Source organism: Macaca mulatta, chromosome 19, assembly GCF_049350105.2.
Source record: "Macaca mulatta isolate MMU2019108-1 chromosome 19, T2T-MMU8v2.0, whole genome shotgun sequence".
NCBI classification, from domain to species: Eukaryota; Metazoa; Chordata; class Mammalia; order Primates; family Cercopithecidae; genus Macaca; species Macaca mulatta.
The window spans coordinates 43,495,197-43,567,285 of record NC_133424.1 but is presented as its reverse complement, the minus strand read 5'-3'; the positions used below and the strand labels follow the sequence as shown (position 1 = coordinate 43,567,285).

The window sequence follows — 72,089 nt, the reverse complement described above, 5'->3', positions numbered from 1 at the left end:
TTGATTGGGATTGCATTGAAGCTATATATATTATTATTGAGCTTTTTGTATTGAGTCCTCCAGTATTAGAAGTCAATCAATATTGAGTCTTCCAATTCATAAACATGGTACACCTTTCCATTTACTTTTACTTCTTTAATTTCTCTCGTTAATGTTTTCAAAGATCTCGCACTTACTTTGTTAATGTATTTTTAAATATTTTATATTTTTAATGCAAAAATGTAAAATATAACTTAAATTAATTAAACTTCATCTCCAATTGTTTGCTGCCACCAATACATAGAAATACTATTTACTTTTGGATACCGAGTTACCTTGCAACCTTGCTAAATTTACTGATGTTCTAGCAATTTTTCTGTAGATTTCTTAGGGTCTTCTGTATAAACCACTATACTATCTGTAAATGAATACAATTTTACTTCTTCTTTCTTGGTCTTGGCTTTTTTTCTTTCTTAATGCACTGGCTAGTATCTCCAGGACAATGTGAATAGACATGGTAGGAGAGAACTTCCTTGCCTTGTTTCCAATCTTTAGGGGAACATATTTAGTATTTTACCCTTAAGCATAATGTTGGTTGTAGATTTATCAGAAGTCCTTTATCAGATTGATGAAGTTCCTTTGCTTTTCTAGTTAAAATGTTTTTCTTCTACAAATGGATGTTGAATCTCGATAGTTTTTTTTGTATTTAGTCAGATTATTTTTTCTTTCCTTTTTTCTGTTAATACTGTGCATTACACTGATTTATATATGACTGTTGAAAAAAACCTGAAATTCTGTGAAAAGCTCTAATTGGTCGTGATGTATTATGCTCTTTTTATATTACAGAATTTTATTTGCTAATATTTCGTGACAATTTTTGTGGCTGTGTTCATAAGGAATATTGGCTGGTAATTTTCCTTTCTTGTAATTTCTTTGCAAGGTTTGGAATCAGTATTCTCCTATCCTTATAAAACTTGTGAAGGAATGTTCTCTCATCTTCTATTTTCTGAGAGAGTTTATGTAAGGTTGGGATTATTCTCTTCTTAAATATCCGATAGAATTCACCAGTGGAACCATTAGTCCTCAAGTTTGTTTTTGATTACAAATTCAACTTCTTTAATGGAATTAAGACTTTTCCAGATGTTCTATTTCTTCTAATATCCCTTTTGATGAATCAAAATCTTCAATAAATCTGTTCATTTCATATACACTGTCAAATATACTGGAATTAAGTTGTTCATAATCTTGCCTTGTTATCCTTTTAGTATGTGTAGAATCTGTAGTGATGTCCTCCTTTTCATTTCTGATACTGAAAATATGTGTTTACTGTCTTTTTTTCTTAGTTTTTCTTGGGATTCACCTTGTTACTTTTTTTCAAAGACACTTGTGGTTTTGCTAATTTTCTCAATTATTTGTCTATCTTTTAACTTCATTGATATTCATCTTTACTATTGTCTTCCTTATACTTACATTGGGTTAAACTTAATTTGCTTTTTTCCAGCTTCTTAAGATGGAAACATTAATTGTTGATTTTAAAACGTTCTTCTTTTCTAACATAACCCATTAAAAGCTATAAATTCTCTCTAATTACTGCTCTAGCAGCATCCCGCAAACTTTCATATGCTGTGTAAGGACACATTATCATTTAGTTTAAATATTTTGCAAGTTTTCTTTTGTAACTTCTTTAACCCATGGATTATTTTGAAGCATGTTGTGAATTTATACATATTTGCAGCTTTTTGATTGTGGTGAAATTTTACTCTTTAAAATTTCAACATTTTGAAGTTTACTGAGACTTCAATTTGACCCAAAATATGATTTTTCTTGGTAAACCTTCGAGGTGCACTTAAAAACAACATGCACTTTGCAATTTGTTGGGTACGGTGTTCTAAAAATGTCAATTAGGTCACATTCATTGATAATGTTCTTCAAACATTTTATATATTTATTATTATTATCTAATTGTTCTAGTGATTACCAAGAGACAGGTGTTAAAATCTCCAGTAATAATTGTGGATTATTTTCCCCTTAGTTTTCTTTGGTTTTGTTTCATGTATTTTGAAGCTTTGTTATTTATTGTTATATATGATGATATATATATATGTGTTATATATATCACATTGATATATATGTTGATATATATCAACATATATAACAATATATATTGTTATATATCTATATATAATATATAACTACATGTTATTGTTACATAAGTTTGTAACATATTTTGAGTTGTTATGTTTTCCCGATAAATTATCTATTTTTCACTATGAAATCACTATTGCTATACAATGTCCTTCTTTATCTGTGTTTATATTCTGTGTTCTGAAGTCTGTCTGATGTTAATATAGTCAAACTAGCTTTTTTGTTTGCTTATTGTCTTTTTTTCATCCTTTTACATTTAACCTATTTATTTTCATTTAAAATGTCTCTTGTAGACAGCATATAGTTGGATATAGCTTTCTGAATCCCATCTGGCAATCTGTGCTTTTTGACTGGAGAGTTTAGTCCATTGTATTTAATTTAGTGATTGATAATCTACGAGTCTACCATATCACAATCTATTTTCTAGTTATTCCATCTGATTTGCATTTATCTGTTCTTCCTTTTCTGAATACTTTTGCATTATTGTACTCTCGTTTCATTTTAATCCATCTTTTTATGTATTTTATTACAAAGAGCTCTACCTCTTTGTAACTTTTTTTTAGGTGGTTGCTCTAGGAATTACGATGTGTATTCTTAACTCATCATGGTCTATTTTGAGTGAATATTGTACCACCTCACGTAAAGTACAAGACCCTTACAACAGAAAAATTCATTTACTGAACCATCCTTTGTGCTTTGGTTCATTTACTGAATCATTCTTCGTGCATTTATGACTAAAGATGTCGTATTTTTAGTAATATTTAATAAACCCTATGACACTGTGTTACTAGTTTTGATTAGACAGTTGTTTTACTAAAAAATTAAGAGAGGGAAAGTATTCTTTTCTATTTACCTACATATTTACCATTCTACAGTTGTTCATTCCTTCTTATAGATCTAAATTCCAGTCTGGTAAGTCAGCTCTCATTAATATCACTGTTCTTCTGTAAGCTATGAACCTTTATTAATTGACTGCTTTTAAGATTGTTTCTTTCTTTTTATTTTTGAGATAGGGTCTCACTCCAATGCCCAGGCTGGAGTGTAGTACCACAAACATGGCTCACTGCAGCCTCAACCTCCTAGGCTCAAGTGATCCTCCCACCTCAGCCTCCAAAGTAGCTGGGACTACAGGCACGTGTCACCACACCTAGTTAATTTATATATACATTTGTAGAGATGAGATTTCACATGTTGCTCAGGTTGGTCTCAAACTTCTGGGTTCAAGCGATCCACCTGCCTCAGCTTCCCAAAGTGCTGGGATTACAGGTGTAATCACATGCCCAGACATTCCTTTATCTTTGATTTTCAGCAGTTTGACACTGATGTGATCTAGGTGTAGTCCTCTTGGTGTTTGTGTCATTTGGGGTTTATTGACCTTCTTGGCTCTATAAACTTATACTTTCCACAAAATTTATGTAAAGGTAGTTGTTAGTCCTTCACACATTTTTCTATCTTCTTTCTTTCTTTTCCTTCTGGGACTTCAATTAAATATCTATTTGACTGCTTGTATTTTCCCCACAAGTCTCTGAGCCTCTGTTTATTCCCCAACCCCCATATTTTTCTCTGTGTTCTTTGGTTTGATTTGTCTTTAAGTTCATTAACTTTCATTTGTAGTCTTTAATTTTATATTAAGTTTATGCAGAGCTTTCATTTTAGGCATTGTGCTGTTCAGCTTCAGAATTTCCATTTGGTTCTTTAAAAAAATTTTTTATATCTCTGTTCTTCACTCATTATGGTTATCTTTTAAGTACCTGAACGCATATTTATGTAGCTGTTTGAAAGACTTTTCCTACTAATTTCAACATGAGGGTATCATTTTCTATTGAATGCTTTTAAAAAATTATGGATCATAGGCCAGGCATGGTGACTCACGCCTGTAATCCCAGCACTTTGGGAGGCCGAAGCGGGTGGATCAAGAGTCAGGGGATCAAGACCATCCTGGCTAACATGGTGAAACCCCATCTCTACTAAAAAAATACAAAAAAAAATTAGCTGGGCATGGTGGCAGGCGCCTGTAGTCCCAGCTATTCGGGAGGCTGAGGCAGGAGAATGGCATGAACCCAGGAGGCGGAGCTTGCAGTGAGTGGAGATCGCGTCACTGCACTCCATCCTGGGTGACAGAGGGAAACTCTGTCTCAAAAAAAAAAAAAAAAATTATGGATCATATTTTGATGCTCCTTTTCATGTCTAGTAATTTCTGACTGCATAGTGGACATTGTAAAAAATGCACTGTGGAGATCCCAAATTATGTCATATTTTTCTTTAAAGAGTTTTAATGTTTGTTCTGTCAGTAACATTATTGGTAGATCCATTCTGTTATGTTAGAGTTGGTTTAATTTGTTGTTCAGATCTATTTTAATTTTGAGCTGAGTCTTATGGTATTGCCTTCACTTAGGGCCATGGTCCTTAACCCAAAGGCATGGCCTTTTCGAGGTCTCAGCTGGAGGCTTGGAGCATTCAGTGAACTTTCTGTACCTTGGCTTAGCCAAAATTTCAGTGCTTTTTTAGCAGTGCATGACCTCTGGTTATCACCATACCATTCACAGCGCCATAGTAGGAGACATCTGCTAGGCTGACTGGACTCTCACTCTGCATGCACTTCTGTGCCTGCCGCCAAGGCCCCATGTTCTTTGTGAAGATCACTATTCTCTGTTATTCTGCTTCATAAAATCCAGCCACTTCCACAAGGTAGGACTCCAATCTCCACCTCCTCAGCTCAGTGCAACTATTGCTCCATTTGGACTTCCCATCTTTGTGCCTTGACGGAAAGGTGCCTCCAGCCAGAAAACTAGATAAACAATGGGACTCCCCTCATGTGTATGCCTTCTCTCAAAATTACAGTCCTGCACTGTCTGTTGTTCAATGTCTGAAAACAGTTGCCTCATATATTTGTCTAGTTTTATAGTTATTTTTGGCAGGAAGGCAAGTCTCATATCAGTTATTCTGTCATGGCTAGAAGGAGTTCTCCCATTTTTTAAAAGAAAGATGTTATTTAAAATATAAACACGGATGGTTTTTGTCTATGTCTGTGTGTTAAATTTTAGCAGGGCCTGTTTAATTTAGGGGTTGATTACATGTGATTGAACTCTTTCTCTAATGCTTGAAAGGTCTTTAAGAAAGAACCAAGTCTTTTATTTACACTGGAGATACAGATTAACATTGGTATTAAGCTACTAAAGAATGAGCCCTGGGCTGGTTGTCAGAAGAGCTGGGCCCTAGCTCTGGCTCTGCTGCTAACCAGTGGTGCTACTTTAGACTTCTGGCTCCAGCTTCACTATCTGTACAATGAACTGGATGGGTTGTATGCCCTCAGGTACCTTCTAGCTCTGATATTCTGGGATTGTCTTACTGAATGCTGACATTTTACATTTTCCTGATAACAAGATTTTTTCCCTCTCTTTTTTTTTGAGACAGGATCTTACTCTGTTGCCCAGGCTTGAGGGCCGATCATGGCTCACTGCAGCCTTGATTTCCTGGGCTGAAATGATCCTCTCACCTCTGCCTCCTGAGTAGCTGGGACTACAGACATGCACTACTATGCCTGGCTGTTTTTTTTTTTTTTTTTTTTTTTTTTTTTGTAGTATTTGTAGAGTGAGGGTTTCACCATGTTGCCCAGGCTGGTCTCGAATTCCTGAGCTCAAGCAAGCTGCATGTCTTGGCTTCCCAAAGTGCTGAGACTACAGGCATGTGCCACCACACCAGGCCTGATAGGAAGCTTTTCTAAAGGAGATGGATCTTAAGACAGCCAGGGTATGCTGAGTCTTTAAATGGGTGAAACAGGCAGAAAACAAAACAAAACAAAACAAAACAAAGGGCTCTTGAGACAGAAAAGCCAAATTTTATCAATTGCTAATTTTTCACGTAACCCACCTTCATCATTGAAAATGACAGTATCAATGAAAAGGATTCAGGGAACCAGGTTTTCTCCCATATTTTCTAGACTTTTACTAATAATGACCATCATTATTTGAGCACTTGTAGGTACTCGAATCAACACTTAGATTCTCTTTTCCTCTCAACTTTGCTCTCCTTCTCCTTCTTTTCTGATATATTATCTCTTTTTATCTTCACAATCCTCTCAGGGAAGCCTTGTTGCCCTAATTTCACAGATTAAAAAACTGAGGATCAAAGAGATTGAGTGACTCCTCAAAGGTCATATAGTAACCCAGGTCTTCTAACTTGCTATGGTCTACCTTTCTAATGCTGTGGGGAGAATTCTATCTTAACACTTGGTGACTGTAATATTGGCCTCAGGGACCCACAGTTTCCTTCTAATTCCTAACATGGGTATGCAGTTTAACAGTTTGCAAAGCACTTTGGTTTATAAAATCCAGTTTGATTCTTGCAAGAACATGATGATTACAGGCCCTTCACAGAACAGGAATCTGAGGCTAAGTGAAATTCTCCAAAGAAACACTTACAGCTAGTAAGTGGCGAAGCCAGGATTTAAACTGAGCTCTGGCTGCTTCCCGAGCTCTACACATAGCCACTTTTAGTGGGGTCATATTTAGGAACAGAGATGAACTGATCAAGGCAGTAGTAACTAGTGGGCAACGGTGTTCAGGAAGGTCTTACTGCTGCTAGGGGCATAAATTGGTGTATACACGTCAGAAGACTATTTGCCTTTATTTACCAAAGGTGAACCTGCGTCAGTTCCCCTCCTGCATAGAAAGAGAAACAGAAATGTCTGCATACGCGTAAGAACGTTCACAACAATAGCCCAAATGATAATCCGAAATAGATTGCATACGCAGATTTCAGAATATCCACGTAATGAATTATTAAACAGTAAGAAAAATGAATGAGCTGTACTGTATGTAGCAACTTGGGTGACTCTCTTTTGAAAGAAGGAATCCAGGCATAAGAGTACACGCTGTGTAACTCCATTTATATAAAGTTCCAAAAATAGGCAAAATTCATCTATGTTGTTAGAAGTCAGGACAGTAATTATCTTTGGGTGGAAAGGGGAGAGTGCTGTTTAGGAGGGGGGTCCCAAAGGAGTTTCTGGGGCACCAGTAATGTTCCATTTCTTGACCTCAATAGCAGTTACTTGAATGTGTTTATGTTGGGATAAGAATTGAGGTGTATACTTACAACTTACGCACTTGCCCACAGGTATATTTCAACAAATACAGTTTAATGGATGAGAAAAAGAACATCTTGAAGTTGAAACTAAGTGGTTTCTTTAAACAATCTTGGTGCAACTGTCTCTGTGTTTATCTCCTATAGAAAGCAATTACTTAATCTGACCTGTAATCTTAATTAAACTTAAAAAATATATATAAAAAGCAAGTGACTAGTCCTGCAGTTCACCTCATTTCTTTAGTTCTTGACCAGGGACTGTTTAATCTTCTGTCCTGAGCTTTAGAGGTTAAGAACGGCAGCTATTAAAATCCTGGACACTGGTGAGTGCAAAACTCATCTTCAGGAGTCCTTTTTGTGAATCCATCAGATTTCAGTGATGCAGAGGCCATATTCAGCCTAGATGTAGAAGGTATAGGACATTCAACACAAGTAAGCGGCTATATTCTCTACTCAAACTGTGAGTGAACTCTGAGTACGATATCTTGGTCAACAGAATTGGAGATTTTTGGTCCGACCAAAGATGGCGTCTTGAAGTGGGCATTTGTTGCATTTGACCTCCTAACACCCAGTCCTCCCGGTTTTGCCACCTGAGGCTCACACATCACTTCTCTCTGCCCACGTGCTTTGGTGAAGATCTTGCCCTTAGGCTGCAGAGAGGGGTATATGATCTAGTTTAAGCCAATCAATGCATTTCATCCCTCTGGCTGCAGTGATTGGCTTAGGCATGAACACACGACCCAAGTCAATGCAGTCTGGGCCAATCAGGGTCAGTTCTGAGCTTTGGTTTGAACTCATTTTCTGCTGGCCCAAGTGTTATGTTGGGGAAGAGGGTTACCCCGGGAAGCAGAGTAGGAGAGGTTGGTAATGGTAGGTTTCTAACTGATTCCTGCCCAAAGCCAGTTTACTCTTTGGCCCTTTCACGTACATGAGCCCATATCTTCTCTTTTGCCTCAACCCTTTTCAGGTTGGACTTTCTGTTGCTTGCAACCGAAAGCATCCTAATTGCTACACCCACCTATTCTCTGCCTCCCCTGTATCTCTGAATGGATTTCATCACATGAATGATGGAGGTAATTCTAATGGCTACCCTCCCATGGCTGTTGAGAAAGACCCCAAGCTCAAGGACTTGGAAAATTTCTCTGGCCTCATGGCAATGATGATGAGGATGATAATAATACTGGCAAAACCCCAGGCTTTTCCAAACTTCTCAGCAATTTCATGACAGGTTCACACCATCTTCACTTGGCAAGATGGGACAAATATTGCAACTCAGCAGCAAGAGTGAGAAACCCAGGTCCAAAGCAGTTGGGTGACTCTTCTTAGCAGCTTAGGCCATATTTAAACCTCCTAAACTTTGCTGTGTGTGTGTGTGCATGTGTATGTGTATGTGTGTATGTAGGAGGGTTTGGACTCTCTTCTTTTGTTTTAAGGGGGAACAGGGAGCAGATTGGAACAGGTTGTAACACTTCCGCATGCCTGTGTCCCGGTGCTTATTTCATAGTGCCGTCTGCCAATTGGCGTCTGGATCCTATGTCTTTTTGATTTGTGTATTTATTGTACAGCAGCCAAATTTTAGAAAAGAAGAGAGGGTATTCTAATTTAATAGTAAGAGCAAGGTGTAATTTCTTATAAAGGGAGGGAAATGCACCCACATTCTTATTTGATGTCAGAAAATAAGAATTTGTTTAGGGCTTTCCTTTATCCATGGAAAAATTAAGACATGAGATGTCATTCATCAAATGATTATCTCAGTGCTGTTAGAAGATATGATCGTTTCATTTGTGTGTGTGTGTGTGTGTGTGTGTATGTGTCGTATATGATTTAAAATTAGGTAGGGGCCAGGTGCAGTGGCTCATGCCTGTATTCCCAACAATTTGGGAGGCCAAGGCGGGAGGATTGCTTGAGCCTAGGAGTTTGAGGCCAGCCTGGGCAACATAGTGAGGCCTTATGTCTGTAAAAAAGATTAGCTAGGCATGGTGGCATGTACACATAGTTCCAGCTACTGAGAAGGCTGAGGCAAGAGGTTTGCTTGAGCCCTGGAGTTTGAGGCTACAGTGAGCTATGATCATGCCACTGTGCTAAAGCTTGTCTCTAAAAAAAAAAAGAGAGAGAGAAAAAGAAAAATTAGGTAGGCATTACCTTAAGAAATAAAGATAAGTGGAATTTTTTTGAAAAGAAAAAAACAGCTAATCTTCCAAAGAAATGTAGAAGCAAACAAATCCTTTGCATTTTATCACCAATTACTATTTTCCTTTTCAAATAGGTTGAAAATATTGCTTAGAGAGAGGGCATGAGTTTGCATGCTAGAGTTGGCGGCCGTTTCAAAATTCCTAGGCTGAGGGCGGGGCACAGTGGCTCACCCCTGTAATCCCAGAACTTTGGGAGGCCGAGGTGGGTGGATCACCTGAGCCCAGGAGTGCAAGACCAGCCTGGCCAACGTGGTGAAACCCAGTCTCTACTAAAAATACAAAATTAGCCAGGTGTGGTGGAGCATGCTTGTAATCTCGGCTACTCAGGAGGCTGAGGCAAGAGAATCCTGAGGCAGGAGAATCGCTTGAACCCAGAAGGCGGAGGCTGCAGTGAGCTGAGATCGCACCACTGCACTCCAGCCTGTGTGACAGAGCAAGACTCCATCTCAAACAAAAGAAAACAAAAACAGAAACAACATTCCTGGACTGAGATGATGAATGTCTATGATGAAATGGCTGGGAGGACCTGGATGGGTCTGTTAAATGGTTGGAAGGTGAAGGATAAAAATGTCTGCAGTGGTAAACAATTCCCGGGGTTCCTTGAGGCACCAGCTGGGAGGTCCTTGTTTGCCTGACTTGCGTGAAGAGCTCCCGTGGGACCCCCTGTCCCTGTTGCCTTTGTAGGAATGTTTCCTGTCTTGGTTACCACCCTCCTTGGCTTCCTTCCACAGAAAGTAAATGTATTCTATCCAGCTAAATGATGCTGCTAAGCAAAATGTCAGTGTGTGTTGGGGAGGGCTGAGTATGTGGGAGGGGAGGACCACAAGCAGGGCCTGGGTCTGGGCTGGCGTTGTCTTTGCCTCCTTCAGCGCCTGGCGCACAGTAGGGGCTCAGTCTGTGTGCGCTGTAGACTTGAAATTCTATTCATCTGTTTTTGAAATGTGAATTTTTTTTTTATTTAAAAAAATTTTTTTTGAGATGGAGTCTCGTTCTGTGGCCCAGGCTGGAGTTCAGTGGCATGATCTCAGCTCACTGCAACCTCCACCTCCCAGGTTCAAGCAACTCTCCTGCCTTAGCCTCCTGAGTAGCTGGGACTATAGGTGCTATACCACTACACCCGGCTAATTTTTGTATTTTTACTACAGACAGTGTTTTGCCATGTTGGCCAGGCTGGTCTTGAACTCCTGACCTCAAGTGATCTACCCTCCTTGGCCTCCCGAAGACTTGAGATGACATGCGTGACCCACCACACCCAGCCTGAAATGTGGAATTGTTTATCTCTGCTCTGCCCCACCTTGCGGCTCCTACTCCCACCTACGCCACCTGTACTGAAGTTCCTGCATCCTCTTGAGCACTTTTGAGAAGTCTTTGCTTTGTCTTGGATGTGCTGTGTCTTAGTCCGGACTCAGTTTCTAGCCCTTGCTCTGCCAGTGTCTGACTCATGTAGAGAGTATCTCAATCACAGCATGCCTCAGTTCCCCCTGCTTTCAAAATGGGTATCATAACATTTATCTTACCTCTTGAAGATATTATAAAATTAAAACAACCTGCCTATAATCCTAGCACTTTGGGAGGCTGAAGCAGGCGGATCACTTGTAGTCAGGAGTTCGAGACCAGCCTGGCCAACATGGCGAAACCTTGTCCCTACTAAAAAGTAGAAAAATTAGCCATGTGTGGTGGTACGTGCCTGTAGTCCCAGCTACCCAGGAGGCTGAGGTAGGAGAATAGCTTAAACCCGGGAGGCAGAGGTTGCAGTGAGCCAAGATTGCATCACTGCACTCTAGTCTGGGCGACAGAGTGACTCCGTATCAAATACAAAAAAATTTAAATTAAATTAAAATAAAAAAGGATAGATGTGAAAGTAATTAGGAAAAAGGCTCTATGAAAATTCATCACTATGATTAACAATATCTTTATTTACTTTTATCAGAGACCTAAAGAATCACAAACTTCCACCTAAAGACATGATCTGGGCAATGGAAGAGAAGAGCTGCATCTGCCTGCAACCTTGGGGTAGAAAAATCCCTTTATTCTGTTTCTTCTTTCAGGAAAGAACTTGATGTGATCGGGTCATTGCATGTAAAATGCTTTAAGAATGTGATCTGTACTTCATCATTTTAAAATTCAAACATTCCTGAGCCTTTTTTCCCCTCACCCTCTTCATATTTATCTTCTTGGTCTTGCCTTCATTGGGCACCACATTTGTATTGATAAATTGTAGGTAGTAGGAGATGTATTGATGGGATGGAGACAGTTCAAAATGTAGAGTGCTGTGGCTTTGCATATCATTACACCTCGCTAGCTTTTTGCCTCCTGAAAGGTGTCGATTTGTGCATTATTGCTATTCAGGCTGATAAATGACAGTAATTGTTCTTAAGTTGAAGAGCTGGTTTAATATGCTGTCTGGCCTGGGAATTTCCTGAGCACCAGGGTTAAACTAGTGCTCCACTAGAGCTAGCAAAATGGCCCTTTTTTTCATCACAGACTATAGAGTTAATTGAATTACTCGCTATTCATGCAGTTTGTAGCCTTGATTCTAAAGATACCATGAACTGTAGAGGGAGGGAGGAGTGTTCTAGGGGGCTCAGGGTAACCGTGGGCCCTGCTTCAAGGACATGACCCCCCCTTCGCCGAATGGAGGCCGTTCACATTCTGCAGCTCAATTTATTTTCTGGTTCCTCGACTTGCGGTTGGTTCTTTTTGGGCAGTGCCTCTGAGGCCGCCCAAACCACAGAGTCCTAGAGGAAGGCAGGGTTTCTGATGTTGCAAAGGTGATTTTTTTCCTGAGGCTGTGTTTGCATATTTTCTACAATTTGAAAATCAGAGCACCTGAATTTCTTGCGTCTTGTTTACTTTCTTAGCTTTTGGGCTGAGAACTTGGGCTATGATTTGGATGGAGTCTAAAGTGACCCCTCTCTGTGGGGAGGTCTCAGACACAACTCACTCCACGTTTTCTTCCCAGTGACTCAGCCTCTCAGTCAACCATTCAATGGCAAAGGCTCACTCAGGCCATCATCCTCAAACAGACCCCCCTTCCTTTGATGGGAGTAGGGGAAGGAATTCACTGCAGGGAACTGAAGAAGAGAATCTGTCTCTCGAGGCATGTCCCATCTGATTCTGGTGCGTGAACGGAGATTTCCAGAAAAGTGTCCTTGTAGCAGTTCATCCAACAACCTTACCCTCATGGTGTTTCTGAGCTGGTTGTCCTGATGCCCCCTGGAAAGAATGATCCCAAAGGCAGAGGTAAAGCAGGTGGGAAAGCTGGAGTGCCTCATCTGCTCCTACCTTTGAGGTGCCTTGTTACGGCATCAGTATGGGAGGCAACATTCCAGATTTGCGTCTTTCTGGAGGGCAGTGCCCTCTCTCTCCCTGACCCTGAAAGATTACACTCAAATTGTGTCTCATACATTTTTTTTTTTTTTTTTTTTTTTTTTTGAGATGGAGTCTTGCTCTGTCACCCAGGCTGGAGTGCAGTGGTACGATCTTGGCTCACTGCAACCTCCGTCTCCCAAGTTCAAGTGACTCTCCTGCCTCAGCCTCCCAAGTAGCTGGGACTACAGGCACCCGCCACCATACCTGGCTACTTTTTTGTATTTTTAGTACAGATGGGGTTTCACCGTGTTGGCCAGGCTGGTCTCAAACTCCTGACCTCAGGTGATCCGCCTGCCTAGGCCTTGCAAAGTGCTGGGATTACAGGTGTGAGCCACTGCGCCTGAGCCTTCTCATACATTTTCAAGCTTTTGCTACAGGCTTTGGCTTTATTAGTGGACAAACTTTCTCCTTCTCTCTCTCTCTCTTTACTTTCTCCTACTGGATGAAAGACGATGTTAGGTACCAAATGATGTTCAATGCCCTAACTGGAAATGTTTACCCTATTTAGATCCAACTTAAGAAAAGTTTGTAATGTTCTTTCTCCATGCCCTTTCTTTGATCTCAGCTCTCAAATATGCCCACTGAAGCAGAACTGAGGAATGGGACCCCTTGTCAGAACGGCTGGAGTAGAGACAGGCACCCATTTAGGGGCATTAATCATTTCTCATCATAGAAGCCCATAAAAATCCATCTTTTGCTCCCCGACAAGGTATGAGATAATGAAAGAAGATTGCTTAAAATGTAAATCATTTGGGGCTGTTGGTAACACTGTTTAGAATTAAATTCATGTGTAATAGAACTTCCGATCAGAAATGAACAGTTTCCCAGACAAAGCCATCATAAGCCCCATAATTTCATATGGATGCTTCCAGCGCTAATGGAGCTGGTGCAGTTCAGTTGATAGTGCTCGAGGAAGGAAAGGATCATTTTTCCTGGTTCTGCAACTGGCAAACATGACTGCAAATCATTCACCCCAGTTCCTCCTGCCCAGCATCCCAGAAACTCACGTCTCACACCTTTGCCAGGCTAGAGAGAGCAGAGCTGGCTGCTTCCCTCACCTGTGTTCCTTCCCTAGGGTGGGAGAAGATACTCTTTCAGGTCTAAGAGTGACCTGCGGAGGCAGCGCCCCCCTTCAGTCTCTGGGCTTCTCACTGTCCCCCTCTGCACTGTCCCACACCTGGAGCCTGAGGGTGGTAATGTTACAGGAAAAGGGTCCTGATCCAGAATCCAAGAAAGGGTTCTTGGATTTCGCACAAGAAAGAATTCAGGGTGAGTCTACAAAGTGAAAGCAAGTTTATTAGGAAAGTAAAGGAATAAAAGAATGGCTACTCCATAGGCAGAGCAGCCCTGAGGGTTGCTGGTTGCTCATTTTTATGGTTATTTCTCAATGATCTGCTAAACAAGGGGTGGATTATTCATGTCTCCTCTTTTTAGACCATATCAGGTAACTTCCTGATGTTGCCATGGCGTTTGTAAACTGTCATGGGGCTGGTGGGAGTGTAGCAGTGAGGATGATCAGAGGTCACTCTTATTGCCATCTTGATTTTGGTGGGTTTTGGCTGGCTTCTTTACTGCAAGCTGTTTTATCAGCAAAGTCTTTATGACCTGTATCTTGTGCCGACCTCCTATCTCATCCTGTGACTTAAAATGCCTTAACCAGGGGGAACTTGCAGTGATCGCGCCACTGCACTCCAGCCTGTGCGACAGAGCGAGACTCTGTCTCAAAAAAAGAAAAAAAAAATGCCTTAACCATCTGGGAATGCAGCCCAGTAGGTCTTAGCCTCATTTTACCCAGCCCCTATTCAAGATGGAGTTGCTGTGGTTCACAAGCCTCTGACAGTAGGGCTATAGGTATGGGACAGTGCAGAGGGTACAGTGAAGCCCCAGTGTGGCAGAGGCTGGTGCACCCCAGGGCTTCATTTAGGCTCAGTGGTGAGGCCCAGTGAGCCCTGGAATGTGGGATGCCTACCACTGGTAGCCTGAGAAATGCTTGCGCGTACTACAGGGACATTGCAATAAGTGACATGGATCAAATTGATACAGGAACTGGAAAGAAATTAGTTACGCAGATAGCGAAGGTAAAGGAGTCCTCGGCAAGGGTTCCGTTTCAACAAAAAGTAGCCCCCAAATCAACAAAGAGCACCCTGAAAAATCAAGCTGCAAACATAAGTAAGCAAGCTAGGAGCTTTCAGGGGTAAACGCTGGTAACTGCGCCAATAGAAAAGGGCTACCTGGAAGCCGAGTATGTTCAACATGGAGGCTCCATCTTCCCTTTTCTGTGTCACCACATGTACAGTAAAGAACCAGAGTTGGCTGGGCGCGGTGGCTCACGCCTGTAATCCCAGCATTTTGGGAGGTCCAGGCAGGCAGATCACTTGAGGTCAGAAGTTTGAGACCAGCCTGGTCAACATGGTGAAACCCTGTCTCTACTAAAAATACATAAAAATTAGCTGGGCATGATGGCGTACACCTGTAATCCCAGCTACCTGGGAGGCTGATGCAGGAGAATTGCTTGAACCTGGGAGATGGAGGTTGTGGTGAACTGAGATCTCACCACTCTACTCCAGCCTGGGGGCACAGAGCAAGACTTCATAAAAAAAAAAAAAAAAAAAAGAAGCAGGCAACATGGCACCAGCCAGGTAGAGAATCTATCTGCATAATAAAAGATTAGGGTGGGGCGATCAACTTCTTCATACCTTATGCAAATAACACGCCTGGTCCGACCAATCCTTCATGCCCTATGTAAATCAGACACCGCCTCCTCTAGCTCACCTATAAAACCTCTTACATTTCGCCGCTGAAGCAGCAACCCACTTTCTCCCGGACCTCTCTCTGTGCAGAGAGCTCTTCGCTCTCTTTTGCCTATTAAACTTCCTCTCTTAACCCCACTCGGGTGTATCTGAGTCCTAGTTTTCTGTGGCCATGGGACAATGAACCTCCGATATTACCCCAGACGACGATGCCGCTTCAGCGCGTCATTCCCCCTTCAATCCACTTTCAAGCCTTCGGACAACATCAGAAGAAAGGCTTATTTGCTGCAAGTATGTCTTTAACGCCTACCTCTCTTACATTTGCTAACCTTCCTTTGTTACAAAAGAGCCAGCAGGCCTCCGACTCAGAACCTTCTGCAGGCAACAGTATTCAGCTAGAGCTAAATAAGGCCACTTAAAGAAATGAAATCTATTGTACAGTTTCATTTTATTTATGACAAGTGATACTGATTTCCCTTTATGGTCATGATCAAGATTCCCTTTAAAGAAATGTCTTTAAATAAAAATCCTCAATTTGAGGAAAAATACTCAGTAAACAAGAGGACAGGTGGTGCCGGTTTATGCATAAGATCCGGAAGGTGCCATTTTGACCGTAGTCTGAGAAACCGCTGAATTGCTGGGAGGTGTGCTGTTGACCAATGGGCAGGGTGTTCCCTGCAGATCCTTGCCAATTCCATTATTGCTTCAGAAATCACCATAACTCCACATGGATTCCAAAGTACTTTACTGTCTTCTTTTTTATCTTTTTTTTTTTTTTTTTTTTTTGAGGTGGAGTCTCATTCCGTCACCCAGGCTGGAGTGCAGTGGCATGATCTTGGCTCACTGCAACCTCCACCTCCCAGGTTTAAGCAAATCTCCTGACACAGCCTCCTGAGCAGGTGGGATTACAGGAGCGTGCCACCATGCCCAGCTAATTTTGTATTTTTATTAGAAACGAAGTTTCACCACATTGACCAGGTTGTCCTCAGACTTCTCACCTCAAGTGATCTGCCCAACTCAGCCTCCGAAAGTGCTGGGATTACAGGCATGAACCAGTGTGCCTGACCTCACTTTACTGTCTTATTTTCTGTTTGAAAAAGGAATAAATATTATTTTTAGAAAATTTGAAATACTCTATATAGAACACACACACACACAAACACACACGCGCACACACGAAATGAAAGAAGGGAAAGAAAGAAAAGAAAAATTCCTAGGATCTCATTCACCAGAAATAGCCTTTGTTAATGTTTTGGTTTACTTTGCTTTAATCTTTTAATATGCAAAGATACATATATTTCTTTTCCTTTAAACAAAACTGTGGTTATGATGTACGTAGAGTCTTACAATCTGTTTCTTTTTTCTTTCACTTACTGTGTTGTGAACATTTTCTCATGTCATGATTTTCCATGGTGCTGGGTGTTTCATCATTCAGGTTGAATTGATCTGATACATTGATTTTTTTTTTTTTTGAGATGGGGTCTCACTCTGTTGCCCAGGCTGCAGTGCAGTGGTGCAATCATGGCTCATTGCAGTTTCAACCTACTGGGCTCAAGCGATCCTCCCACCTCAGCCTCCTGGGTAGCTGGGACTATAGGTGCACATCCCCACACCTGGCTAATTTTCTTGTGTGTGTGTGTGTGTGTGTGTGTGTGTTTTCAGTAGAGACGGGTCTTGCTATGTTGCCCCTGGTCTCAAACTCCTGGGCTCAAGTGATCTGCCTATCTTGGCCTCCCAAAGTGCCAGGATTACAGGCGTGAACCACTGCCTGGCCAGTCTGATAATATTTAATGAAGCTCATTTCATGAAGGCATTTTGGATATGCTGATGCCCACACAAAAATCCCTGCCTTAGAGGAGTTTAAATTCAGGGTACTTTTTGTTTGTTCATTTGTTTTTTGGAGATTGTTTTTGGAAACAAATGTTGTTCATTTGTTTTCTGTCGCCCAGGCTGGAGGGCAGTGGCGCGATCTTGGCTCACTGCAACCTCCACCTCCCGGGTGGGTTCAAGTGATTCTCCTGCCTCAGCCTCCTGGGTAGCTGGGTTTACAGGCATGCACCACCACACTCGGCTAATTTTTGTATTTTTTGTAGAGTTGGGGTTTCACCATGTTGGCCAGGCTGGTCTTGAATTCCTGACCTCAGGTGAGCCACCACCTGCCTCAGTCTCCCAAAGTGCTGGGATTACAGGTGTGAGCCACTGCACCTACCCTTTAGGTTCTTTTGGATGAAACACAAGTTGCACAACTAATGCCTTATAGTTGGAGATTTAGAGGGTTAAATATTGTAAGTAAATAATGCTACAATTGACATTCTTTTTTTTTTTTTTAATTTAACTTTTATTTTAAATTCAGGGGAACATGTGCAGCTTGTTATATAGGTAAACTTGTGTCATGGAGGCTTGTTGTACAGATTATTTTGTCACCCAGGTGTTAAGCTTAGTACTCACTAGTTATTTTTTCTAAATCTCTCCCTCCTCACACCCTCCACCTTCTGATAGGCCCCAGTGTCTGTTGTTTTCTTCTATGTGTACATGTGTTCTCATCATTTAATTCCCGCTTGTAAGCAAGGACATGTGGTATTTGTTTTTTTGTTCCTGCCTTAGTTTGCTCACTATAATGGCCTCCAGCTCCATCCATGTTCCTGCAAAGGACATGATCTCATTCTTTTTTATGACTGCATAGTATTCCACAGTGTATATGTGCCACATTTTCTTTATCCGGTCTACCATACTCTTGACATTCTGGATCTTGAAATCATTTTGCACATTTCTATTTCCTTTGGAGAAATCTTCAGAAGTAGAATGTCTGAATATAAAGATAATAGACTTTTCAAAACCTGCTGCCAAATGTACTTTGCTTTTCGTGTTGTCAGAGGTGTTTGAACCAGAGCAACTCCATCTTGAATAGGAGCTGGGAAAAATAAGACTGAAAACTACTGGGTTGCATTCCCAGATGGTTAATGCATTCTGAGTCGCAGGGTGAGATAGGAGGTTGGCACAAGATGCAGGTCATAAAGACCTTGCTGATAAAACAGGTTGCAATAAAGAAGACGGCCAAAAAGACCAAAACCAAGATGTGATGAGAGTGACCTCTGGTTGTCCTCACTTCTACACTCCCATTAGCACCATGACAGTTAACAAATTCCATGGCAACATCAGGAAGTTACCCTATATAGTCTAAAAATGGAGGCATGAATAATCCACCCCTTGTGTAGCATATCTTCAAGAAATAACCATTAAAATGGGCAATCAGCAACCCTCAGGGCTGCTCTGTCTATGGAGTAGCCATTCTCTTCTTCCTTTATTTTCTTAATAAATTTACTTTCACTTTACTCTATAGACTCACCCTGAATTCTTTCTTGCATGAGATCCAAGAACCATCTCTTGGGGTCTGGATTCAGACCCCTTTCCTGTAGCAGTGTGATTATCTGCCATCTGTATAGCCTTGTCAGTGAAGTATCTGTTCATGTTTTTTGGCTTATTTTTAAATTAGCTTCTTTCCTTTTCACTGTTGAGTTTTGAGGGTTCTTTATGTATTCTAGATACTAGTCCTTTGTCAGATAAATGGTTTGCAACAATTTTCTCCTAATCTGGAGCTTATCTTTTAGTCCTCTTCATAGAGTTTTTGCAGAACAAAAGTTTTTAATTTTGATGAGGTCTAACCTGTCAATTTCATCCCCTTTCCTTCTAAAAGCCTAACTGTGAGCATGACTCAATAATGAAGACTCATGCTCCATTAAAAAATACATTTTCTGAGGACCTGCTAAGGACTACAGATTTGTTTGGGGTGAGTGATACTATGGTGAGAAAAATGCATAGTTCTTGCCCGTATGAAGTTAGACAATAGTAAAATTATAATTTCCCAAGTAATTACATATTTGCAGGAATGGAACATGCTCTCAAGGAAAAAAGTGGGGTTTTTTAGAGGCTGTAGTAGAGTCTGAAAAGGTCTGCTTTCCTGAAGGATCATTGTTTATGTAGAATGAAAAGAATGAGGCAGAGTTGGTCAAATAGAGAAAGAGTGGTGGGCACAAGGCTACCAGTGGAGAAGGGAGGGGCGGGCATGCTTAAGGAGTGGAAAGGCCAGGGAAGGGGAGGCCTGGGCTATCATGGCTGTGGGGAGGCACAGAGCAAGCAGGCAGGTTCTGTAGGCTTTGGTGGGACTTTGGGCATTTTCCTGGGAACCTTAGGCGCCAAAGAAAAGTTTCATTGGATGAAGGGTCTTGTGAACACTTTATTCAACTTTGCAAAGGAGAATGTAAAATTCTTTGTTACGTAGAAATCTCAGCTCTGTATTGATATGAATAAGACATTAGACACTTAGATTAATTGTTGACTTATTAATTTTTTTTTGAGAGGCAAGGTCTCACTCTGTAGCCCAGACTGGAGTGCAGTGGTGCTATCATAGCTCTGCAGCCTTGAACTCCTGGGCTCAGGTGATCCTCCTGCCTCAGCTTCCCAAGTAGCCAGGATTACAGGTGTGTGCCACCACACCTGGCTAATTTTTAAATTTTTTGTAGAGATGGGGTCTTGTTACGTTGCCCAGGCTGAAGTGCTGTGGAACAATTGTAGCTCACTGCAGCCTCCAACTCCTGGGCTTAAGCGTTTCTCCCACCTCGGCCTTCCAAAGTGCTGGGATTACAGGCATGAAGCACTGTGCCTGGACAGTTGTTGACTTATTTACAGATTCTGAGATCTAGGATACTCCTCACTTAAAAAAAATTATTTTCAAAACTTCCACTTTACAGCTAGGATATGCAACATTTGCTTAGTTTCAGAAATGGGTTAAATTATGAAGGTGATAAAAATGCCTCCAGGAAAAGAAAAAAGCCACGAAGGCACGATCTGCTATGGTAAGTTAGACAATGTCAAGAACTGCCAGAGGCCCGAGGTGTAGCTGGCATGCACATCAGGGATCAGACCACTTCTGTTTGTTACTCTCTAAAGCTAGCAAGCTTTGCATACAAGGGTATGCAATAATGGGCATGGGCTGGGAGGTGGGGGCGTGGGAGAGGTGACAGGCTGTGGCTGGCTGATTGGCATGGATGTGGCTTGGAAGTGTGCATAATTACTTCCATATGTCATAAAGCCAGGTCTTTTTGGGGTTGCCTTCACAAATTTGTTTCCATGTTTAGGGACCATGTCTGAGTACTCCGGACTGTGCAAAATTCTGGAAACGCCTACTCCTCAGGAAATTGAATGCCTTCACCCGTCTAGGGTTGTCAGGTGAATAGCAGTCTCAGGGCTGTGATGAGACAGAGAACTAGAGAAAAGAATAAGAAAAATGGGACTTTCAAATCAGACTGTGCTTGGAATTCTCATGTGTAATGCCCACGGGACACACATGAACTGCAGGGGTGCTGGCGCTTAGCCACGGCCTGTGACCTGACCCATGACGGGTGTGGAGGTGTCCTGACGGTGCAGAGGGTGTTTTAGACCTGAACTGTGTCCCAGAGAGGTGTGTTGGAAAGTGGAGTGTAGTAGTTTTCGGATGCGTCCTGTCCCACCCCAGGATGTCCCCAGGGCTGTGAGAGGCTGTTCCCGTCTTAGCTTCTCAGCACCCTCACCCGTTTCGGAAGCACTCCCCACAACTCTCCACCACCCCCGTACAGGAGAAGGGTGTTTGGAACGTGCGTGAGTTCCTTCGAGGCTGTGCACCCACCACATTGGCTCTTTGTGGGTGGGGTGGGGGGAGGTAGGGAATAGGCCAGTTGTAACACCAGCTGTCAGCACACCAACTGCTTAATTTGAAAATCATGCCACAGACAGAATTAAAAACGCCACACTTGAGTTAAAGTGAGCTAAGGGAACAAAGAGAAGAATTTCCGACACAGAGCAGAGTGACAAATGTGTAGGAGGCTCTGAGGGGCCTGGGAGCTCTAGGAGAGGGTCTCTCTCAGCAATGCCCGGGAGACCCATTGGATTTTTGGTGATTAAACAGATAACTCTTCACCAACTGCCTGCCCCCATCTGAGAGTAACCAGGATCTGTGGGTGTATTAGACTCATCTCCCTCGCTGGTCTGTGACGTGAAATTTGGCAAATTGTTGACTCTGGGATGCTGCAAATCCACCTTTATTTTAACAGCATAGATGATCCGATCTGAGAGGCAGGAAGGAGAAGAATGCTAATGTCCTCTCTGCTCACCTTCCCGGAGGAGGGGCTGTTCTGTTTCCTCCCCATCTCTAGGACTCGGCCTCTCCAAATGGTTAGGATGTTTGGCACGCAGCTCCGAGCGGAGCAGCCTGGAAAGCGCTTAGAGATTCCACTTCACTGTTATATATGTTTTTAAAAGTAGACACAGCTTCAGATGAAATGCAAAACAGCAGCTCTGGGTGGCGGTGGCCCCTTGCCCGTCGCGATGTGTGGAACGTGTCTGAAATGCCTAATGGCAAAGGAGGCTTTGCTTCTCGGTCGAGTTTGCGAATTGCCTTTGGTTGGCTAGGTGGGAGGGGATGGGCCAAAGGCCGTGGGACGACGCCTCCTTGTTCAGAACGAATTTCCCACCACTCCAGGCTCCTTTGGACACCTGGTACTTCTCCTTGGGCGGGTCCCTGCCATTCTGCCATCTCAGTGGTCCTTCCATGGGCATTTGCAGGTGCCTATTCAGCCTTACCTAGGCTTGGTTCCTGGGGAGACAGGAAGCAAGACATGACCATTGGTTATTTATTTCCAGGCCTCTCCTTCCTCCTCCCCTAGGTGGACTGAGAGCATCTTCTTATTTTCTTTTATTTTCTCAGAGACAGGGTCTGGCTCTGTTGTTCAGGCTAGAGTGCCGTGGTGCAATCACAGCTCACTGCAGCCTCAGCCTCCTGGGCTTAAGCAGTAGTTCCACCACCCCAGCATCCCCAGTAGCTGGGACTGTAAGCGTAGCCCATCATGCCTGACTAATTTAAACAATTTTATTTTTTGTAGAGATGGCGGGGGGGGGGGGTCTCACCATATTGCCCAGGCTGGTCTTGAACTCCTGGCCTCAAGGAATCCTCCCACCTGTGCCTTCCTAGGTACTGGGATTCCAGGCGTGAGCCCCCGCGCCAGCCTGTGAGCATCCTGAGAGCAGAGGTAGTATCTTACTTATCTCTGGATCCCCCAGGCATAAGATAGCACCTGCTACGAGTGGGCACCTGGCGAACATTGAGCTGGAAAATGGTGTTAGGAATGTGGATCTTTTCTTTCCCTCTTTGCTGCCATCTTGGGCTCAACATCCACTCCTGCAGCCAACCCGTTCTGAGCCATCTCCTCTTGCCCAGCACAGTGCCAACTGCTAAGGCAGCTGAGAGGAGCCAGCCCAGCTGCCTAGAGTGGGGGTGGGGGGCGGTGCAGTCATCCTGGGGTGTGTGTTTGGGGTATGTGTGGGGTGTCATATCTGGCTGTGCTGTGACCTTCACAACACCCTTGGCCTGCCGAGTCCCCCAGATGTGCCAGGGAAGGTAGTGGGGGAGGACGATTTAGGACCCCTGTCATCTGCAAAGGAGATAGTAGAATTACGTGTCTCATAGCCCCTTGGGGGATTCGATGCGCGTCCAGATTTACTAATCAGGAAAACCTCTAATAGGTGAGGTTTAGAGCCAAGTGCTCCGGTTTTTAACAAATAGTTTGGTTTAGGTGGAGCATTCACAGCTGGACACAAAGTCGCCGCTCCGGAAGAGCGAGCTCAGTTATACAGGCTATGGTGGACGCAACCTTCCAATACGCTGCCTGCTTAAGACTTTCAGCCAGGTATGGGTCCTCCCAGTGGTCACAAAACTCACCCTCAATTTCCCCTTTGCTTTTACCTCATCGCTGGGAAAGATGGAAAGTTGGGAGGAATGAGACGTAGTGGTGTGGGGCTGGAGGATTGAGCGCACAGGATTGTTTTTTAGGTGGCTTTCAACCCGTTCTCAGGGAAGGTCACCCCAAGACTATGTTCCAGCTTTGGTGCCTGGAGCTGCTGGCCAGGGCTGGGGGATCTGGCCCCTGAAGTCCCTTTCCTGGTCTGCTTAGCCACAAAGACACTTGGATCATGCTCTGAGCTTTTCTGTCTTCTCTCCCCAGCCAGCAGCTTCCAGGAATTCTCACCTTCCCCAAACCACTAGGGGAAGCCCCTCCTTGCCTCATCTGACTTGATTACACCGCTCCTTCCTCTCTGAAACTCAAAACAGAGAAGTACACTGAGGAGGAAAACTTATTTTTTCTCTCTTCCCTCTGGAAGCCAGCCTTGATCCGAATGTTCCTATAGCAACATTAATTCTCCCAAGTTGCACCTACTGTATAATAAGTTATATATATAGAAGACCTACTGGGATCCAAGTACCCCATATGTGCAAGTGAATGAGTTAATGCTGCCGTGAGAATTAGCAATGTTCCGTTTCCTGATTTTTGAAGTTACAACCTGTGTTCGCTGGGGGGTCGGGGTGCAGGGTTTTAGGAGCAGGGGGTGTGGGCACTGTTCTGGCAAGCACCTGCCTTCACCGCCGTGCGAAGAGTGTCTCTGGAAAATTTCTGAGTCCCGAGATGGAAATAGACTTGGGAATGCCAGCGTCCTTCCTCGTCAGCACCGAACGATTTCTCGAGCTCGGCTCTGGCTGTCTTGGCCTCCACGGTTATCTGGAGGCCTTGGAGTGAGAGAAAGAACCGGGTAAGACTTCCAGACAGATGGGGCCCAGCCAGGCCCTGGGTCAGATGCTACTGGAGTCCTGTGGGTGGGGGCTACGGAGCTGAGCGTAGGCCAATGCTTTTGTTGCTTGTCCCTGCAGGTTGGTGGGAAAATGTAGATTGCTTGGCTCTTGGACAAGCCTGAGCCTTTTGCGGGTCACTGGGCGGTTGTTTACATTGGGTAGGATATGCAGTGTTAGTAGGAAAGTGGTAGCCAGGAAAATAGCCAAGATGGTGATGGTTGGAGTTGAGAGCCAAATCGTGGGCCAGGCGTGGTGCCCAGCACTTCCTATGCAGTGTGTTGTCTGCTCTTACAACAGGCCTGCGAAGTGACTTACTTCGGTGATTCTCTCCCATTGTACAGATGAGGAAACCAAGACTTAGAGTCAGTGGGCAGGTAGCGCAAAAGCTGGAGTCAGAGCTCTCCAGCCCGCGTTCCCAAGAACATGCTACTGTGCCTGGCTCTGGCGAGTACTGACTGGGTGGCCTACAGAGCTAGTGTGACTGCTTGGCTGGGCTCTGCTGCTCTAAGCCTACTCTAACCCATGCTTCTACACTGGGGCCTTGGAGCCCATGGTTTGGCATTAACACACGGATGGCAGTGGAGGGGATGTTCTGAGGCAAGTGGGGAAATGTGCAGGGACCTGGGGGCACCTGAGCTCATTGTGTACCCAGCTGTACTCCCTTCCAGAGCCTGAGGGTGTGGCTGGCTGTTAAGTTGGAAGGGAGGGAGGTGAGAGCTGGGTTCTAAACTGCCCTTCACTCTCAGGCCTGCCATCCCTCACCTGGCCACTGGCGTCAGGCCCGGCCTCATGGAATCCAGTGACCTGGGTCCCAGGAGGGCTACTGCAGCTTGTCCCAGATGTGCTCAGCAGGTGGTGGCCAGAAGCAATGGCGCTGCCCCCTGGCCACCTTTTCTGAAAATGGCCTGTTGTCACTACGAGGATGGGAAGAGAGAGAGAATGGGAGGGAGGTGAGGAGTGAAAGGAGGGCCTAGGGGGTAGAATTGGGTGCAGGCCTGTTGACCAGGGAAGAGAAGGTCCAAGGAAGGGGGGATGGATGTTTCCAGGTCCCTGTGGGTGACCCTGGTCCTGGGAGTGACTGCAAGCATGCTCTGTGTGTGTGTGTGTGTGTGTGTGCAGGTGTCTGTGGGGCTTGCATGCCTGCAGGTGCACATGGCATGCCCCCTCCAGTGGGTCAGCTCCTTGTCTCTGCCCATCGTGGCCCTCAGGAGGCCTTGGCAGGGGTGGGACGCTGCAGGCCGCTGCCTGGACCTCCCCTAGGACCCAGATCACCATCAGCAGCCAGAGGGTGCTGCTCTTGACTCTCCTGCCTGCTCTCCCATGGGAGCTGAGTTTTTTTTTTTTTTTTTTTTTTTTTTTAGACAGAGTCTCGCTCTGCCTCCCAGGCTGGAGTGCAGTGGCGTGATCTTGGCTCACTGCAAGCTCCGCCTCCCGGGTTCACGCCATTCTCCTGCCTCAGCCTCCCGAGTAGCTGGGACTACAGGCGCCCGCCACCTCGCCCGGCTAGTTTTTTTTTTTTTGTATTTTTTAGTAGAGACGGGGTTTCACTGTGTCAGCCAGGATGGTCTCGATCTCCTGACCTCGTGATCCGCCCGTCTCGGCCTCCCAAAGTGCTGGGATTACAGGCTTGAGCCACCGCGCCCGGCCGGGAGCTGAGTTTTAAAACTCCCAATAATTACCTGAAAGCCAGAGAGCAAAGAGTCCAACACATTTCTGGCATTTCTGGTCATTCCTTCCTTCGTGCATTTAATGAGAGGCCTTTTCCCACTCCGCCCACAGTCATCAGATACCCTGAAGGGGTATAAAACTCAATAGACACTCACAGAGATAAAAGCCCCTCTAAAAGTTCCTCGTTCTAAACCTTCTTTTATAGCCCCGTGTGGAAGTGTTCCTGGAAGGCTACTTAGGGAAATGAAATGGTCCATTTGTCCCCTTGTAAAGCCAAGCTGAGCCCCAGGAGTTCTTATGCTCCCACCCATGCCTCTGGCCCTCCCGCCCTGCACCACAGGGCCCAGCACTGCAGTGGCGTAAGTGACCGGGAGGTGGGTGTCCCTGGGTGCACGGGTGGTGTGGGGAGGTATGGTGGGCTGCTCTGGGGAGGCTGTGGAGCCAGGCTGGCCACCTGCAGGAATTCACAGTCACTGAGGGGCCAGCACCCAGCATTGCTCTGTGCCTGGGCAGACAGTGGAAAGTACACCACAAAGTACCAACCCAGTGCAGATGCATGCACGAATTAGTTTGTTTTGTGCTGCTAAAAAGGAATACCTCAGATTCTGCAGGCTTTACAAGAAGCATGGGGCCTGATCTGCATCTGGTGAGGACCTCACGAAGCTTCCAATCACGGTGGAGGGTGAAGGCAGATCAGGCCAATGTCACGTGGCAGGAGAGGGAGCCAGAGAGAGAGGAGGAGGAGGCGCCTTTAAACAACCAGCTCTCGCGTGAACTAACAGAGTGAGAACTCACTCATGACCGTGGGAAAGGCACTAAGCCATCATAAGGGATCTACCCCCATGACCGAAACACCTCCCTCTGCCCACCTCCAACATTGGAAGTCACATCTCAACATGAGATTTGGAGGGGACAGATATCCAAACTATGTCAATGGGGGTTGCCCCGGGTCCTTCCTACTGACGTCGGCACTGAGGGAGGCCCAGGTAACCAGCTCCCTGTGCTGATCCATGTCATGTCCACCTCTAATGTTGGGGTGCGAGTCCGAGGGGGCAGAACGGTGGCTGGGGTCGGGGGTGATGCTCAGCGTTTGCCCACCTTCTTTAGACCAACTGGGCAGGATCTGCCTGGTGGAAGGGACAGCACAGTGGAACACAGGGAAGTTCACGTCAGTTCTCGACTTTTGGGCTCCAAAGGTGTATGAGTCTGCTAGGGCGGCCGAACAAATGACCACAGATGGGGCGGCTTAAACAACAGCAGTGTGCTTCCTGGCAGCTCTGCAGGCTGGACGCCCCAGGTCAAGGTGTTGGGGGGTTAGTTTCTTCCGCGGCCTCCCTCCTCGGCTTGTAGGAGGCTGTCTTCTCCTTGTGTCTTCACGTGGTCTCCCTCAGTGTGTCTGTGTCCTGATCTCTTCTTTTCAGAACACCTGGCAAGGCCAGGTGTGATGGCTTACCCCTGTAATCCCAGCACTTTGGAATGCTGAGGTGGGTGGATCTCTTGAATACCCCTCCAGGGCATTGGGCCTCCACACTGCAAATGCCACCCACCAGGGCAATGAACCCCCACGCTGTAGATGCCACTCTCCCAGGCACTGAACCTCCACCCTTCAAATGCCACCCTCCAGCGCATTGGGCCCCCACACTGCAGATGCCACCCTCCAGGATATTGAGTCTTCACCCTGCAGATGCCACCCTCCAGGGCATTGGGTTTCCACCCTGTAGATGCCACCTTCCAGGGTATTGATCGTCCACCCTGCAGATGCCACCTTCCAGGGCACTGGGCCTCCACCCTGCAGATGCCACCCTCAAGGGCATTAAGCCTCCACCTGCAGATATCATCCTCCAGGGTGCTGGGCCCCCACTCTGCAGATGCCACCCTCCAGAGCACTGAACCTCCACCCTGCAGATACCACCTTTTGGGGTACTGAACCTCCACTCTGCAGAAGCCACCCTCCAGGGCATTGGGGCCTCACACTGCAAATGCCACCCTCAACGGCACTGAGTCCCCACCTTGCAGATGCCACCCCCCAGGGTACTAGGCCTCCACTCTGCGGTCTGTCTTGATAACCAAGAAGGAGAGGGTAAGAAATGGTAATATTAATCCACCAATGCCTTGGCTTTGGGGAGAGATTTTCACACCAGCTCCAAATAGACCTACGTGCTCTCTCCTTATGATGAGAATCTGGGGGAATGGGTGGAATTTCATCAGGTGTGTATGAATAGGGAGTAGAGGTAGAGTTCCTGGCAGGTAGAAAGGCTTGGAGGTGAGAAACTCCCACTCCACCAAAATGCTCCAGGAGAAGTGCTCTCCCAACCGTATCACTGGGCGGAGAGAATTTCAGTGTAAGTCTGGTTTTGAGTAAGGAGGTTCAGCTGGCTCCCAGAAATGGGGTCTCAGCCATGCTGGAACAATGGGGATGAGTGAGAAAGCTCCCTCTGTGCTCTTAATGCCCTTCCTTTGCTCTAATCTGCTTTTCTCTTCTCCTTCCACCCTCTTGCACTTTCCAACCTCTTGCACTTCCCACCTCCTGTCTTTACACAGCACCCCTCCCAGTGTGTAGTGGGCATTCGTGAGTTAATGGCTACTTCTTTAGGCCGACTCATTCCCTCCCAGTGAGACCCAGCCTCCTGGAGGCCCAGTGGCTCAGCCCCTTCATCCTCAAGCTTGATTCATGTAGCTTATCTAGAGAAAAAAAAAAAAAAAAAAGACTGATCTTAGTCTTACCTGTAATCCCAGTGTTTTGGGAGGCCAAGGCCGGAAGATTGCTTGAGGCCAGGAGTTTCAGACTAGCCTGGGCCACATAGCAAGACCCCTCCCCTCCACTGCAAAAAATTCGCCAGGCATGGTGGTGCACGCCTATGGTCCCAGCTACTTGGAAGGCTGAGGTGGGAGGACTGCTTAAGCCTAGAAGGTTGGGGCTGCAGTGAGCTATGATCACACCACTGCACTCCAGCCTGGGCAACAGAATGAGATACAGTGTCTGAAAAAACAACAAACAAACAAGCAAACACTATTTGTAGACCTTCAATAATAACTTGAATTATTTTGTTGTAATATACATGATTCTGAAACAACATCAACATTCAGTAACAATTACTAAGTTCTTCCTATGTACCTAGCAGGGAGCTGAACATTATTCATTTCATCCTCATCACTCCTCAATAGAAATGAGAGTAACAGTCCTGACTACAGATCTTACCAAAGTAGATACAAACTCCTTATATTTACAGCTTTTATAAAACTACAAAACCAAGCCACGCTTACAAATTAAAAACAAAAATGTTACGAAACCAGCACCATTTTAAAACAGCAACATTCCTTTAATGGGAAGGATGATGTTATTTCGCTGAAATGAAACCGTTATTTACAACATGAATTGGGAACTGACAAGTATGACCCTGATGCTTTCCAGACTGGTAATGTTACATATCTTGGGGGTGGAGTGGAGGTGGAGCTGACTCAATTCTTCCATCACTTTTCTTCTTGGAGGTGGGAATCCGTTTCACTTGGAGGTGAGAGTCCCTCCACCCCACCCAGATACTCTGGGAGAAGTGTTTCCCAACAATATCACCAGGCTGAATTTCAGATTAAGTCTGGTTTTGAGTAAGGAAGTTCAGTCAGCTCCCAGAAATGGAGTTTCAGCCATGCTCCAGCAATGGCGATGAGTGATGATATCACTGGTGACAAGGTAGGGATTTCTTCTTTCCTTGCCTCCTTCTTTCTTTATCTCCATCATTCCTTCCAGAGGAACCAATAAAAAGGAGATAATTCATTGGCATAACAACACATGAAAGTTATTCTCTAAGAGCTGTCAAGATGAGCAAGAAAGTGTCATTGGTACAGTTTGAAGAATCTGAGATATTTAAAATCCTCAGTGTGATGCAGGAGCTGAAAGATCCGATGCTGTCCCTCCAGCATGGGGCATGGATCCAGAGGGGACACCTAGGAATGGAAAGAGGCCAAGGAAACTGTAGAAGAAATGAATAAGGAAGAACAGAGAGAAGATTCCAGTTGCCCACTTGGATGGACTTGCATAAACTCAGAGGTGACTCAATGGAGAGTCTTCTTATTGAAGACTCTCTTCTTCCCACTCTGAGGTTGGACTAACTCAGGGCTTACACGTCCATGAACAGAATTCTATAATTCCATTTGGTCTTCCTTCAACCCCAGTGCATAAGTTGCACATTAATTCTGCTCCCATCCCTTTAGTCCCTGATGATTAGAAGAGTGTACAGGCAGACCTTGGAGGTATTGCAGGTTCAGTTCCAGACTGCCACAATAAAGCAAATATCACAATAAAGAGAATCATATGAATTTTTTGGTTTCTTAGTGCATATAAAAGTTATGTTTATGCTATACTGTAGCCTATTAAGTGTGTAATAGAATTATGTCTACAAAACAATGTACATGTCTTAATTAAAAATACTTTATTGCTAAAAAATGTTAATGATGGTTTGAGCCTTCAGCAAGTCATATTCTTTTTGCTGGTGGGGGGTCCTGCCTTGATGCTGAGGCCTGCTGACTGGTCACAGTGGTGGTTGCTGAAGGTTGGAGTGGCTGATGCAACAGTGAACTTTGCCACCTCAGTTGATTCTTTCTTTCGCAGAAGATTTCTCCACAGCGTGCAATGCTGTTTAATAGCATTTTACCCACAGTGGAACTTCTTTCAAAATTGGAATAAATCTCTCAGAACCTGCCACTACTTTATCAATTAACTTTGTGGAATATTCTAAATCCTTTGTCATCATTTCAACAATGTTCACAGCATCTTTACCAGGAGTAGATTCCATCTCAAAAACCACTATCTTTTCTCATCCATAAGAAGCAACTCCTCATCCATTCAAGTTTGGTCATAAGACTGCAGCAGTTCAGTCCCATCTTCAGGCTTCACTTCCAACTCTAGTTCTCTTGCTATTTCCACCACGTCAGCAATCACTTCCTCCACTGAAGTCTTGAACCGTTCAAAGTCATTTATGAAGCCTGGAATTAACCTCTTCCAAACTCTTGTTGATGTTGACATTTTGAGTACTTCCCATGCATTACAAATGTTCTTAATGGCATCTAGAATGGTGAGTCCTTTCTAGAAGGTTTTCAATTGAGTTTGCCCACATCCATCAGAGAAATCACTATCAATCATAGCTATAGCCTTATGAAGTGTATTTTTTTCAATAATAAGACTTGAAAGTTGAAATTACTCCTTGATCTATGGGCTGCAGAATGGATGTTGTGTTAGCAGGCATGAAAACAACATTCATCTTCTCGTACATCTTCATCAGACCTCCTGGGTGACCAGGTGCATTATCAATGAACAGCAATATCTTGAAAAAAAACATTTTTTTTTTTTTTTGTGAACAGTGTTTCTCAACAATGGGTTTAAACTGTTTAGTAAATCATGCTATAAACAGATGTGCTGTCATCCAGCTTTGTTTTTCCATTTCTAGACCATAGGCAGAGTAGATTTTGCATAATTCTTAAGGACCCTAGGATTTTGGAAATGGCAAATTAGCATTGGTTTTAATTTAAAGTCACCAGCTGCATTAGCCCCTAAGAAGAGCCAGCCTTCTCTTTAAAGCTTTGAAACCAGGCATTGACTTCTCCTCTCTACCTATGGAAGTTCTAGATGACATCTTCTTCCAACAGAAGGCTATTGCATCTACACTGAAAATCTAAAATCTATTGTTTAGGCCAGGTGCAGTGGCTCATGACTGTAATCCCAGCACTTTGGGAGGCCAAGGTGGGCAGATCACTTGAGGTCAGGAGTTTGAGACCAGCCCGGCCAACATGGTGAAACCCTGTCTCTACTAAAAATACAAAAATTAGTCGGGCGTGGTAGCGTGCACCTGTTGTCCCAGCTGCTCAGGAGGCTGAGGCAGGAGAATTGCTTGAACCCTGGAGGCGGAGGTTGCAGCGAGCCGAGATCACGCTACTGCACTCCAGCCTCGGTGACAGAGTGAGGCTCCGTCTCAGAAAGAAACAAACAGGCCAGGCGTGGTGGCTCACACCTGTAATCCTAGCACTTTGGGAGGCTGAGGTGGGTGGATCACCTGAGGTGGGGAGTTCGAGACCAGCCTGACCAACATGGAGAAACCCCATCTCTACTAAAAATACAAAATTAGCTGGGCATGGTGGCCCATGCCTGTAATTCCAGCTACTTGGGAGGTTGAGGCAGGAGAATGGCTTGAACCAGGGAGGCGGAGGTTACAGTGAGACGAGATCACGCCATTGCACTCCAGCCTGGGCAACAAGAGTGAAACTCCATCTCAAAAAAACCCCAAACAAACAAAAAGAAAATCTATTGTTTAGTGTGCCTATCTTCTCAGTAATCTTAGATCTCCTGGATAACTTGCTGTAGCTTCGCCATCAGCACGTGCTGCTTCACCTTGCACTTTTACGTTATGGAGTTGGCTTCCTTCCTTAAGCCCCGTGAACAAACCTCTGTTAGCTTCCAACTTTTCTTCTGCAGCTTCCTCACCTTGCTGAGCCTTCATAGAATTGAAGAGAGTTAGGGGCTTGCTCTGGATTAGGCTTTGGCGTAAGGGAATGTCGTGGATGGTTTGATCTTCTATCCAGACCACTCAAACTTTCTCCATATCAGCAATAAGTCTGTTTAGCTTTCTTATCATTCACTGGAGTAGCACTTCTAATTTCTTTCAAGAACTTTTGTTTGCATTCACAACTTGACTAACTAGCACCAGATGCCTCGCTTTCAGCCTATCTCAGCTTTCGACCTGCTTTCTTCACCAAACTTAATCATTTCTAGCTCTTAATTTAAAATGAGAGACAAGTGACTGTTCCTTTCACTTGAACACTTAGAGGACATTTTAGGGTTATTCCTCGGCCAGTTTTCAATATTGTTGTGTCTCAGGGAATAGGAAGGCCTGGGGAGAGGGAGGGAGATGAAGGAATAATCAGTTGGTGAAGTGGTCAGAACATGCACATTTATCGGTTGAATTCCTCATGTTATATGGGTGTAGTTCTTGGCACCTCAAAACAATGACAAGAGTAACATCAAAGATAACTGCTCGGGCTGGGTGCAGTGTCTCATGCCTGTAATCCCAGCACTTTGGGAGGCCAAGGGAGGCAGATCCCCTGAAGTCATGAGTTGGAGACCAGCCTGGCCAACATGGTGAAACCCCAACTCTACTAAAAATACAAAAATTAGCTGGGCGTGGTGGTGCATGCCTGTAATCCCAGCTACTCCAGAGGCTGAGACGGGAGAGTTGCTTGAACCCAGGGGTGGAGGTTGCAGTGAGCCGAGATCGCACCACTGCACTCCAGCCTGGGTAACAGAGAGAGACTCTGTCTCAAAAAAAAAAAAAAAAAAAAAAAGAAAAGAAAAATTAAAACTTACCAAAAGGAGTCATGAACCCCTGAGAATGTATCTATGGGTCTCAGTTTGAGAAACTCAAGGGTCTGACTGAGGGTTGGGTTGCATAGCATGGTGGTGGGCATTACCATCAGGGCCCATCAGCCCTAAAGGCAGAGGATGTGGGTTTCTTTTCTTTGAGAAAGGGTCTCACTCTCAGGCTGCAGTGAGACTGCCTGCCCGGGCTGGAGTGCAACGGCACGAACAGGGCTCACTGCAGCCTCAACCCCTTGGACTCAAGTGATCCCCCTGCCTCAGCCTCTTGAGTAGCTGGGACCACAGGTGTGCGCCACCACTCCTGGCTAATTTTTGTATTTTTTGTAGAGATGGGGTTTCACCATGTTGGTCAGGCTGGTCTCAAACTCCTGACCTCAAGGGATCCTCTTGCCTCTGTCTCCCAAAATACTGGGATTACAAGTGTGAGCCACACTCGCTCAGCTGGGTGTGGGTTTCAATTCCAATTCCGTGGTGCCACTCATTCACTGGTTGCCTTCAGGATGGCGACTTTATTCCTTTGGTCTATCAGTTTTCTAAAACATGGTGATATTCACAGGAGCCACTGTGATCCCAGGGATACATGTAGTGTGACCTTGTGGGCCAGGGTGGGCTGCACAGCTGGAAAATGTAGGGGTGGGATGGCAGGTGCCCAGGGTCTGGGGCTGTTCCTTCTGGTCCAAGTGCCTGGGTGTAGGGGCAGTTGGTGGGGGGCAGAGGGGTTTAACTGCTATTAGGGTACCTTAATTTGTGAGGCCAGGGAGGTGGATGGGCCCCATCCCAACTCTGATGCTTGATTGAAAGTGTGAGGCATAACCCTAGTATCACCCTGAATGTGCCCGGTCTTATCTGATCTTGGAAGCTAAGCAGGGTTGGGACCTGATAGTACTTGGATGGGAGACCGCCTGGGAATACTGGGTGCTGTAGGCTTGACCAGGCATGATGGTGCACGCCTATAATCCAATCACTTTGGGAGGCTGGGGTGGGAGGATCGCTTGAGCGCAGGAGTTCCAAGACCAGCCCGGGCAACATAATGAGATCCCATCCGAACACACACACACATACACACACACACACACACACACACACACACAGAGCGAGGACACTGAGTGAGAACCCCGGCAGAGAGCCATGTTGCATATGGGGCAGGGCCCGGGGAGCACAGAAGCCCTGGATGATGCTCAGGGACCCCCAGAGCCCAACCTTCCTGCAGGGCCCTTTCACAACTAGGATGGCTGGGACAGAATTCCCCAACCAAACAAGGGCTGAGGCACATCTTTAGGACCAGATGGGAGAAAGGCTCTGGCAGCGCCTTCCCTGGAAGCTGATTCAGAGGCTCCATGGCAGGCAGGGGTGCGTAGCACTGGTTCCCTCCAGGGCTCAGGTCCCGATGACAGTTCTAAGTCCACTGTGCTGTGTAGGCTGGAAGGGGCCCTTGGAGGGAAGTAAGGGTCCTGGAGAGGGGAGAGGAAAGGCATGATAGGCTTTGGAGGTGAGCAAAGGCTGGAGCCAGGTAGGCCAATGTGGGGGTCTTGCCCTCGCAGAGAGAGGTGGCCCACCTGGCGTTCTACTGTTTCTAATGTGGGCAGAAGGGACCCAGGTCCGGGGCTGCGAGCCTGCAAGGCCTCCCGTGGCCATCACTGCTTTCCTCTCCTCCATCTTTCTGGAACCGTGGTGCACTCTGCCTGCAACTCAGACAAGGACCTGCAGAGCTGGGTCCCACTCACTGTCATCCTGGGTCTCCCAGCCTCAGAGGCTTTGCTGTCCCCAGGTCTGTATGGGTCCATGTACTGTGTGCATGTGTTTGTCATATGGATGTGGAGCGGATGGGGACAGAGGGCTGGAAAGACACAGAAGGAGGTAAGACAAAGCCTGGAGGAAGGGCATGGGGAACACATGCTCATGTTAGGTGTGATGGGGAGGTGTCTTGGGGGCCAGCCTGCTGAGGGCATCACGAGGTAGGTCTCCATGCCCTCAAAGGTGCCTGGACACTGCCTCCCCTTCCTGCAGGAAGCCTCTGCTCCAAAGACAGCCAGGAGCATTTTCTCCTGGAGCTCAGATGCTGGCTGTCCACGCATCCCTCCATGGAGAGGCTGCAAAATGGTCCCCCAGCCAGCCCAGTGCTCTCTCTCTATGGGGTGCAAGCAAGTGAGCCCGAGTTCAGAATCGTTTCGTTCCTTGGGGATGGCAAGTCTGGAGGTTAGCTTGGTGACTGCAGGCCAGGGAAACAAATTTACTGTCATTACTGCTTGGTAATTAACACCCTTGTTGCCTGCTCTGGGTCATGTGAGATGTGAGAGATTTAGGGAATATTTTAATCTGAAATCTCACAGCACAGAGATAAACGTGGCGTGGTGAAGCCGGGCTGCAATCGACATATTTATCGTCCAAGGCTGACCGTCCAATGAGTGCGATCCGCTCTTCGCTTTGGATGGATAGCGAATCACTCTCTGTTTTTATTATTTCAATTCCTGTCCTTCATGGGGTTGTGGTGAATTAGCTTGGTGCCATTTTCTAAAATATCAAGCATTTTTATACATTAGGTATAGTGAATGGCAAATACTTGATGTAAAGTCTGCAGTTTTACTCCATAACCAGATTGTAAAATATGAACTGAATTAATCATAACTGCGAAGACTAATGGTACGTTTTCTCTTATTTTATCTTTAGTGCCTTTCAGATCATGTTTTAAAACCTTCCACGTCTGGCGTTGGGAACGCAGCCGCGGCTTGGTGGTGGATAGCAAGAGGCAAAGGTCAGACCGGAGGCTGCACAAATATTGTGTGCTGGATTTATTGTTTTAATTAAGAGCGTGGCAGTTCATCATAAACTGTTTATGGCGTTTCTGCACAGAGCAGCATTTTGAAATCAGCTGTTTTAATGAAAACATAATGTCATATCTGTCAAAGTTCTAAATATTTTGAAAGTGAAATATGGAAACAAGAACTTTAATTCTAGGTTTACTGAGATTAGCTCATTGAATTGCTTTTAAATCCCTTAAGAGGGTCACATCATGGGGACTGCATGGTTTCTTGTAGGTGACCGGGAAAAAAGAATTCTAGGTGGTTCTCAGGCTGGTTATTTAATAGTGAAAATACAAGTTGAAGGTTAATGTATCGAAAAACAAAAACCATTATGGTTGGCGTTGGGGTTTTAGATTAAAGATGCAATAATGGGTGTTCAGGGGCCTTGATGTTGGATGGTTTGGGGAGGCCTAATTGTGCCGAGAGGGAGCTGAGAGCCTCCCAGGGCAGGAGAGAAATGGACCCACCCTTGTCCTTTCCTAGTTGCGAAGCCTCAACATCTCCGTGTCTGCAACTAATTATTTATAATGACCTCAAAGATGATGGGGTTTCACGGACTTTTGACGCTGAGCAGTTTGCAATATCCTAGTCATTCCCTCTCATGGTCGCTGGGCATCTGTGTAGACACGTCAGCCATTCTTGGTTACATTTGTCAGGGAGTCGGATAAAATATTTGTCTAATCTGGAAATTGTATTTTTAGCTGTACTCTCATTGGAAACAGAAATTAAGCTTGTCATTAGATGCCGGGCCACAGGAGTTGACTGAACAGGGTAATGTATGTTATATTCTGCGCTCTACTTGGTCAAGTTTCATATATATCGTATTCCACATTATTTTATTAACTTTAATATCTGCACTTCCTATTACCAGACATGCCCCTCATTCAAAGCACAGAGGCACAGTTCTCTAATCAGAAGTGACAGGCTATATACTTTTTCTCAGCCATTACTCGGTAGCCTAGAGCAAAGAACTCTGTTTCCTTGAAAATGTTTTGAATTGGGTTATTTTTATTGAAGTATTAAAGTAATTCTTCAGATTTTAGGCTATTATTTAAGTACTTTTGGGAGAATACAATAACCTCTGGATTCTATAGGCTTTGTTACTTTAACCATCTGAGCCGCTAAATGCATCTTTTTAATGCCAGTTATATAAGTGTCTCAGAACTCATCTGACCAGCGGAAGCTAAGAGCATGCAGGTAATTATAGAAAATTAGTAGGCTAAATTAGTTTAGGAAAGCACGAAAAAGCACAATATTAAAACTGCTTGCAAAATATAGGTTTTGCTTGCCAGATTCTCAGTGACAAATGAGCATTTCTAATTATTTTATCTTCGCGTTTTTGTAATTCGGTTGAAATAGCCAAGAGACTGGTGGGGAAAGCTGAACTGGGCATTGGTTGGTGTAGTCTGAGAATGAAGCAACGACTTCAATAATCATTCCAATCCTGCTGCCGGGGTCGCCTACTATAGCATTGGAGCAGGTGGCAAAGTGTTGGGCTGTTGGGCAGGAAAACCCACTATTGGACAGCTCTGTTGGAGGACGTTTCTGGAGGTCAGAGTTCAAGCCATGAGAAGGTCTCATGGTTCCTTTCTGGAGATGGCTCCATTTTTGTCAACAGAAAGTTATAAAGAGGATACTATTTTTGCACACATCCTGTACCAACTTGTCCATGACTCCTCTGCTGGCACAGTCCTGTGATACTTCAGGTGCCCTGTGATGAGTGTGTCACCTGAAGCTTGAGTAAGAGAACTAGACTTCATCAAATGCTCAGTACCTACCAAGCCATAGTCCTTGGCCTGTTGTCTTATGGAGTCCTCCCTGTACCACCCTCCTCTCCCGCCAGGAAAGGCCCCACAACAGGACATTGTATTAGGCTGTTCTTGCACTGCTTTAAATAAATACCTGAGACTAGGTAATTTATAAAGAAAAGAGGTTTCATTGGCTCAAGTACTGCAGGTTGTACAGGAAGCATAGCACCTGTATCTGTTTCTGGTGAGGCCCCAGGAAGCTTCTAATCATGGCAGAAGGCGAAGAGGGGGCAGGCACCTCTCATGGCGGAAGCAGGAGCAAGAGAGAAGGGGCAGGAGCCACACACTCTTAAACAATCAGAGCTTGCAAGACCTCACTCGTTATTGCCAGGATAGTACCAAGCCATGAGGGATCCACCCCAATGACCGAAACACCTTCCACTTGGCCCCACCTCCAACATTGGGAATTACATTTCAACATGACATTTCAATGTGGACAAGTATCTAAACTACATCAGGTACCATCTGTTTAAGGGCACGTATACAAATTGCAGAATTGAGATTGAAACTGAAGTTCAAAGCCAAGTTTCTTTCACCCTGCTATGCCATGCCATCTCCAAAAGAACCCAGCAAGAAAGAGTCCATCTCATTCTTTCCCTTTTGTCCAGCCTCAAGGTGGTTTTGTTTGCAACTGGTCCTTTCTGATGTGACCCAGAGATGACCACATGCCAAGAAGCTTTTAGGAAGAAGGGTTTGCAATACATGTGGTTAACAAAAAACAAAACAAAACAAAAACAACAAAACAAAAAAACGAAAACAAAACAAAACAAGAAAATCAGCATTATGTGATTGGAAAAATAACCAGACCCTGTGGCCTTCTCCAGTATTCATTGGAATTCACTTTTGAATGTGGCAAAATAGACAGGTTTGACCACGGGCTAAGTGCGAATGGAAGCACCTGCAAGGGAATCCCATTGTAAGGTATCTGGGATAGATGCCATTAAAAAGCTCATTAAAAAAATCTCAGCCAGTAGGCCAGGCACAGTGGCTCACACTTGCAATCCCAGCACTTTGGGAGGCCAAGGCAGGCAGATCACTTGAGGTCAGGAGTTTGAGACCAGCCTGGCCAACATGGTGAAACCTCATCTCTACTAAAAATACATAAACTAGACAGGCGTGGTGGTGCACACCTGTAATCCCAGCTACTCAGGAGACTGAGGCAGGAGAATCGCTTTAACCCATGGAGGCAGAGGCTGCAGTGAGCCAAGATAGCACCACTGCATTCTTGCCTGGGCAACAGAGTGAGACACCACGTCAGAAAACAAAAAAATTCCCAGCCAGTACTCTAAGGTAAGAACTAGTAGACATAAGTACAGACGTTCATATCATCAGCAGATATGTTAAAGCAGAGGTAAATTTGAAAGGCACTAAAAACAATCAATCACCAGAGCAGCCAGTTAGAAGTCAGATGGAACTGGATGGGGGTCACCATTCAGTGACTACTCTGGATGCTAAGTTCTAGGCATTGAACCAGGGTTTCCTTGCCCTACATGCTGAAATGCTAGCCCAGTAGCTATGGCTGTTATTTCCACGAACACACATGTGTGCATTAGTGATGTGCAGTTTATATAAATGCATCGTCTTAGGTCTTCATAGTAGCCTGTTAGACTGGCACTGGTATCCCTATTTTACAGATGAGGAAATTAAGTGTGCTCCATCACTTAGCCCAAGGAATGCAGGTAAAGCACAGTTTAGTTGTAGACAGAGGGGGCAAACATATTGCACAATAGTTTAGGGAAAGTGCTTAGAGGGTCCTTTGTGATGTATTCTGCAATCCCCAGGCGATGAGTGGCTCTGTGAAATTGTCTGTCACCTGGGGTAGAACTAGTGATGTTCACCAGACATGACCTTCTCTTCTCCCACATTTCCCAGCTCCCTTGCAAACAGGAAGATGTACCTTATTCTGGTCAAAAGGCTGCTTCCCGGTGAAAGCATAGTAGAGCATGTGTGTGACTAACTATGGCTTTCTTTCACTTCATCTGCCTGGGCAGCCACAGAGGCCTTGTGTTGAGATACAGGAGCTGCAGAACAATACAGCCTGATCATTGAGACACATGGAATGTGGGACAGCTGCTCTTGTGAGTCTCCCAGACTCTCAGCACAAGAAATTAACACTGTGGCCGGGCACAGTGACTCACTCCTGTAATCTCAGCACTTTGAGTGGTCAAGGCAGGAGGATTGCTTGAACTCAGGAGTGTGAGGTCAGCCTGGGCAACAGAGGGAGACCCCGTCTCTACAAAAAAAGAAAAAAAAAATTGGCGGGGTGTGGTGGCATGTGCTTGTTAATTCCAGTTACTCGGGAGGCTGAGGCAGGAGGACTGCTTGAACCCAGGAGGTTGAGGCTGCAGTGAGCCATGATTAAGCCACTACTCTCTAGCCTGGGCGACAGAACCCTGTCTCTAAAAACTTAAAAAAAAAAAGAAATAAATTAACACTTGTATCAAACTACTGAGATTTTGGGACTGTTTGTTGCAGCGGTACGAGCCTGCCTCATCCTGACTTACACACCTCTCTAGGCACTTGCTTTGGTGAGATTTCAATTACAGCTGGGATTCTTCCCAGGGTCCAGAAGCAGCAGTTCCTCTTCCTCCTCCTTCTGCCTTCTTGGCTTCCACCCTGTTTGGTTTAGATCAGTGACAACCGACTCCTGCGAAGCCCTTTGCGATCTTTGTATTAGGGATGCAGTATAGAAATGAATTGTATTGTTTGTGTAGATGTCACCCTTGGCTCCTCCTTGCTGAAATTGACTGTAACAAGTGGTTGGAATTTCCACTGGAGGGTAATTTATATTTATTTGAGCTGCCACCAAGTCCTTATTTAGTTTGCATAAACTACCCAGGACAAAAGAGGAATCTCCCCGGACCCTGTTTATCTTGTGAAAGTGGAGCTTGTTCTGGAGGGCGGATCACTCTTCACATGGACCTCCTTCCATCCCTTCTAGCAATGAATAATCAGTCATCAGCAGAGGGGATTAAAAAATAGATTTATTGCTATTTCTAAAAGTCAGAACGAAAGAATGAGTAAACACAACAACAGATGCATAAGAACGTAAGTAGGAACACTATTTTACAATAACATGTACTGAAACACACTTATGTACTGGAAACTATGAAAAATAGCTCTCTTTAAATGATTTAACATTTGCTCTGTCTTATATACAGTTGAATTTCCAGTGGGAGAACAAAGATGCTTGCAGTTCTCTCGGCCCTTGTGAAAACCCTTCCTCAAAACCTTCTGGAAGTTTCCATAAAGCAGCTGATGGCTTAGGAGGAAATAGGAACTGTCTTCAGTGTACATGTGTGTTGTTCTATCTTCCCATCTCCCCCACACTTTGTGGGATCATTACGGGGATTCAGAAAACCCCATGGCCAGAGTCAAGCAAGAAGGTCATTAATTTTTTTTTTTTTTTTTTTTAAAGAGATAGGATTTCAATCACTATGTTGCCCAGGCTGGTCTTGAACTCCTGAGTTCCAGTGATCCACTAGCCTCAGCCTCTCTAAGTGCTGGGATTATAGGCGTGAATTTCTGGCAATGACATTCCCTTCTGGAGAAACAGCAGAGCTGACTTTCTCATGAGGAGGCTTGCATTGTATGTCTGACTGCCTTCCTGAGATAACTTATTTATTTTTTTAATTAAAACTTTTTTTTTTTTGTTGTTGTAGAGATGGGTTGCCCAGGCTGGTCTTGAACTCCTGGCCTCAAGCAATCCTCCTGCCTTGGCCTCCCAAAGTGCTAGGATTACAGACGTAAGCCACTGTGCCTCACCTCCTGAAAGAATTCTGTTCAAGAAGCTTCTAGATAACTCATTTCTGCTGGCAATAGAGGTGCAAAGCATCAGATTTCACAGCTTTGGCTCTTTTTAAAAATCCTCGTCAGGTGGGCTGTGTGGCTGGTTGGACTGATAACACGGAAAAAGATTATAAAAAAATACATCAATTCCATAGCCGCATCTAAACATACTCCATTAGTCCTTGAAAATGGGTGATTTTTGTAGCGTCTTAAAACATGGATTGGCTGGAAGGATTTAGCCTTGGGGTTTTCGAGGGCCCTGCATACCAAGGCAGTCTGAAGCTGCCAGAATCAACCTCTGGGTGATGTTGTGGCCCAGAGTTTGGGACAGCTACACAGAGTCACAGCAGCACAGATACGAAAAGCCACCTGCAAAGTCCAGCCCGGTCCACCTACCAGGGAAGAGTATCTTTTCTGGGGATTGGCCTCTTTCTAATGACCTCAGTCCCTTGTTTTGGTGTCTGTTTGACTGTAGTCTTCTCAATTTGGTTCAACCCAGTGACTGGAGAAGGATAGAGGAACGATATAATTTGAAATGGGAGACAGAATTGAGGGCTCAGATTTCATATACCTTTCATGCAAACAAATCTGTCTTTTACGCTATCTTCTGGAGGTGGCTTGGATAGCGGAGGTCTGGTTTCCACAACCCTTTCCCCTACTCTTGTGCAATTAGCCAAACCATTTTTTTTTTTCTCTTGAGGGAAGTGATTTGAATGAAAGGCACAGGTGATCATAAAATTCCCCTCAGGAAAATAAAGGCAAAATCTGCAATATTTGGAAGGGAGAAGCAGAATGTGTGGCTTGTAATCTTGGTTTTGTGCACACCAGATCACAAGCATGTGTGTGCGTGTGTGTGTGCGTGTGGGTGCACAGGCACACGTGTGATCCCTAAGTGGAATTGCCTGATTTGGAAATCTGGAGCAGAAAGATAGGACGACATAGGTGTGTGCTGATTTTTGCACGTATTGCATCTCTGGTTTCAGTATTATTGAACTGGCTTCTATCTTTTTCTCTTCCGCAGTGGCATTGAGCAACCTCTGTACTAATGCAATATTAAGGACCGCATAATTAGCCACCTTAATAAATTTTTCCAAGATGGATAGGCAATGTTTGGCTTTACTCAGAAGAAAACATTTCTCTAATAGTATTCTGTGGGAAGCTACAGAGAGAACAATGAACAGAAAGATCTGGAAATATATTAAGATATATGTGCATATATTGGATATTAGCACCATACACCACGCATATTGGGAATATGCTTCAAAATATTTCAAACATTGTTGACCTTTGTTATATAATCCCGGGCTCGGGGAAACATATTTGCATAGACTTAGCAATATATTGTAAATAACTACATAGGACAGTGTGTATTTTTCCTTAAGATGCAGTATTATAAGCAAGACATTAAATTATGCCTATCAGACAAAGCAGCCGGATCTCCACATTTTTTTTATAGCACATTCTATCGGGAAGGCATCCCTGCTTCTAAAAAGCACATGTATTAACTGCCTGATTCATGTGGTGACATGTGGCATATCCGAGTGCGTTATAGGTCTCTCAGGAATAAAAGCAACATAGCAAAACCATCACCTTGGGATGTTCATTGAGTGAATATTTTACAGACACACTCCTTTTATATTTATATAATAATTTAGTGTTATGACAATTTTTTTTAGCAGAGTTGGCAGTTTTTCTTTTTTATAATGGTATTATATTTGTGAGCCTATTAAGAGCATATGGGATAAACTACAGAAAAAAGTATTTTTCATAATTCCTCAGGGTGCTTGTAGCCAAAAAAAAAAAAAGAAAGAAAGAAAGAAAGAAAGAAAGAAAGAAAAAAACAAAACCACCACACCAAACATATTGGTTTAGAAAAATGTTAATAAAAGGTCAAGCAGAACGTTCCAATGCTTAGCATGACAGCAGGTGGCAATTTGGAGGCCTTTTTTGAATTGTATATTGAGGAGTCATGGGGACTTGTGGGGCTTCCAGCAGGAAAATGGCACCTAATGTCCTTTCTGAAAGAGAGATTCACCCTTTGGTAGGGTTTGTGATTTTTTTTTTTTTTTGAGATATAGTCTCACTCTGTTGCCCAGGCTGGAGTGCAGTGGCATGATCTTGGCTCACTGCAACCTCTGCCTCCTGGGTTCAAGCGATTCTCCTGCCTCAGCCTCCCGAGTAGCTGGGACTACAGACGCCCGCCACCACACCTGGATAATTTTTGTACTTTTAGTAGAGACAGGGTTTTGCCATGTTGGTCAGGCTGGTCTTGAACTCCAGACCTCAAGTGATCTGCCTGCCTTGGCCTCCCAGGGTGTTCACAGGCGTGAGCCACCGTGCTCAGCCACGTTTTTAACAAAGAATTAAAACTGCATGTTGCTTCTCTCTCCTCACCCACCTCCACTCTACAATGAACCCAGGCCAGTCTCTGGCTTGGCCTGGGTCCCTGGGAGCTGGCAGTGCTGGGCCTGCTGGCATTGGGCACCTCTCAGCTGGGCATCTTCCCAGGAGCTGGGGGAGTGAATGGTGACATATTGGGGTACTTCTCCCCTTTTTCCATCTTCTGAGGCAGAAAGGCAAAGCTGTCTCTCCAAGTCAGAGGAGACAGAACAGGTGCATACAGAGGACGGAGCCAATGCCCGCTTACCGAAGAGGAGCTGGGCAGAGGCTGTTGGCAGGACCCATGACCCGGCTGCCCCTGTAGGAGGCCCCCTGCACTTTCCCCTCCCTTCCTAAGTCCCCTGCAACTGGGAGGTCAGGTAAGGACAGGGAAACATCTTGTAGTTCTTTTTTTAAATATTTTATTTTTCTTTCTATTTTCTAAAGATGGGGTCTTACTATGTTGCCCAGGCTGATCTCAAACTCCTGGCCTCAAGCCATCCTCCCGCCTTGGTCTCCCAATGCTCTGAGATGATAGGTGTGAGCCACTGTGCTCAGCCTTTTAATTCTTAATCTCTTCCCCCACCCCCCGCCCCTTCTCTTTTCCTTTGAAAGAACTCATAAAAATGCAAAAATAGGGCATGGCTATTTGGAGATTTTTACTTAGCCATTGCCTGCATGTGAGCCTGTTTCAGGCAAACCCATACACTATGATTCCTACTGGCCTCAAATTAAACTTCCTCAATATAGAAATATTCTCTGTGGAGAAGTGGACAGAGAGTGACTGTCTTGGAATGGATCCAACCTGGCTCCTGGGAGCGGAAGCCCAGCTGCCCAAGTGCCCAAAATGGCAGGACACACCCTCCCACGGCCATTTGGCAGTGGCCCTCGTGTGAGGTGGAGACACGTCCTGGAGGTGCAGAAAATCAGTCACACATTGTCCCGGGACCTGCTGGATTGTTTGTGTCTCCACTGCATCCCATCGGCTCTGCAATGAAAGTATCTTTTCACAAATGAAAGCAAAGCGGTCATTAGAACCCAGGTCTGGGCCAAGGCGCAGGGGCTCACGCCTGTAATTCTAGCGCTTTGGGAGGCCAAGGCAGATGGATCACTTGAGGCCAGGAGTTTGAGACCAGCCTGACCAACATGGCAAAATCCCGTCTCTACTAAAAATATAAAAATTAGCCAGGACGTGGTGGTGGGCGCCTGTAATCCCAGCTGGCCTGGGCAGGAGAGGCTGAGGCGGGAGAATCGCTTGAACCCAGGAGGCAGAGGTTGCAGTGAGCCGAGATGGTGCCACTGCACTCCAGCCTGGACGATGGGAATGAAACCCTGTCTCAAAAACAAACGAAAAAACAAACAAACAAACAAACAAACAAACAAACAAACAGATACACATGCAGGTCTGGCTTCTACGTTCGGGAATGTAGGAGCTTGTACAGTGGCAGCGATCGGGTCGAGTGGAGAGTCCCCCAGGGCTACAAGCAGAAGCCCGCCGCGGCATCTGAGCAGAGAAGAGCTCTCAGCACAGCTTTCAGGGTCAACTTCCATCGACAATGTTCATTTGGGTGTTCCCCGGGCACCGCTTTTCCATGTGCCAAACTCTGAGCTAGGTGCCAGGTACTCAAAGACGAGTGAAGCACGCCACCTTCGCCCTTGTAGGGGCAAAACCGAATCCAACCATCACTCCGGTGAATATTTAATGACAATGGTGGTGAGTGAAATGAGGATGGAGTACTCTGTCCTGTGACAGTGTGAAACGGCCAGGTCGTGCTGAGTGAGGTAGCAAGGTCAGAGCTTGTCTTGATTTAAAATTTTGATAATCTTGCTCATTACGGATTTTGAAAAATGCATTAATTTTGATTTTTAAAGAGATTGCACTTACCTTGATTGTTGAGTTTTTTGGTGCTCAATGTGAGGTGAGAGCTGTGTAGAACTGGAGGCTGGGCGAATCCCCTAACTTTCGGGGTGGTTAACGTATCTCCCAGCAAAATACTCTTTCACCTCTGGTCTGCAACTTCCTGTGAGCTGCGGGGACTGTGTTCCTCATGGCGTCTCCTGGGTGGGACGAGGTCCAGGTTTGTGATCTTATATTCTCCAAGGGGCAGCTTGGAGAGGTTAAGCAAACTCCTCCAGGCCATCAGGCGTGGTCCAGGGCCGGGGGTGCTGATTTAACGTTCGTCTATGGTCACCCTTGGGTCAGAAGGGCAAGTTCTACAGACCACAAGTTCAAGGCTTGCTCCTTCTAGGACATGTCCCCTGCCTGCCCAGCCACACAGGCCTCTGCTCAGCTCTCCGGGGCTCGGTTGGGGCCACATGATACTGGACTTCGATTCCTGGCTGACTGCTTCTGGGGTTTTCTCATGGCTGCTTGGATCTGCTTTCCCCAGACTGACCGTGAACTCCTGCCAGTCTCCAGTCTCACTGTTTCATCCTCGAGTCCCTTAGAAGATAGCTCAAGGGAGAGCGTTCCTGGTTTAAAATGTGCTAGGGTAAGCTTGAGTGCAGTGAAGGTGACTGAGAGGGCACCCTTGGTGGGGACGGGGCAGCCCCCGAACAGGCCACGGGGTGCAGGAGTCGGCTCTGACTCATGCAGGCTCTGCCTTTAACATAGGCAGGGCTTGCTGTTGGGGTGGGATCTCGTCCCTGTGGGCCCTCTCTTAGTGACAGGAGGAATGTGACACAGACAATTCCTAGACGCGCAGCCTGGTGGGAGAGAGCGGGTCCGGGTGTCTGAGCCCTTCCTCCAGTCCCTCCCACGCTAATCTTGCGGCGTGAGCTTGGCAGAGCATCTGCTTAGGAATCTAATGCAGGGGTCCAAAAATGGGCAGATCCTGTCTGTGTTTATTATATGTGCTTGTCTACTTCCGAATGCGTAGCAGCTCTCATGCCTTTGCCACTCTGTTCTGAGACGGAGGGAGCTGAGCAGCTTTCGTTGGAGGTGATTTCTATGCCTGGTGGTGGTGGAGACGTCTGCTCTCTGATGAAGGGCATGGAGAGGCCCTCTCTGGGGGTCTGGTCGGGCCACTGGGAGGAGCCTTTTGAAATGGGGAGGCCTCACTGCCCGCTTTCCACCCATCGTGTCCTTGCTCCTTGCACCGGGTAAAAGGCGGTCACTTGGAGCACACATGGGGCTGCCACTCTGAGTGTCTGCAGTGGCTCCTTTGCTCTGAGCACTCACTGGGGTCTTGCCCTCCAGGCAGCTCTGGGTCCCCGTGAGGAGAGGCAGGAGCCCAGGGCTGGAGATCCCAGGCTCAGATGTGATGCTGATAGGCGATGGGCCAAGAGCATCAGGCTTCTGCCGCCATCCTGTTCCTCTTCCTCTGCTCTGTCCAGTGGCAAACGGTGTCCTTTAAACATGGGATAACGATGCCTTTTGTTCTCTGGCTAATGAGGGGCTTTCATGCTCATTATGTCATTAGAGTCTGGAGACAAGCTTAGGTAATTAGTGCCATCTTACAGATGGGGCAACAGAGACCAGGGTTTGTCCAACTTTACCTGCTTGCCAAGTGGGTGGCAAGGGCTCTGCTTCAAGCCTACTGGCATCTGCTCTGCTGGCCACCTTTGAAGGCAGGCGGACCCCCTCTGCTGTGTCCTTCCTCGGCAGAACTTGGGGAGTGTCTCTTGGAAGGTGATTTTTGTATGGAGGTAAAACCACCCAGCCCCCTGGGCATGCGTGTCCTTCTTTCCCCCCACAGTTGATGCTCGGTATGAAATTGACAACATGGCCCGAGTTCCACCCTGAAATGTCATGCTGCCTTCTGGATATGAAACTGGTAGAGAAACAAGCCGCTGGATGATGTTCACACAGTCCTTCCATTCCCCCCGTTCCTTCCTATATTTAGAAAACACTCATTAAGTGCCTACCATGTGCCAGGTATCACGCTGAGTGCCAGCGCAGAGCAGAGGCATTCAAGTCCAGAGGAGAGATGCTCACCGATGTGCGTGTCCATACGTGTACCACGTATGTTCTCACTGCTTCCTGTCAGCAAGTGCCTTTGTTGCAGCGGTTGGGGTGGAAGGACCTTCTGACTTTATGCTGTGGCTGCTTTGCTGTGGTGATGCTGTCTCTGGGATGGGCTGTGGTCAGTTGTGATACCTTGGGGGTCTGGCGTGTGTGTCAGAGACTGCTGGTACTAAGATGTCCTTGGTCAGTGCTGAGTGTCACTTGCCGGCATGGAGACTTTTCCATGCCAATACTGGAGACGGGGGGAGTCTTGTGTTAGTTTTTGTACTAGCACCGTGCCCAAGGTATTCTTTTGGAGATGCCCTTCTCTTATCACGTGCCTTACTTGGGACAGATGGGTTTTCAGGTTAGTGACCCCCACCTGGAGTCCCTGATACCTGTATCCACACAAGGACCTCCTCCCCTGCTGCCTTTGTATTCATTCAACCAGGTGGCACCCCAGGCATTAGGACACTGGCTGAATCTCCAAATTGCCTTACACAGAAGAGCCCCGTCCTGAGCCTGTCGTCCCCCTGGTGCACAAACAGCAGTCCCCCTAGATTTGGGCAAGGATAATGGAAGTCGTGAATTTACCTCTGACATATTTGATCCCAGTGTCTCAGCCCCCAGATGGCACAGGACCTGCCTCAAACTATGTCCTCAGGCCCCAGCCTACAGTTCCCCCATCCTCCATCACCCCAAGGGCTTTTTCTGGCTACAAAGAAGCAACCTCCCCAAGGGAGGGACTGGGACAAGGGCAGACACAGATCTCTTGAGAAACTGGGGACCAGGTGCATGGTAAAATGGGATTATGGGCTGGGTAGGGTGGCTCATGCCTGTAATCCCAGCACTTTGGGAGGCCAAGATGGAAGGATCACTTGACAGTTTGAGACCAGCCTGGGCAACATAGTGAGACCCCCTTCTCTACAAAACATAAGACATAAAAAAGTGTAGCTAGGTGTGGTGGCATGCACCTGTGATCCCAGGTACTTGGGAGGCTAAGACAGGAGGTTGGCTTGAGCCCAGGAAGTCGAGGCTGCAGTGAGCTGTGATCACACCACTGCACTCCAGCCTGGGCAACAGAGAAAGACCCTGTATCATTAAAAAAAATAGTTAGTAGTAGAAGAAATGGGACCATGGAAACAGAAGAGGCAAAGGTGAGTGTAATTTCTGGGACATAAGATGCGCGGGCCTGTAAATAGGTACCTCAAGTTTACAAGAATTATCTTAAGAAAACAGTTTGATTCATTTTTATCATACAAAAGATGATAATGACTTTAAAATGATTGAGGAGGAAAAACATCATTTTCCTCCCATGTAAATATAGTGGGATGATATTAGAACCCGGGAGGAAATCAGTCCTGGGAATCTATTCATCTCCAAACCCTGAAAAAATGTGTAAGACCACATAGATTTTGTGTTTCCTTCCAGGACGTGGTGCATTGGATGCAGGAAAACTTTGGATGTGTGTTTTTGGGAAAAGCATGATTTCTATGCTGACACCTGTGAAGGTGGACACGAAAGCTCCTGCAACTGCAGATGACGATCATGCTTCAACAGAACGTTCTTCTTTCCTAGTTTAGCCCCTGATTGTCCAGCGTTTTGGTTGGACTCAAGGCCAATGCCAAGATGATTTCTGGGCTGGGGAGGATGGGGGGTGGTGTATCCTGAGGGCAACTCCCTCAGCCTGATTCTCTATTTTCAGGGACATCCAGATCTCCTGAGGGATGAGCTACCAGAGCATTCCAGCTGACAAGGGGCTCAGAAAAGAAACACATCAAGATTCCACCCCCAGGATGGTTGCTTACTCAATTAGCAAGTGTGAACGGCCGGTGCCGCCAGGTTCCCCGCACCAGGCCACTCCAGGCCAAGCCCAGCCGGTGCAGTGACCTCCTGAATCGGCCTCCCTGCGGCAGTTCGGGCATGCTGGGTTCCATTCTCAACCGGAGGAGCATTCGGTATCCTGGGAAAATGAAATCAGATCTCATCGCTCTCACGCACAAAGTCCCCAACGGCTCCCATCACACCCAAAAGAAAATCCAAACTCCGTCTTGTGCCCCAGAAGGTTCTCCGGGCTCTTGCCACCCGTCCCCTCCCCAACGCCTCCGATCTCACCTCCTGCCGCCTCCTCCTTCGCCTTCTCCCTTCCAGCCACAGGGGGCTCCGTGCAACTGTTCCTCAGGCACACCAAGCCCCTCCCCTCCTCGAGCCTTCGCCCCGGCTGTTCCCTCTGCGGGGAACTGCTTGTCCCAGATCCGCAGGTGACTCGCTGCTCACTTCACTCAGGTCTCCTCACCGCCACCTCCTCTGAGTGGCCCTCCCAGAACCCCTCCCTAGCATAGCTCCTTCCCCAGCCCGTCGTCAGTGCCTCTCGCCCTGCTTCCCTCCGCAGAAGGCCAGGAACATCCCCGCGGGGGCTGCTTTCTTGGTTTGTTCCTTGTTTGTTTTCCTAACCGTGGAGCTTATGGACTGCTCTACAAGCGCAGGGCTTTGTCTTGTTTACAGCTGTGGCCAGGCTTGAATGTGCTTCTATCTGATGTGTGTTTTGAGAGTATTTGATTAAAAAAATGAGCAAATGAATGAGCATTGTCTTATTTTTCCTTTAGATTTTTTTTTTTAATAGAATGGAGGCCAGCCTTGAACTCCTGGCCTCATGTGATCCTCCCGCCTTGGCCTCCCACAGTGCTGGGATTACAGGCATGAGCCCCCTTTGCCTGGCCTGAAGAGACACTCTCAAGTAAGGCTGGTGGGAACGTAAAATACAATATTTCCAGAAAACCACTAAAAACTATTTTTCTCCTTAACAATTGATAACAAATTGTTAAATATATAAAGAAAAAGGAATATTAAAGCAGCAAAAAGAATATTAAAAATTACTTGTAGCCCACCTGCCATTATTATTATTTAAAGGAATACCTTATAAGGTTTTTTTTTCTAAGTGAGTAGAAAGCATGGCTACATTGTAACTTGCTTTTTGCTACAAAATAGTATTTTATGAGAACTTCTTGAATATTAACTGTTAAGAAATCCTTAAATGTTAATTTCTACAGCATTACTATTGAGGACTTGATTGTATTATCTCTCATGTAAAATCTAGTCGCCTATTGTTGGACATTTGGTTTGTTTCTGATAGCAATGAACAACTTTACAGGTGAATCTTTGCAGGTATCTGTGATAGATTCTTTTGGAAGTAGAATCTTTGGGTAGTGTGTTATTAAGAATTTTGATCATATTGTCAAATTACCCTTTATAAAGTTTACCTGATTTACTGCGTCACTCGTGGTGTTGAAAGGATTCATTTGTCCATCCCTTAACAATAAAATCATTGTTTTTGTGTTTACCAAAATAGGGACAAAATTTTCTCATTTTTGTTTTAATTTGCATGTCTTTTGATTACTAATAAGACTAAACATCTTTTGTATGTCTATCATTTGTATTTTTTTTTTTTTTTTTTGGTGAATTGCTGTTCATGTCCCCAATTCATTTTTTTCTATTGAAGTATTTGTCTCTTCTTCATTTGTGAGGAAGCTCTACACACCTGGGGCATTAACCTTCTTTCTGTTGTGCATGTTGAAATTTCCTAGTGTTGGTTTACTTTTCAATTTCAAAATTATATTTTTCACATATGGATATTTTAAATTTGTACACCTCAAATCTGGGCATTTAAAAGTTTTTAGCTTCTGCCTTTGCAATTGGACTTAGAAAGAACTTCTCTATTACCATATATGTAAATATCACTTTTATAGTTTCACTTAAAAATTTAAATCTTTAATCCTTATAGCATTCATTTGAATATGTGGTATGAGGTAGGCCACTAACTTTTCTTGTTTTCTCAATGTGTGGCAGATTGTACCTGTATCTTCATCAATCAGTCATCGTTTTCCCACTGACACAAAATGCCTTTATGTTAAAATATAAGTGTTTGCCTATTTGGATCCTACTTCTGAATTCTCTATTTTGTGCTTCACTGTTTTAGTTATTGTAGCTTTCTGAAATATATGTTAATACCTTGTTGAGCAAGTCTCCTCTCTTTTTTCACAAAAATATATTTTGGAGATTTTTACTTACTCTTTCACATGGAATTTGGAATCAGTGTGACAAATATCAAAAAAGCTTTGATGGAATTTTTATTGGCCTTGTATTCAAGTGCAAGATGAGATGAGTGGGGACTGATATGTAGGTGATACAGTTTTTCTGACCAGTCATTTGAGCACTATTTTATATTCACTCGTAATTTTAAATGATATTCTCCACGTATTATACATCTAGAAAATAATAATGCTGCTAAGAGCCTTAAAAATGTTAATTCTCGGCTGGGCGCAGTGGCTCACGCCTATAATCCCAGCACTTTGGAAGACTGAGATGGGCAGATCACCTGAGGTCAGGAGTTCAAGACCAACCTGGCCAACATGGTGAAACCCCGTCTCTACTAAAAATACAAAACTTAATCCAGTGTGGTGGTGCGTGCCTGTAGTCCCAGCTACTGAGGAGGCTGAGGCAGGGGAATTGCTTGAACCAGGGAGGCGAATGTTGCAGTGAGCCCAGATCACTCCACTGCACTCCAGCCTGGGGGATGGAGCCAGACTCCATTAAAGAAAAAAATTAATTTCTTTTCATTTAGTAATTCTGCCTTTATTGGGGTATCTTAACAATGTGAACAAAAGTTTTTGAATAGAGGTTTCAGTGATAGCATTATGCACAATGATGAAAACGTTAGAAACTCTTTAAAAATGAACAATTGGGAGATGGTTCAGTAGCTTTTGGTACAGTCCCAAGTTGAAATACTACACAGCCCCTAAAAATATATCTGTGAGGCTATCTTGTGTGACAATAACTTTCGTTTAAGTGTCACCTACGAAATCAAGGTTTAATATTGTAGGAAGAGCTTTGTGTTTCATAGGTACAAAGAAAACATCATAGAATGCACATAAAGACAGGAGATAATTGTACGAAAACGTTAATAAGAGCGGTTATCTCTGGAAGAGAGGTTATGATGAACAAAAATGATTATTTTAAATATGGGAGCTCTCTGTCCTTTCGAATGTCCCTGTAATTTGCACGCACATTGAGCGAAGGGCGCAAAGCGAATGTCGGCGGGCAGCGAGCGAGCGGGAGAGCCGGGCGGCCGGGCCGGTGCAGTCCCGCGCGCGGCCGGAGGGTGGCAGTGTCCGCTCGCAGACCCGCGGCGCGCGGCCCGCTGACCTCTGTCGGCCTCGGCCGCCTCCGGTTTATCACCGATCGCAAGAGCGGAATGAACATATTTACTTGTGTTTTGCTTTCCACTTATAATATCTAGTGGCATGGGAGGGAAATGAAAACAATTGTTCATAGGGGAAATTTATGAGCTTCATCTGGCTGCGTGATTTCCGCAGTTGCCCCGCCGCCGCCCGGGGACTCGGTTGCCTTCTGCATCCTCGGGCGAGCAGGAAGGCGCTTTTCCAGCTGCCAGGGCGGCCCTGCGGGGCCTTCGGCGCGGGTTTTGGTGGCAGCTGCCTCGCAGAAGCAGACCTTGGCAGGCTCCCTTTCCTTTCCCTTGAGTTCGAGAAGGGCCCCAGGTCCCCTGTTTTCGGGGTGTCAGGGTGCTCCTGGCTTCATGCTGGGCTCCCCAGGGGTCCGGATGAGCCAGCGTTTCTTGACAATCCAGGGATGTCCCTGAAACGCCGTCCCCTTGATGGGCTGGGATGGGGCAGCGCTCTGCGGACCTTCTGACCCTCGGGAAGGCCTCTTCCAGGTCATGGTATCGGGTGGAGGGAGGGGGCAAGTCCCTTCCCCTGCGATGCCAGCTGCATCCTGGGACCTGGGGTCTCGTTTCCAGGACAGGGGCAGGGACCCCACGAAAGGGACACCTGAGGGCTGAGGGTTTTGCTGGAGCTGCCTGTCTTTGGAAGAGAGCAGGAAATGGGGGAGCTTCTATCCCTTTCCAACCCGGCTGAAAGCAGGGCCCCTGGCTCAGCGCGAGTGGATCGCAGGTGCTTGCTGGGATGGAGGAGACCAGGGGGAAACCTGTGGTGTCTTCAGACGCCTGCGGCCTCAGGCTCACGGCACTTGCTCCTGGGAACCTACCCTGCCTGAAGTCCAGCCCTAGGCAGGAACTTTCTCCTTGAACTGAACCGTTCTGTCACCCTGATGAACGGCTCCCTCCCAGGCTGTGGACTGTGCCATGCCCAGCCTAGGCAGAGAGCAGGCCGGGGGCTTACCCTCCAGGTGTGAGCTGTGCCTAAAGAGGGGAAGCCAGGCCCACTCTAGCAGGTGCGCTGAATACCAGGAGCGTAGAAGGAGCGAGATGTTAAAACCACAAACCGCAGCTACTGCCAGGAACACACTGCAAGTGGGCTTTGATATGGAGACTCATGTCATTGGATGCATGTCAGGGTGTGTATGTGTGTGTGTTTGTGGGGTGATGATCTTTTTTATATTAGGAAGAGCTGTTCATGGTTATAATGGATCTAGTATTCTCCCTTCTTTCTTCTCTTTTCCTTCCTTCCTTCCATCCTCCCTTTCTTCCTCTCCCTTTTTTCCTCCTTCCTTCCCACTTCCCTCCCTCCTACCCTCTATCCTTCCTTTTACCCTTCCTTCCCCCCTCCTCTTCTCCCTTCCTCCTTCCTCCTTTCCTTTTTTCTCTTTTTTTCTTACCTTCTTTCTTTCTTCTCTCCTTCCTTGCTCCTTTTTCTGTTTTCCTCCAACCTTCCTTCCTCCCTCCCTCCTTCCTTGCTTTATTTCTCTCTTCCCTCCCTTCCTTGCCCTCTTTTCTCTCTTTCTTACTTTCTTTCTCTTTTTTTCATTCATTCTTCCTCTCTCTTTCCCTCCCTTTTCCCCCCTCTTTTCTCTTTCTTTCTCTTTTTTTAAAAATTCATTTTTCTTCTCTCTTTCTCCTCCTCGTTGTCTTCTTTTTTCCTTCCTTCTCTTTTTCTTTACCTCCCTTCTTCCTTCCCACCCTCCCTCCCTTCCTTTCCTGGCTTGGGGGAGGTTTCCTTGAAGTGGGTCTTTGTGCCTGTGGGATTCTAGGAAGCCGAAGTGCACAGGGTCCATGCTCCCTGACTCCACAGCATTCTCTTAGCCAGGATTGCCCCAGCTCTCTGCCTACAGGGATGTGCCAGGATGCAGCTGCTGCTGGGAGCAGTGTCAGGGTCACTTTGGAGGAAGTGATCCCCTGGCCCCACCTGTTCCAGGCAGACAGGTGAGCCTTTGGTGCCAATCAGCCGGCTTGGTGGGAGTAAGTTGCCCTGGGGTCACCTCAGCCTTTCCCAGGGACCAAGGTTCACTTCCTCTAGGACTGGTTTTCTCTGAGTGACATTTACTCTTTCAGAAACATGAGAAGGGGACACTGGTTCACTCTCTGTCTTGGAGAGAATATTTAAAGAACCTGGGCAATTGCTGGTGAGGACCTGGGCTTTGCATGTGCCAGAGCTGGCAGGTGGGTTCTTTGGGGTCTGTGGCCCACGGGACCCTTCCTAGGCTCATTACAATCCACCATGTTTCCCCAGCAGTTTTACAATCGAATTACTCAAAATTGCACTGCTTTATTGCATACAGCTCAACTCCAAGACAAGCAAAGGCCCAGATAATGAACAATTATTTATGACAAATTATTACCTTTACATATAAGATTAACCATTTCTATTAAGCTCAGTATAGGTGACAACCTCTCTTAGAAAAATGCATGTGCAGTTCAGCAAATGCCAGCTTGACGGTGAGGTACGGAGGCTGCTGTGTTTGTGGGTGCGCCTGCTGGCTGTTCTGGAGGGTGTATTCCAGGCCAAGGGGAGCCCTTGGCTGATGGGGACGAGCTGTCAGGCCACTCTTTCTCCCAAAGGCAGCCATGTTCCCGTCTCAGCTTGGAGGCTGGCGGTTTTGACGGGGCTTCCAGCTTTCTTCATCTCCTTTTGAATGTGTAATGATGAAAGCACTAAAGAATGTGAAATGTTTCACTAATTGCATTTAAGTTTAAAAAATTCTGTTTTGTTTGAAACTGAACTTAACTTTTAAAATTATTTATGGACTCAATAACGTATGTTTGGGTTATTGAACCCCGTCTCCATGCTTGCTTTTGTGACTAGAATCCTCTCCCAGCTAATTATAACATACAGTATTTTCCCAGCAGTCTTACAATCAAATTATTCAAAATTGCATTTCTTTATTGCATATTGCTAGAACCCAAGACAAGCAAACATCAAGATAATAAACAATTATTTATTGCAAATTATTACCTAATATATAAGATTAACAGCTTGTAACTATTAAGATTAATACATGTGGTAAACTGTATTTATTATACTTATTTTGTAGCAAATATCTTTGTATAAAACATATGTTTATGTATTGCAATTAATGAGAAAAAGTGTAAGATTAACAATTTATGTTGGGTTTTGTTTTTAGATTTATGCACACTGTAAAACTTATTTATTGCACTTATTAAAAGTATTTAATGATGGACTTTTACATGCTATATTTTTAATGTTCAAATATAAACTAAAGGAGTATTAAATTACAAAATAGAAAATTATAACTGAAGTCAAAGAATGTAACTATTTTCTGCTATAAATCTGCTTTAAAAAGATCATCACTGGAATTACCGAATCTTTAAATAGTGGCCTTTATAGTGCATAATGAGTTTCAATGAGTTATCCTTTGAAAGGCTTTTTTCATCATTAAAACTAAACTCAACATCTTGCTCTTAAAGATAAATGTAGCTAACAGCATAAACACTGGAATCATTCCATTTTATGACGAGAACTTGAAGTAACATTGGAGAAAAGAGAAACCCGGCCTGATCGTGTCCCGTGAAGGTGAGGAAACAGGACTGGCCGGAAGACAGAGAGAACCCGGGAATCAGGGGCAATTTGGCTGAGAGGCGATCTGAAGGCTGGGGGCTGAGGGGAGAATGTCTTATCTTTGCCACCCTGGCTTGCCTTCTGCAATGGGGACAGCCGCAAGTGTAACCACAGTTTGTTAGCCACAGAATTACAAAATTAGAAAATATGATATACAAAGGTGGCAATGCTCAGACTATTGAAATAGAAATAAAATCAACAGAGTTTCTAGTCCTGAACATTCCCTGCCTTCCCAGGGTTCAGAGACCCCAGGTGTGTGGCCAGGCTGGGAGGAGTATTCTAGAAGGCTGTTAGAGCAAAGGACCAAAGAAACCCCTTGGAAAAACTGCCCACATTTTGGATCATCTATTTACAAGAATATTGTAGAGGCCGGGTGCGGTGGCTCACGCCTGTAATCCCAGCACTTTGGGAGGCCAAGGCGGGCGGATCACGAGATCAGGAGATCGAGACCATCCTGGCTAATACAGTGAAACTCCGTCTCTACTAAAAATACAAAAAATTAGCTGGGCGTGGTGGCAGGCGCCTGTTATCCCAGCTACTCGGGAGGCTGAGGCAGGAGAATGGCATGAACCTGGGAGGCGGAGCTTGCAGTAAGTGGAGATTGTGCCACTGCACTCCAACCTGGGCGAGAGATCGAGACTCCATCTCAAAAAAAAAAGAATATTGTAGAAACGAGTGATGATAATTAGTAATTCCTGGGTTTCCTCTGGAGAAAAGTCTCCCCTAGCCTAGGGCTGTGTGTGTCCTGTTGCAAAGATGAAACATCACTCCAGTATAGCAATGTGTCCCATCTGTGCCCCTGGTTGGTGGCCCATGCCCTGACTTGTGAAAGTACATTGTCTCCAGCAGCTGAGGCTTGAGTTCTGAGTTGGAGGTCTTGTCTAACCCCAGTTGCCTGTGGATCCCCCAAGAAACCGGGGACGGAGTTTGAGCACAGCTTCTTAGCCAGATAGCACAGACCTCAGAACAGAGGGCTTTGTGCAGCACCTGTGGACCACTCTTGTTTCTCTGACCTATGGACAAGGATTGGTAGAGAGGGGCAGTGGTGCAGGAGGTGCAGGGATGGTTCCTGCAAATTACGTGGCTGGTAGGACCGAGGCAGAGACACCAGCCAATGCAGAACGTAGGGGTGTGGTGAGCTGCTTTCTTTTTCTCTACTGCTCCTTGGGACTCTAGCTCTTCTTAGGAAGAGGATTTGAGAGCAGAAGAGAGGACAAGAAAGAAAAGGTGGGAAGGGGAGGAAGGAGAGAGAGGCGAGGAGGGAAAAAAGAGCTTCCACTTCTCAAGCTGTGCACATCCCTGGTCACTGCTGGAGATTTCCAAAACACATTCTGCTTACTCAGAAGGCAAGTGTTCATTTACCCAGCAGCTTGTGTGATTTTCTTTCAGATGCCGAAAGCCTTCCTCTTCCCACAAATAATTATTTTAATTGTAGGTGGAGGGCACATATAAAAATTCTTTGAAAAAAGGTGTAGAAAGCATAAAATCTGTTATTTTGTGTCTGGGGGATCATTGTGGGGGCAGTTTGGTACTCCCGTCCTGGGATGCGCTGTCCTGGGAGGTGGGTATGGGAAGTTGATTGTGTCTTCCTCCTAAGGCTGCGTGCAACCTGGGTGGCAGAAGGACAGCAAGGCAGGCTGGCAGGCTTCCATCTCTGCTGTGTCCCCCAATTCCGCGCCTGGCTAAGTTTTAAAGTTTTTTCTTTTCTTTCTTTCTTTTTTTTTTTTTTTGGTAGAGAGAGGGTCTCTCTATGTTGCCCAGATCAGTCTCAAATTCTTGGACTCAAGTGATCCTCCCGCCTAGGCCTCCCAAAGTACTGGGATTACAGGCATGAGTCACCATGCCGGGACCAAGGTGACCTTATTTTAACCCACCAAATTGGCTGATGTTTCTTTGTAAATCTGATGGTATCTAGTAAAAAGCCAGATACCAACACTCCTTTTCTGCTCATAGGCACTCACTTATTAACCCACCCACTCACTCATCTTCTTCATTCATTGACACATTAGCTCATCTGTTCATTCATGAATTCATTGGTCAGTTAATTAAGCAATTTGTTCCTTTCTTCCTTCCTTCATTCACTCATCGCTGGTTCATTCAGCAGGTGTTTCTGGTGACACCTAAGAAAGAACTTCAACTGCTGACCAGCCCAGTTTTTTTTTTGAAATTGATAAATACAAATTGTATATCTGTATGGTGTACAACGTGATGTTTTGATTTATGCATACGTTGTGGAATGGCTACATCAAGATCATTAGCATATTCATTATCTTATGCATTTTTTTTTTGTGGTGAGAACACTTAAAATCTGCTCTCTTCATGGTTTTCAAGTATTCAATATATTATTATGAACTATAGTCACCATCATGATGCACAATAGATCTCTTTAATTAATTCTTCCTGTCTAAGATTTTATATCCTTTGACCAACATCTTTCTAATTTTCCATCTTCCCAGCCTCTGGTAACCACCATTCTACTCTCTGCTTCTGTGAGTTCTACTTGTTTAGATTCTACGTATAAGTGACATCATGGCATATTTGTCTTTCTGTACCTGGTTTATTTCCCTTAACATAGTGTCTTTCAAAAGTTCACGCGTGTTGTTGCAAATGACATTTCTATCTTTTTTTTTTTTGAGATGGAATCTCACTCTGTCGCCCAGGCTGGAGTACAGTGACTTGATGTCGGCTCACTGCAGCCTCTGCCTCCCAGATTCAAGAGATTCTCCTGCCTCAGCCTCCCAAGTAGCTGGGATTACAGGCGCCCACCACCACTCCTGGCTAAGTTTTATATTTTTAGTAAAGATGTGGTTTTGCCATGTTGGCCAGGCTGATCTTGAACTCCTGACCTCAGGTGATCTGCCTGCCTTGGCCTCCCAAAGTGCTGGATTTCTATCTTTTTTTTTTTTTTTAAGGCTGAATAGTATTCATTGTATATATGTGCCACATTTCTTTTTCCATTCATCTGTTGATAAACACTTAGGTTGATTCCATATCGTGGCTATTGTGAATAATCCAGCCCAGTTTTGAAGGATAAGGAACTGGCGCGGCTCTCTCTAGGTCAGGGGTCTTTGTGGAATTCCATACGGATGCCCAGTCTCCGCTCCCAGACACTCTGATTCTGTAGGTCTGGGGTGGGCCTGTGAACTGGAATTTGCCAAGAGGCCATGTCTGCAGGTGGTTCTGATGCCAGCATCTTCTGGTCACACTGGGAATCATGGCTCAGGGAGAGCCTGGGCTTTGGCTGTGGGGCGTGTTGGAAGCTGAACACCCATTCTTCTAAGAGAGTTTAATGCCAGATCTCATTTTCCAAGGGAGTCCAAGGAATTAAGCTTGCTCCTGACAGTTGACCAGATTAGAGCATTCAACCCCCTAGTAATAAAAAGATGCTCATGTTAGCAGCAAGATGCCCTTATTTTAAAAATTTTTTAAGAGACAGAGTCTTGCTCTGTCACCCAGGCTGAAGTGTAATAGTGATCATCAAAGCTCATTGCAGCCTCAACCTCCTGGGCCTAAGCAATCCTCCCATCTCAGCCTCCTGAAGTAGCTGGGACTACAGGCATGTGCCTCCATAGCTGGCTAAGTTTTAAAAGTTTCTTTTGTAGAGAGGGGTCTCTCTATGTTGCCCAGGTCAGTTTTGAACTCTTGGCCTCAAGCGATCCTCCCACCTTGGCCTCCCAAGGTGTTGGGATTTCAGCCGTGAGCCACTGTACCTACCCCAAGGTGACCTTATTTTAACCCATCAAATTGGCTGATGTTTGTTTGTAAATTTGATGGTACCTAGTAAAAACCCAGGAACCAGCCACTGGGCACTGATGGGATTAACCAGAAACAGTTTCTAGGAAGGCAAAATATACTTTCTTTTGACCTAGGTAGATTTTTCTAGGAATTTATCCCAAGGACATAACAGTAAATGACCACAGCAATTTACTACAGGTGTGTTGTTACAGCATCTTGTATAAAAGAAAGAAACAGGCAAAATGCAGATATCCAAACACCAAAATTAGGTGAATACATGATTTTACATTCAGCCGATGGGTGCCAGAGAAATTTGAATAGTGAGAACCAGGGTTTGAGTGCTGGCTAAAATTTGGTTTCTTTCATAGAGGAAGGGTACGTCTGGGCAAAGAGGAGGAGAGGTAGGGTGGAGGAAGACAAGCCTTACCTCTAAAAAAACGTTCCTGGCTCATGCCAGTAACCCTAGCACTTTGGGAGGCTGAGGTGGAAGTACCGCTTGAGGCCAGGAGTTTGACACCAGCTTGGGTAACATAACGAGATCCTGTCTCTACAAAAATTAAAAAAAATTAGCCAGGCCTGGGTGGCACGTGCCTGGAGTCCCAGCTACTCAGGAGGCTGAGGTGGAGGGATTGCTTGAGCCCAGGAGTTCCAGGCTGCAATGAACTATGACTGTGCCACTGCACACCAGCTTGGGGAACAGAGCCAGACCATATCTTTTTTTTGTTTGTTTTTTGAGACGGAGTCTCGCTCTGTCGCCCAGGCTGGAGTGCAGTGGCCGGATCTCAGCTCACTGCAAACTCCGCCTCCCGGGTTTAGGCCATTCTCCTGCCTCAGCCTCCCGAGTAGCTGGGACTACAGGCGCCCGCCACCTCGCCCGGCTAGTTTTTTCTATTTTTCAGTAGAGACGGGGTTTCACCATGTTAGCCAGAATGGTCTTGATCTCCTGACCTCGTGATCCGCCCGTCTCGGCCTCCCAAAGTGCTGGGATTACAGGCGTGAGCCACCGCGCCCAGCCATCTTTTTTTTTTTTTTTTTTTTTTTTTTAAAGTTCCCTTGTTTCCTGCTAGGAGAGGCCTTGGGCTACTCTGTGTTTTCCTCTTTCGCTAGCTCACTCAAGCAATGCATTTCAAAAGCTTTAAAATGTTCACATCCTTAAAACCCACAATTCCACTATTAGAAATTGTCTGTAGGTAATTAATCCTGGATGAAAACAAAGATTCACATACAATGATGCTCATTGAAGATTTGCTTTTGGCTTTTTATCATAGAAAAGTGAAAAATTGCACAAAAGGAGCATGAACAGAAAAATGGACTCCTGTACCCTGTTACTCAGCTTCAATGGTTGTCAACTCCTGGGTCCCCTCAGATACTGCATTATTTCATCCATCAATAATTCAGAAGGCATCGCTAAAAGATAAGGGCTCCTTAAGAAAGCAAGTCGCAATACCTTTATCTCACTTTAAAATTAACAAAAATTCCTTAATATTGTCAAATATTCAGTCGATATTTAATTTCTCCTACTTGTCTCATAATCTTTCTTTTTTCTTTTGTTTGAATCAGATAAAGTCCACCCTTGGCAACTGGTTGACACGTCTCATCTCTTTTAATCTCTGTTTCCCTCCCCCATTCTCTTTTTCCCTTGGAATTTGTTGAAGGGGCTGGATGAATTGCACGGTTGGGTTTCCCACAGACTTGATTTTGCTGATTGTATTGTTTTCGTGTCATTTAACATGTTCCTCTGTATCTTGTATATCCTGCGACTATGTCACCAGTAGAAGTCACAGATATTTCCATGTAGCATTATAGCTATTTCAGGCATCTTGAAATATAATTTGTGCTCCTCTCCACTTTAAAATTATTAAACCTTCCTCTAGACTTTGTTATTGATAAGTACATAAGGATGCACATCTATTGTTATGTCACAAATCTGCTTTTTGTGAAATATTTTGATAATCATACCTCAAGAGTTTGTAACTTATGTATTTCATTTTACTTCATTTCATTATTTTCAGAGGGGGTCCATACTCTTCAGATGACCAAAAGGCCCATTGGTCTCAAGGAATAAAATCTGATCTAGATCTATTATTTTATTAAGGCTGCAACATGGTTACATTCTATCACCCCTTCTTAACTCATTAGTTGGAATATTTCTGTAAGGAGGAGTTTCCATCATTAACTATTTGGTTGCCTTGATCTTTATTTAAAAAAACCAACCTTTGTATTTTGTGATAATTGGAAATCCACGTGCAGTTGTAAGAAACAGTACAGAGAGATCCCATGTACCCTTTACCCAGTTTCCCCCAATGGTAACACGTTGCAAAACTACAGTACTCTGTCAGAATCAGAATACTGACATGGTTACAGGCAGAATACAGAAAACTTCCTTCACCAGGAGGATGTCTTATGTTGCTCTTTTATAGCTAACACCATTCCCTCCCACCTCACTCCTTAACCCCGGCAACCACCAGTCTGTTCTCTACTTCTATAATTTTATCATTTCAGGAATGTTAAATAAATGGAATCACATAGTCTGTAACTTTTTGGGATTGGCTTTTTCCCCTAAGCATCATTCTCAGGAACATGATTCAAGCCATTGCTTTTCATTGCTGCGTAGTATTCTATAGCAAGGACAGACCACCATTTGCCTAATGATTCACTCCCTGAAGGACATCTAGGTTGTTTCCAGCTTTTGGCTATTGTGAATAAAGCTAAGCATTTGTGTATAGGTTTTTGTATGAACCTGAGTTTTCATTTCTCTGAGATATGTGCCCAGGTGTTGCAATTGTTGGGTTGGATGGTATTTGCATATTTAGTTATTTAAGAAATTGCCAAACTGTTTTTCAGAATGGCTTACCGTTTTACTTTCCTACCAACAATGCAAAAGTGACCTCGTTTCTCTGCATCCTCATCAGCATTTGGTGTTGTCACTCGAAAGACCTTTTGGCATGTGTGTCACAATATCCACTGTGGCTTTAATCTGCATTTCCCTAATGTCTAATGATCATATCTTTTCTTGTGTTTATTTACCATCTATATTTCCTCTGTGGCGAAATGTCTATTCATGTTTTTTGCCTATTTTCTAATTGAATTGTTGTTTAAATTTTTTTTTTAATTGTTCTGTGGAGTTTTTTTTTTTTTTTTTTTCTCTAGTCTAGACACTAGTCCTTTGTCAGAGATGTGATTGCAAATATTTTCTATCAGTCTGTAGCTTGCTTTTTACTCTCTTTCCATGGTCTTTTGAAAAGCAAAACCTTTAAATTTTGGTGAAGTGCATTTTAATCAAATTTTCCATTTATGGATCATGCTTTTGGTGTCAAGTCTAAGAACTCCTCGCCTCGTCTTAGATGCTGAAGATTTTCTCCAATGTTTTCTACTGGAAGTTTTAGAGTTTTACGTTTAAGCCAGTGATCAATTTGAATTAATTATTTTATAAAATGTGTAACATAGATCAAGTTTCATTTTTTTTAACCTATGGATATACAATTGCTTCGGCACCATTGGTTAAAAAGGCTATATCTTTCCTTCATTAAGTTGCTTTTGTGCCTTCGTAAAAAATTAGTTGGGTATTTTGTGTGGGTCTATTTCTGGGTTCTCTATTGTGTTCCCTTCATCTATATGTCTTTTCCTTTGCCAGCACCACCCAGCCCTGATAACCATGGTAACACAGGAAGTCTTGATAGTGAGTAGACTGATTTCTTCCATTTTATTCCCCCTTTCAAAAACCATTTTAGCTATGCTAGTTCCTTTGCTTTCAAAATAAATTTTGGAATATTGTCTATATATACAGACAAAACACATTCTGGGCTTTTGATAGAATTGCATTAAACCTGTATGTCAGTTTGAGAATAGACTTCTTTATTATATTAAATCTTCTATTTCATGAACATGGTACATCTCCCCGTTTATTTTGATTTATTTCATCAGCATTGTGTAATTGTCTGTACATGTATACTGCTTGTATAGAGAAATAATATCATCATATGATTTTATTTTTGAGCCTACTAAAATGGTGGATTACATTGGTTGATTTTCTAATATTGAACAAGTCTTGCACTCATGAAATAAATCACATGTGGTTTTGTGTAACTCTTTTTATATATTGTAGAATTCTATTTGCTAATGTTTGTGAAGGATTTTTGCCTCTATATGTGTGTAGCTTTGTTTATTTTTCTATTTGCACAGTCATTTACTTTTGTTATCGAGGTGATAATAACTTCATAATATAAATTAAGAAGTGTTCTGTTTTTGTATTTTCTGGAAAAGATTGTGTAGAATGGTGCTAATTCTTCTTTAAATATTTAATAGAATTCAGCAGTGATACCATCTGGGCCTGGAAATTTCCTTTTTGGGAGCTTTAAAATTACAAATTCAAAGTTCTTAATCATTATAGGGCTATTTACATTATCTTTTTCATATTGGGTGAGATTTGGTAACTTGTGTTTTTAAGGAATTGGTCCATTTTGTTTCAGTTGTCAAATTTACATGTATGAAGTTGTTCACAGTATTGTATTTCCCTATTATTCTTTTGATGTTAGCGGGCTTTGTGGTGATATTATCTCTTTTAGTTTTGATATTGGTAATTTGTATTTTTCTCTTTCTAATATTGCTGGTTTTGCTAGAAGTTTGTCAATTTTATTAGTCCTTCCAAAGAAAAATTTTGTTTTGTTGATTTTCTCTATGGTTTTTCTGTTCTGAATTTCATTTATTTCTACCCTTTATTATTCCCTTCATTTTGCTTGCTTTGGGTTTATTTTGCTCTTTTCTAGGTTCTTGAGGTGAGAGCTTAGATTATTGAACTGAGGAATTTCCTATTTTCTAATGTATGCACTTAATACAATGAATTTCCCTCTCAGCACTGCTTTAGCTGTGTTCTGTCACTTCTGTTATGTTGTATTTTTATTTTTATTCAGTTCAATGTATTTTTGCTTTTATTTCTTTTAAGACTTCCTGCTTAGCCCATAGATTATTTAGAAGGATGTTGTTTACTTTCCAAGTGTTTGGAGATTTTTGGTTATCTTTCTGTTATTATTTCCATTTGATTCCATTGTGGTTGGAGAGCACACTCTGTATAATTTAAATTCTTCCAAATTTGTTAAGGTTTGTTTTACAAACCAGGACATAGTCTATTTTTGTGTATATTCCATAGACAGGTGAAAAGAATGTGTAGTCTTCTGTTGTTGGGTGAACTACTTTATAAATGTTGACTAATTATTGCTGGTGAATAGTGCTGTTGAATTCTGCAGACTTGTTGATTTTTCTATCTAATTGCAGAGAGAGGGAACTTAAAATACCCAACTGTGTATAACTGTGGATTTTTGTGTTTCTCCTTTCAGCTCTGTCAGTTTTTGCTTGCTATGTTTTCAGTTCCTTTGATGTATAGACATTTAGGGTTGCTATTTCTTTCTGGTGTATTAACCATTTTATCATTACATATATTCTTTCTCTGACTCAGGTAATTTTCTTTGTTCCAAAGTCTATTTTATCTGATATTCGTATAAGTACTGCTTTCCTTCGATTAATGTTCGTGTGATATATCTTTGCCATCCTTTTGCTTTGAACTTGCTTATATTGTTATATTCTAAGTGAGTTTCTTTGAGAAAGCATGTAGTTGGGTCATGTTTTTAAATCCATCTCTGCCATATTTTTAATTGGTATAATTAGGACATTTACATTTAATAGAATTATTGACATGTAAGAGATTAATTAATTCGGCCATTGCTTTTTGTTTGTTTTTGTTCTGTGGTTTGCTTCTCTGTTTTTATTTTCCTATCTTCCTGTGGGTTACTTGAACTTTTCTTTAGAATTCAGTTTTATCTGTAGTATTTTTAAGAGTTAACTCTTTGCATAATTTTTTTTAGTGGTTGCTCTAGGTATTGTGGTATTTATACATAACTTATGAGAATCCTGCTGTTGTCATCTCATCAATTTGAATGAAATGTAGAAACATTACCTCCCCATAAGTACTTTTATCTCCTTCACTTTTAATGTCATTGTCTTTAATATTTTTTCTACATACATTTAGAACCACATCAAAAAGTATTATAATTTTTACTTCAACCATCAAACATAATTTGGACACTCAAAAGAAGGGGAGCCTTTTTTATTTACCCATATTTTTGTTTCTTGCCTTCCTGCTGCCCCTCCCCTCCTCTTTTCTCTCCTCTCCTCTCATTCCTGCCTCTCCTCTCTCTCTTCCAAGACTTTTTCTCACATCCTTTCTGTTTAGACAACTTCCTTTAGACATTGTTTTAGAGTAGGTCTGCTAGAGACAACTTCTCTTAGTTTTCCTTCATTGGTCAATGTCTTGCTTTTCCCTTAATTACTGAAGTATATTTTTGCTGAATATAGGATTCTGGGTAAGCAGTTCTTTTAGTCCTTGAAAAACACATTGCCGCTTCTTCTGGTCTCCATGATTTCTGATGAGAAATCTACTGTTATTCTAATTGTTTTCCCCGTAGATTAGCATGTTCTCTCTCTTTTTTCTTTTTGCCTGGTTTTGTATTTGTCTTTAGTTTCCAAAAATTTAATTATGATGTGTCTTGGTATGGAATTTTTTGCATTTATCTTGTTTGGGTGAACTCAGCTCTTTGAATCTGTAGATTTATATCTTGATAACTCAGAGACATTTTCAGTCACTCTTTTGTTGAGTATTTTTCAGTCCCATCCTCTTTCTTCTCTCATTTCAAGGCTCTGATAAAATAAATGTTATGTTTTTTGTTGTAGTCCCACAGGTCCCCAAGGTGTTGTTACTTTTTGTCTGTTTTTTCTCTCTGTTGTTCAAATGGATAATTTCCATTATTTTCTCTTCCAGTTCACTGATATTTTCTTCTATCCCCTTCATTATGCGTTTTGGCTCATTCACTGAGTTGTAAAAATTTGGTTATTGTATTTTTGAGTTCTAAAATTTCCATTTGGTTCTTCTCTATGTCATTTGTTTCTTTGTCGAGACTCTTTTCTACTCCATTTGTTTCAAGTGTGTTTGTAACTTCTCACTGAAGCACTTTTATGACTACTTTAAAATATTTGTTAGATAATTCTAATGTAATTCTGTCATATTGACGTTAGCATCTGATTGTCATTTTTATGCAGTTTGCGACCTTCCTTTTTATAGCATGAGTGATTTTTTAAATTGAAACGGGAATTTGTGTTATATTATGAGACTTTGAATCTTACTTAGAGCTTGTGGTCTAGATGGCTTTTTTCTGATACTGCTCCGGTAGGGTAAGGGAGGTGCTTCTCATCAGTTTTGGCTTCATGCATTTTGCAGCTTTTTTGTTCGGTGCACAAACATTTAGGATTGGTATGTCTTCTTGATGGATTAACCCTTTTATCATTATTATGATGTCTCTCTCTGTATCTGGGAATTTTATTTTCCCTGACTTCTATTTTACCTGATATAAATACAGTCTTCCTTGAGGTTCCCCGCTTTGCCTCAGTTGACATCTGAGATAATATGATCCCACTGCTCCTCCACTGATACTGTTGGGGGATGGAGGCCAGTGGGGATGAAGACTCTACACTTGGCCTTTTCTGACATCAACTTAGCATGGATGTTGGGTTTCCTTGCGAGGGTGAGAGTTTAGACTCTTTACCTGGCCTTTAATGGAGTGGGACCATAAGGCTTTTTTTCTGTGGTATTTGGCTGAAGTAGTGTGGTTACTGTCTAAGAGTTTTCTGACTTGCTAGGCTGCTGCTTTTCTGCTCCTTTGGCTAGAGAGAGCATTTTGTTTTATTTTGTTTTTTGTTTTTGACATCTCTGTCCATTGTTGTTTCCAGATTTCTAATTTCTTCAGTTGTATGTTCAGCATACATGAAGCAAAAAGAAAACCAAAGGAGCTCATTCCTATATTATTCCTTGGGTCCTGAGGTCCCCAACCACTCTGCCATAGTTTTTCCATTTTTCAGAAAATTCTTATGTCTGTTTTACATTCAGAGAAATATTATGTTTGTTTTATATACAATGTTCAGGATTTTTGATTGTACTTAGTGGGAGGAATAGGAAAAAGTATTGCCTGTTTCATCTTTCTGGAGAGGATTAAAAACCTAATTTTGTTTAAAATTATGTAAAATATTTCATGGATTCAAAGTCAAATCAATAACATAAATACTGTTCAGAGACATTCAACTTCTATCCCTTTGTTCTCCATTCTGTTCCTTCTGAATCTACAGACAATTATTTTTTAAAGTTTTGGTTTGTTTTTTAATTTTAAAATTATAACTCTCTCTCTCTCTGTCTCTGTGTGTGTGTGTGTGTGTGTGTGTGTGTGTGTGTGTATCCCTTCCTTTCTTAGATAAATGATACCATACAAAAATCACTTTTCTCCACCATGCTTTTTATTTGATAATATATCTGGGAGGTAACTCCATATCAGTATATAGAGATATTTTTATTCCTTTCTAAAGTGGCAGAGCAGTCTACTTTTTTGGATATACCATAGTTTATTCAACTAGTTCATTATTGAGAGACACTTGAGTTGTTTCCAGTCTTTTGCTAGCACGAATGTGCTACAGTGAATAACACTGTTTCATCATTTTGTATTTTTCTCCTGTATCTTTTGTTAGATTCCTAGAAGTGAAATTGCTGTGTCAAAAGGTAAATGAATACATCATTTTACCAGATATTGTGACATAATTTTTTAACATAAAAAATTAGAAACCACCCAAATATTAAATAATAAGTTAAAAATAATGGCAACAGCATATGGGTGTAAGAGTCATATGCAACAGCACATGAGTATAAGAGTCAATGGAATTTGAGTTTTTGCTATGAGTATGACTCCAGAGTCCCTACAAGAAGGTCATGCTTAATGACCCCTGGCGTATATATTCAATGGGAAGCTGTGGAAATATTCAAGAATATTAGTGAAAAAAAATTCTCTATCTATTAGTAAAGGAACAAAGCAGGTGAAGTAGTGCAAATAAACAGTATGATCCTATTTTGTAAAAGAAGTCTGTGTAGTGAGTTTGCAAATATGCTAACACTACACTTAAATGTGTAAGAAACACATGACTTCTTCATTTCTCAAACTTCTCTGTCTTCTTCAAGACTCATGGGGAATAAAACTCCTAAATTTTAGTCTAATCTGGAAAGTGGAATATAAGACAGGCTCTTGGGTCCTTTTCATTGGACTTTCTTCAACATGATGACTGTCTGTGTGGGGGTGGGGACTGTCTGTGTGGGGGTGGGAGGCTCACAGGACTCAGTGACAAAGGGGAAAATATGAAATATTTGAATCTTCGCTTTCTCTGAGGCAGAGTGGCTGGTCCAACATGACTGTCCCATCTAGCACCTGCTGACATTTACTGAAACTTGTTACTCACCAATATTTCTGGCTTCTTCCATGTAGCCACATGCTAGGACTGCACTTTTGGATTAGTGTGGAGTTAGGCATGGCCATGTGACACACTTTGGCCAGTGAAGCCTGAGCTGAGATGATGACCCACATTTCTGTGGAAGCCTTTGAGTGCTGGTCCATGACCCTCCTGATTCCCTTCCCCCTGCCAAGGTGACTAGTTATGATTTAGATGGGGGCTGCTTCTGTGTCCCTCAGTGAGGGCAACATAGGGCAGAACCTCCAGCCACCCCTTCAGTGGATGCAGACTGAGAACAGCACACAGACTTGGAACCCAGGGTTGCTTGTTACTGCAGCATAACCGAGCCTAGACATGCGTAGTCTGAGCTTCCTGGTGGGGCAAGACCCGTGGATGCTCCTTGGCTGATCTGGCCTCTTTTTGTCTCTGCTGGTGCTCACAGACAATGCTGTGTTTCTCAGTGTGGTGCCACTGGATCCTGGGCTTTTGGTCCTTGCCGCAGAGAACTTTATGAGATGTCTCTGGAATTCAGCTTGGTCACCTTCCTTTCCTCTCTCTGGGGCGTTGAGAACTTCTTTGCCCTTTTCAAGCCATATGGAAACTGAGGGAAGCTAGAGAAAGTAAATTCCCATCCCACTTGCAGACCCATGAGGAGCTGCTGAATTTGCACAGAAATGGCCACTTCCTCTTAGATTAGTGGTGCAGCGTGGAAAGGCATTTCTTCCCAGTTCCTAAACATGAGGCATGAGACTCCCTGAGTCCTCAGCATCCCTCTAAACTTGGCGCATGTGTCTCCTACTCTGGGTCAAATCTGGAGAGGAGCATGGGGACTCACATGCCTCCTGTGCGTCTCCTTCCTCCATCTTCCTTCTACCCACAAGTCCCTTGGGCCAAAAAAAAAAAAAAAAAAAAAAAAAAAAGGCGGCTCTTCCGTCTTCTGCTTCCTGCCTGGACGGAACTCTATGCTCCAGCTACCCTGAGGGAAATCAAGAACGTTTTTTCTCCAACGAAGCCTGGAGTTAAGTCTACTGATCTTCCAAATCTAATTTGGTAGTCACTGCTGACCCCTGTTTTGGTGTAGAAGTTCTCCAGCTTTCTCAGTTCATGGTGCCCCTTAATGTCTCAAGTCGTTTTTATTTTTCTCACAGCATTCTTAGTAGCTTTTTTTTTCTCCCCTGCGTAGCACTTAGTTTCTGAAAAAGTGCTTTAGAACTATTATCAAGAAACTAAAAAATGTTCATCAACTTTGACTCACTGTATCCACTTCAAAAATGTAATCTAAGAAGATAATTTAAAAATGGAAACACTTTATACACAAAACAAATTCCCCCAAAGCCTAACATCTCATTAGTTAGGTCTAAACGACATAATAGTAATAGTTTGTGTGGTGTCTGACAGGTGTTGCTAGTTTCTTTTAAAAAGTTAAAACAGGCTGCGTGCGGTGGCTCACGCCTGTAATCCCAGCAGTTGGGGAGGCCGAGGCAGGTGGATCACCTGAGGTCAGGAGTTCGACAGCCTGGCCAACATGGCGAAACCCCGTCTCTACCGAAAATACAAAAAATTAGCCAGGCGTTGCGGGTGCTTGTAATCCCAGCTACTCGGGAGGCTGAGGCAGGAGAATCTCTTGAACCCAGGAGGTGGAGGTTGCAGTGAGCCGAGATTGTGCCACTGCACTCCAGCCTGGGCAACAAGAGTGAAACTCCATTAAAAAAAAAGTTAAAACAGTCTGTGGTGATGAGGAACTCACTGTGGTGCCCCAGGGCTCTGGCATGCGCTTTGGGAACCCCAGTTTTGGTGGGATCTGTTCTCCTAAATCATCAGTCTTCATGCCTCCTAAACCGTGGCTTACAGAGCATGCAAATATATTGAACAATAATTTAAAAATATGATCTCTGTTACATATATGTAGAACAAAGCCTGGAATTAGGGATTTAGGAATTAGACATTTTCTTCCTTTTGGTGTATGAGCAAGCGTTTCTGCCGGTGACAATGTACTCACTGCGATAAGAACAAAATGCAAATTGCTATTCAAAGTATGGAGGTGAGAATTGTTGGATCTCCGTCTGCTTGGGATGACGGGAAGTGATTCAGTCAAAACGTGCAGGGGTGGGATCTGGATCTTTGGGACAGACGTCTGCTTCAGCACCGAGTTCCCCATCGATGGGTGAGAGGTGCCCCTGCAGTGTCCCAGGCAGATGTGAAGGTGGAAGACTGCCTTGCAGGAAAAGAAGTCAGGGGCTTCCAGGCTGTCATTTCATACTGAGGCTTGGTCTACTGAGTG

General features: G+C 44.2%; 2 long non-coding RNA genes across 2 annotated transcripts; one reads left to right on the top strand and one right to left on the bottom strand.

Moving 5' to 3' along the window:
- Positions 1–23,823: 23,823 nt before the first annotated feature.
- Positions 23,824–49,968, top strand: LOC114674037 (uncharacterized). The gene is made up of 3 exons (XR_003724963.2): positions 23,824–24,136; positions 35,875–35,959; positions 49,636–49,968. It is a non-coding gene; the product is annotated as an uncharacterized LOC114674037 (long non-coding RNA).
- LOC144337366 (uncharacterized) lies at positions 29,141–50,222 on the bottom strand. Its single transcript, XR_013410408.1, has 4 exons — positions 50,046–50,222; positions 49,739–49,893; positions 45,870–48,183; positions 29,141–29,786 (listed from the first exon to the last, which is right to left on the bottom strand). It is a non-coding gene; the product is annotated as an uncharacterized LOC144337366 (long non-coding RNA).
- Positions 50,223–72,089: the final 21,867 nt, after the last annotated feature.